Source organism: Vigna unguiculata, chromosome 2, assembly GCF_037176805.1.
Source record: "Vigna unguiculata cultivar grain cowpea cultivar isolate G323 ecotype 2 chromosome 2, ASM3717680v1, whole genome shotgun sequence".
NCBI classification, from domain to species: domain Eukaryota; kingdom Viridiplantae; phylum Streptophyta; class Magnoliopsida; order Fabales; family Fabaceae; genus Vigna; species Vigna unguiculata.
The window spans coordinates 28,534,785-28,606,873 of NC_140793.1; the positions used below are offsets into that span (position 1 = coordinate 28,534,785).

A 72,089-nucleotide genomic window follows, 5' to 3' on the forward strand; every position below is an offset into this window, starting at 1 on the left:
TATAACTATGTTATGATTTTTAAATATTAAAAAAACATAATCTCACTTCTAATTATGAATACTTATTTATCATGTAAAATATGGATATAAGGGTTAGTTTGCAATTTTATTTAAAATTTAATAAATGACAAATTAATATGTAGTGAATGATGTAAGATGTGAAAAGAAATAAATAATCTTTAGAGTAGTCAAATATATTTAATGTAAAATATTAAGTTTTAATTAATAGTAGTGACATGAAGCAGTGTACCCAAATTTGGTCAGAAATTCTCTCTTTCTCATTGGTATGTTATTTTGAACTTTTTTGTTAGGAGAGGTTGGGCTAATGATTAGAATTTTACACAGTCAGCGAAAATGAAACTTGGAAGATACACCGTACTAACCAACCAACCAAGTTTGGGTTTATAGTGTAATTGACAAAGAAAAAACAGACTAAAAAGAAAATTAATAAATTTACTAAATTTACCAACAGGAAATGACAAAAGATGTCTTTTATTAATAATTAAAGTGAGTGGCACGCAATAAATGCGGCAATGGGCACACGAAACCTGTTATTATTATTGACTGTGAGAGGCGAAGCTTCCCTGCTTTGCGTGTAAGCTCAGGTTGCGGATACCCGCTTAAAATAGCTGTGTCTGGTGTTGAAAGCAGAGGGGTATTTTGGTAAAGTTGATGAGCCAGTTGGGTTTTCGTTGGAAGAGTAAGGGTAAAGATTCTGTTTCTGGAAAGTTCTTGAATTGACTAAAATGCCTAAGGAAGAGCGCGAATTCACTTAAATACCTAATGTGCACACTTTGTGCTGTGACTTGTAAAACAAAAAATAATGTCCTTTTCTTGAGGACCACACCACAACCAACCACATCACAAGTAAAAAAAATTGTGTGGAGGGGTATATGCTAATTAAAGTTACCAACATATACATATTATTATTAAATAATAAAATAAAATAAAAAATAAAAAGAAGCATTGGATATGGATTTGAATCCATATCTGTGATATGATGGGATGGGACCAGAGAGGAATTGGATTGGATAGGAGATAATTGAGGAGAGGCAGAGGAGTTATGATGCCACATTTATAAAGGGTAGCTACAAAAGTTTAATGAGGTAGCTAGCACAAGATGATGATGATGATGGGTTTAAGAAGGGGTAACTTTGGAGGTGTCTATTTCCAAAGCACCCGCGATATTGGAAGTTAAATCACCCAAAATGGGTTGAAACTTGAACCGCAATCTCATTGGAGAATTTCAGTGAGATGGACCAACTTCAACTTCCTCATAAAATAAAGACAGAAAAAGAGCCAAAATTAGGAAAAGGATTATCTATACCAAAAGACCCCACCCCTTTCTTATCTACAACATATATATAAAAAATGGAGCATATCTTCATCATTGACATGGTTAGATAAACAAATAGAATAAATAAAAAATAACGAAATGATTAGAAGCAGACACTAGCGATGTGATGGAAAATTTGGATTAGGAGATGATGGTGTGTGACTGCAATATTTGAGCATTAAGAGGCACATGGATTATTGAGCAAGGTAACCGTTGTTGTATTCTTGTATATTATTTTGAGGTTGTAGAGGAATATCTTGTGCACGCAAAAAAGATACGAAAATACGTGATGGTTTGATGAGGATGGTTGTACGTGGAAGCATTCCTTAATTACGAGGCAGATTTGACAGAAAAGAAAGAAGGTCTTATTAACAAACAACTCATCCATTTCCCACGCAACGTTCTTCTTTTTCTTACCAATTCTCTTGAAATGCAGCCAAAGATTGAGGCCCAAACATAATCTAAGAATCAATCATTGTGATCCTCTCTATGGGGCTATGTCACATTCTCAAAGCTCCATTGCTTAAGGTATCGTTAATATTTTAATATTTAACATGAAGAAGAGAATAACTCGTTTGGGAAACAACTCATTCCTGCATCTTATCAGTAATAAATACATACTTTTTTATTTCAATATTTCAAAGTCTATTACGACCCTTTACTACCTACTATTCCCGGTCACACTCAAACAAACTAAACTACTCATTATTTAAATTAGTTTAATTTAGTTATTTAGTAGCTTCCATTTGAGTTGACTCTAAAAACTTTGAGTTCCATTTTTAGTTATTTCCATTAATAACATATTAACTATCTGTTTTTTGATGAAATGTCTATCTTTGCTTAGATCTAAAATGTACTTTCGATTTCTTCTGAATTTTGATCCACCACATGAAAAGGAAATGAGTTAACAAATCAACAACAACCAAACCATCAATTATTAAACCTAATATTTATATTGGAATCTAGTTGGTAGCGGTAGGTTTCCTGTGGAAGAAAATTTCAGTGACGTATGTACACCAAATAATAATGATAGGTTTGGTTCTAGAACATTGTTTTTAAACACCACATATGAAATCACCAACGATCACTATTTCGAATTAAGTCAAACATCATCACTGTAAAATACCTACTAAGTCATTTTCTTTTTAAAGTAAAAAATATAAATACGAAATATATATTCAACAGTAGTACTAAATTTAATCAGCAATAATTAATATTATATAAAGTAAAAAATTAAAATTATTTGGCATTATTTCTTTAAGACTAAAAAAGACATCACAATGTAATAATATATCAGTTTCGTTTTATAAAGAAAAACAATAAATTGATCAAAATACTTTGTCGAATCTTATATTTATTCGAAAAACTCAATTAGCTTATCATATTTTTATTAATATTAATTGAGTTCTTACTTTTTAAAATATGTAATAATTAAATATTTTTTGTTAATATTGATAATATTAAATATCTGATATGTGCCAGTTTGTAATTCTTTCTATTTATTGTATTTTACTTCTTAATTTAAAAAAATAATATCACATATCAAGTTAAGATTATGTTATATGTTAAGTCTTGTGGAAATCTCAATTCAATTTAGTTTCAATCTTTTTAAAAAATAAACACAACATTTAATTTTTAAATGTTATATTTATATTTTATTTAAATTGTGTTTTAAATGTATTTATGTTAATAATTTATTACATCCAATTTTAATATTATTTTTTATTTAAATTTATATTTAAAATATTTGTGTAACATTATTTATCAATAATTTTTATATAAATGTTAAAATTGATTAAAATAAAAGTTTTATAAATTCAAATGTAAAATTTTAAAACAATTTTATAACAATTTAAGACAAATATATTTAAAATTGTTTAAAAAAATAAATAAATTTTGATATAAAATATAAATTTGAAATAGACTTAATGTTATAATAAATATTTAATAAATATATTAATTTTAATAAAAAATTCATTAAAATATCTGTATAAAAGTTAAATTTGTCCAAGATAACCAACTTGTTCAATTTTTTTTGAAAAAATAAGACTTAGATAAATCAAAACAAGATTAAATTGAAAATAGACATTGACGTCACATAACATTAATTTAAATGTTTTAAAGGATTTAAAAAATTTAAAAAAAATACAAATTAACACGTAACAAATGTTTAACATTATTTCATTAACAAAAATAATTTAATTGTTACACATTAAAAATATAACGAAAAGATTAATAAATTACTCCTGTAATTGATTGATAGTTTATATATAACATATTTATATACAATTAGAACCTGATCGATTTAGTTTTTAGTTTTCTAATTTTTGGTATAAAAATTTGAATATCTTTATAATATGTTTAGATCATGTAATTTAAAATAGTAATTCATATTTAGTGATTTTTTTTATAATAAAACATATTATTTGAAAGATAAAACAAAACAAAATATAATTTATAAATTTTTAAAAACTGTTTCAAATAATTAAAAATATGATATCTGAAATGTATTAAAAAAATAAAATTCTACTATTAATCATTTTTTTCTTTATATATGCACTGAAAAAATTATTTTATAAATATTATTTGAATATTCTAATTTCATTACTAATTTTCTGTAAAATTAAATTTTAATATTTTATATTTTTAAATATTTAAAAAAATAATTATTTTATTCAATCAAGAAAATTAAAACATAAAATATTTTAATTATTCTATTCTAAAATATATTTAAAAAATAAAAATAGTTGAATTCCGAATACATTTTACTTTTTTGGAGTTATGATAATATTTCATCCAAACACAATCTTGAATTAGAAATAATCATGATATTAATTTTCCGATTGTGTGGATATAAGAAAAATTTTTAATTAAGTTACATTAAATTTTAAATTAAAATATTATATGCACCCACTTCTTTTTCTTTTAAAAAATGTTACTTTAGTTAACTTCTTTTCCAAGTCAAATATCTCCTTACTTGAATAATCTCTCTTCTCTAATCATAAGGTCCCAATGGTTTTTAAGGAATAAAAGGATGTTTTAGGAGAAACACCCTTATGCAACAATAAGTGTTGAGAGGGAAGGAGTATAAGTTTTGCCACGGTGATGGTTACAAAGGTTTTGGTATTGATGAAGAAATACCAAGAATATTTTTTTATTAAAAACAACAATAAAAAAAAATCAATGTTAAATACTAATAAAAGTAAAGACATGGAGTTTGAAATCGCACAAAGAGAAATCCTAATAATCTTACGAAATTAACAGTGTAGATTAGTTTATTTTCGAGGGAAATTAATTTCTCGTTCAATAATATAGAAAACACAGAAGTAAAATAAAACAAAAACAATCAAGGCACATGGAACCTTCCCATTAAAAAAAAAACAGAAAAAAAAAGAAGGGAAAAGATAAGAGTTTGGGAGGGCTTTGTGGTCTGAAAAGAACCTGTGAAACTCCCACTTGTGCACAGAACAACGAGGCATAATTCTTGGAATAGAGTTCCGAAGGTTTTATAGAAAGAAGTGACACGTGCCGTGTTCTGAGATTGGAGAACAAAAACACCGTACAAGAAACACACAGGTTTCCTTTGTAGGAAAGTTCTGCATGTGGTTAATCAATAACAACTACATGGTTCACAAATTCTATGTTAATATGGCTAAGTCATTTTGTTTTCTTACATAACCAAACCCTTCCCAAAAAATCATAACATAGGAAAATATGTGTTCAAACTTTCTTTCTTCACTATTTATATATATGTGTAGCCTTAGTTCATGAATGAAAAGGCATGTAGTAGGATATTGTTCCAAAAAGCAAAGCTTGCAAATCAGCAACAAACATGGTTGTGCTGCTTAAAATAGAGGCACCATTATTGGTGTCTATGAATATAGTACATAAGGATATAGAGTGATGAGGATAATATAAAATTTTTGCTGTTTTTTTTTTCTCTCAAGAAAAGTTTTGGATAATTTTTTTTTTCCATCAAGTGCCCTGATTTGTACACTTATGAAGGGATGTTATTAGTAATGCCCATGTGGCCTAACATTTTTGTTTGTTTAAACAACATCAAGAAAAGTAAGACAATAATATAAAAAGAGACAGAGAGAAAGACTATAATATCTTTAGGTCTGTGTATATATGGATAAATTTATAGAAATTGAATTTTTGTGACTCTGATTAATTTGAACCAGTAGATTATGACAATATAATTTTTTGGTCAAAGAAAATAACGAAGAATTGGAGAATTGGCCAAAGAAATGCTAAAGTTGAATTTTCCCTTTGAGATGTGGAAGACTCTGATCTAGGGTAATTTTCAAAAGTCAACTATTTGATGTTTATGTAACAACCAAGTGTCATAAATTTATATAAAAATCCTCAGAAGAATATTCTCTAATAAAAAGGATTGAGCATTTGATGGCGCTAATTTTGTATTGCCAAATAACCCTCATGCGCAAGTCCATTTTATATGCAATGACTTAAAAAAAAAAAAAAAACTTGTGAATTCAAGAAATTCAATTTATTTAACATTGAAATTTAAAAAAGGACGTGGTTTAATACTTTTTAAGAAATAATGAAAACATGGAATTGATTTTATGAATCCACATTTAAAAAAAAAAAAAAAACATCAATGCTCTGATTAGAAATAAAAAGGTAGAAATCATTTTTAAAGTGAGAAGTGCAGACACTATCTCCTGGGATATCAAATCTATATACATGCAGTTATGAAAAAAAAAAAAATCACACGGAACCATATTTATGGGTAAAATTTGTAATTATTTATAGATAAAATTTGTAACTCATATTAAATGAATATGTATGAACAAGGAGAATATATATTTAATCATGCTTTTGTTTTTATGGTTTGGATAGTATGGTGCTATTGTAGTCCTTACCAAGTCATCATTGTTAATAAATTTTGTTTGAATATCCTTTTTTAAAAATTAACAAATAAAAATAAAATTATTAATGATTAAAAAATACCTTAAAATTTGATTTTAAATATTTATATTTTTTATTAAACTAATGAAATTAAGTTTTTTTTTAATTTATATTTAGTACTCATTAAAATTTATTTATTTATTTAAAAAAATTATTTGTATTAATAACTATTCGAGAATTTATTTAGTTACTAATCGTTAATACATTTATTTTATGATTCTTTTTACAAAAGTTTTTCCATAACTTCAATATAAAGTTTAGTAATATTTGTAATTAATTTTATTGAAATAACTATTTTTTAATTGTATATTTTATTTTTATTTCTATAACAAAATAAAAACATAAGTGCATATAGCCCTCTGTTTCCATTATTAATATTTAAAAAAAAAATCTTATATAATGTATATAATTCATTTATTTCATTTATCATTTATAATGTTTAAAATCACAATGGAAAGCTAATATCTACTATACCTTGTCATAAAGTTAAAACAGTATATATATATTGAAATAAATATATAAAGTAATTCAACATGACAAATAATATATATTTTGATTTATTCATACATTCAACATTGGAGTTTTGTTAAAATAAACTAGTATCGCAAATGTGAAAACACATACCCCATACCACCTTTGATTTTGTTAGTTAGTTGGTTACACACTCAGAATTATATATATATATATATATATATATATATATATATATAAAGTAATTTATTAAATAAAAAAAAGTAATATCTTTTTTTTAAGTTATTATTAAATTTAATAAAACTTGTAAATAAACAGTGAAAACATGTGCATGATATCCAAGTACAAGGTTTTGAAATGGAAGCAGAATTTGACTTCTTTATATTGGATTCACAAACAGGAAAACAGAGACCGAGACAAATTCCAAAACCACAGACAGGGATAAAGCTAGCTACCCACTCTGACTTAAAAGTACCAATTTAGTTTACTCATTCCCACATCCCACATCGGATGAAAACTATGGGTTTTAAAAAAACTTTGCGCATTAACTTGAAAAAAAAAATCTCATTTCACACCACTTTCTCAGTCCCCATTTCATGTACATTCGTTGACCAAATCTTTGAATTCTCACTTCGCACCAACTTTTTATAGAGCCTTCGCTAATCCACGTTAGTATTAGTATTTCGTTAAATTTGAAATTTTTGATTCATTAAATGCAGCTCGTAGCATAGGGGAAAAACCCACAAAGAATGTGTGTGAAGTAGGAACATGGTCACATATTTTGAAGGGAATTTACTAGGGAAGGTGTGTTTTGATATGATTTTTTTATGGCTATGGAGGTAGGATTTGTTTTATGGCAGAAGGTAGCACCACGTATTTGGGGTAGCTAAAAAGAAAAGAAAAAGTTGAGGTGAACTTTAACATAAATTTGTGGGTGCACTAGGTAACCAAGTTTTGTGTCCACATTTGGTTGAGAATAGCCTATGATTCACAGCCACATATGCAGAAAAAGGAAAAACTACAGAAAAAGAGGTGCTCCTTTGTCTGCGCAATCACTGTTCACAAAGCACTTTTACTTAACCCCACTTGTTTTATTCCCTGGAATCAATAATATATGTTCTGAAATGTTCACAGTGACAACTTCAATGGCCCAGTATCTATCTCTATATATCTATGGTTTTGGTTTTGTGGGGTTTATTTTCTCACCAAATCACCTTCTCTAAGCTTAATTCTATAGGGTTCAATGAATGGAATAAAGTTAAATGACATTAAGTTGATCTAACAGTTTGAGTTAGATGTACCTAATTTATTTGCCTAAATTTTGAGTTCCTATTTCCTACCTAAAGGTACCATGCAATGGAACAATGCAAGGAATCCCCTGGGGTCTGTGTTGTGGTTCACATTAATATTCTAGCGGTGTGGTAGATTTCTTGATGTGATGTTGAATCATCCTTCCTCTTCCACTCTTTCAACCATTTTCTTCATTCCTCTACACATCACCAACACCCTTTTTCTTATTGTTTTCTAGTCATTTTCTTCAATTTTGTAATTTTTAAAAAAGTTGTAACAGATGAGATTAGACTTTTAGCTTCTAGTACATGATCGGTCGGTTTGAGAGATACATCAAAATTCAACTTTTGTTTTTTTTTTTCTTTTAAGAGTTGAAGTTGGTTTAAAAGTAATTTCAATAATATATAATAAAAATTAAATTTTAATAAAAATATCAATATATTATTTATATAAAAAATTAAATGGTCTTAATTTGGATAAAGATAAAATTATTTCATTTAAAAAATTATTGAGATTAAATTAAATTAAAATAATAAATATTAAGACTAAATTCAATATAAGATACTAACGATATGTATTTCAATGTGAATAAAATTTTTTAAAATTAAAAAATTGAAAACTAAAGATAAAAAATTTGAAAAAAAATACAAAACGACACATAACATACATTTTTCTTATCCTATTAACTATTTAATTATAGTTAAAAAAATCAAATTAAACAAAATTAACAAAATTTTTAACTTGATTGAAAAATAAAGTTTCGAAAAACATTGAAAAAATAGAAACTAAAGTGATATTTAAGTCTTAAATATTTTTTTTTCTTCAACTATCAAATATTATTTTCAAATTCGGTTGTCATGAAAAAAGTGTTTTACATTAATTTATACTTAAACTAAATATCTTATAATTTAATTAAAGACGAAACATAGTTTTTAATATTACTTTAAAAAAAACTTAGTTAACCCAATGAATAAATATTTTATATTTAATTTAAACAAGAAACACGATTTTTTGGGATAGCTTAGACTAAAAAATATTTAAGTCAAATTTTTTAACGAATAAATTTCACTTTTATAGAATTTGATAAGTTTTAACTAACACTAAAACTAATATGTTAAATAGTATGTTGGTAACTCCCTTTGAATAATTTTTTTTTCTGGTTGGTCTAGCTGGTTTCGATTCCAGCTTATTTAGAAATTTGAAAAAGTATGAAAAACTTGTGTTTCTGCGATGTAGAAACATTGAAACATTTAATGCGTATAAAATTATTATTTTCGTGTCTTCACGTGCATAATCACTTAAATTCTAAAATAATTGATCCTAGATGATTAGAATATTCGTTACCTACTACTACGAACTTAATTTATTGCATCTGTATTCACTTTCCAGCACAAAATAGAACAAAGAAAATTCTTAGTTTCTTTTACCTTTCAAAGCGCTATTATTCAAATAATAAATTCAAATACATTTACAATGGAACACGTGCCCTGAGCCAGTAGATAATATAAAATAAAATTTGAATACGAAAAGAAAGAAAGTGTTGAAATTAACCAAAGTTTGGTGGAATATGAAAGGAAATTTCCTTACAAGTGAGCAGAGACATCTAAAATATGAACATGGTGTGAAAATAAAACAGAGAAACATAGTTTTTTCTTTTTTCTCAATCATTTGGCCACTTGTCCCTTTATTATGTTTTGTGTAACACCAATTATATGCCTTTAAGAATGAATGTTTTGACCTTGTTAATAGATTGGTTCAAAGTTAAATGGGCAAAACTCTGACACACTTGAAACCTTGACCAAGTTGATAGTGTTGTGTGTTGATGTTAGGCAAAGACCATGACTAGGACCTCGATCATCTTTATTTATTTTTTCGTTGAACAGGTCAAAATCAAAACGACAACTTCTCAAAATTTGCTGTTAATTATGAATGCTTGGTTGGCCATTGCCTAAACGACACACACTCATTTCATTCAACGAATTTTATGCTTTTGAGGTCATTGTTAGAGGTTTAGCTTCAATAGTTTCCACTATATATATTTTTTTAAATCTTATATCAGGTAAACATAAAAGTACAAATTTTATCTTGATTTATAAGATTAAGATCGAGTTATTTAAAGTTTATTTTTTAACGTGATATCGAATTACAAGTTAAAAGTTTTGTAAAGTTTATTGCTTAACCGTTTTTGCTTTAACAACCAGTGTTGCATAGTGCATGGCATGCATCATATGCAGAATCTTGGTCAAAATTCAAGTTATGCCTTTTGTTCCTTCCTTTCCGCTTTAAAGGTAAAAGGTTTTACTTGCTTCAAACTTCAAGGTCATTTTATTAAGTTTTCTGCACTATTAGCACTTCATTTGTCTACGGGCCTCAAAGTTAGTGAACGACTACTGTTACAAATTGGAGGAGAGTGTGAAAAAATAACATGAATTAGAAAGAAACACTCGTCGACAAGGGCTGTTTTCAAACCTCAGATGAATTTTATAATGTACAACGTTTTGTCAACTTTTTAAAACCTTAATCATTGAAGAAGACATATTTGGGTCTCTTTGAAATGCTAAATTAGTTGTTGTTGTTACTAATGACGGTGTAATTTAAACAAAAACAGAAGTCAACAGGAAGACGAGGAAAAAAAAATAAGAAAATGTTGAGTGGCTTGGCCGTTTGGAGTCTTGGTCGTAAAGCATGCTTCGGAATTGGTTTGATGGGCACCGACAATGATTATAGTGTTAGCCTTTTAGGCTATAATCAATGGTCGGAGCAAGAAGTAGGAAGAATGAGATTGATTGCAGAAAAAGAGGAATACAGAGCCAAAAAGAAAAAGAAACTAAAAAATTAAAAAAAAATAGATACAGGAAGAAAAAGTAGAATGAGTGGGCCTCAATATTTGTTGTGCTTGAAAATAAGGTTTGAATTGGTCTTAAGAGGTGAGTTTCTTTCTATACCTCCATAGTTTCAATAGGCACCCTCATGAATTTCCAAATTCTAAATTTACAGTTTTCATTTTTAGTTCCAAATTATTTAATACAAATGTTTTCAAATGTACGGTTCATAATACAAATTTGTATTTCAGAATACAAAATTGCACAACTATTTTTTAATTACATAATCTAGAATTTAAAATTTGTATTTCGAAATGTATATTATGAAGTATAAAATAAAAAATACATTTTAGATTGCATAATATAAAAAAAAAATTCAATAAAAAACATAATATGAAGAAGATGAAAAACCAAGGAGAAATCTGCAGTAAAAATAAGAAGATGAAGAGTGGGGAAAAAAATACAGGTGTAGGAAGAAGAAGATGAAAGTAGTAATATAAGCCTAAACAGGTCATTTTACTACTTATAAGGAGGTACAAGCTATTGTTCTGGGCCGAAACATGAAATTAATTGTTGGCCCATGTTCAATAGTCCTTTTTGTTTTCGTAATTATAAAAAAAATTTCCATTGGTCGGCCTGTTTTGTTGCACCCACACGAAGGCTATAATGGCTATTTACCCTCCTTCTATTACTTATGCACTCCCTGTCTTGTTTTTTATTTCTTCTAAATTATACTCAATTTTCTCTACCTCGTATAACCCTCCTCCTTCTTTACAAGGGATACACTCACTTCTTGTCCTCAGCTATGAATCCAGAAAACATTGAATGGAGGCAATAGCCTTTTTTCTTTTTTTTTTTTTATTTATCAAAATTAAGATTGTAACACATGTTTGATGTGTTATTTATGTCAGTGAAGATTTGGAGTGATTAACTAATTTTGATGTGCAAACAAGACAACTTAGATATGAGTAAAATTCATAAAAAGAGAAAATGCTAGATTATTATATGTTCAGTGAGCACTGAAAACTCAAATAATATGCTATTTTCCAATTAGAGTATTTTTGGTCAACAAAAAAAAATACTAAAATAAAGATTAATACAATTGCAGTAAAGTTTACAAACGGGTGAACTATATAGTAATGGTGGACAAAAAATTCAATTTTTATGATCCAATCCACTTTTTCTATGATCCAATCCATTTAATATCCATTCTATTAAAAATCCAATCCATTTAAAATTCATTTTATTGGATTTGGATATCAATCTAATCTACATTTTATATATTTTCTGGATTGAATATCCATTCTCGAAATCTAGATTTTCAAAATAGATAATCCAAAATATCCAATCCAAATTTTCACTTTATATTTTTTGTTAGGTTATGTTAAAGGTTGAGACGGACTAGCCCAAATTTAGTCGTATTTAATTGAGTTGACATGCCCCTGTACAAAATTTGGCCGAATTAGGTCAAATTCTGTCAAGTCGGTCCCGATCGAGATTTGACCCAATTGATCCTGGACAAATTTGGAAATATTCAGCCAAATCTGTCAAATTCTTTGGTGTCAGCCCTATGGGCACAAATTTGGATCCACATCCATTATTTGGATCCAAAATGGATGTAGATTAGATTTTCGATAGAGGTGACACCATAGAATTTGACATATTTTTTGTTGAGGCCAACGAGGCCAAATTTCAGCATGACATGAAATTGGATGACTTTCGAACGAATTTCGGTCGGGGATGACGTGACCAAATTTGGGCTAAGGTCGACTTGACAAAATTTCAGTCGAGATTAACTTGACTGGATTCGACTGAATTTCGGCCAGGGCTGATTTTGCCAAATACGACCAAATTTTGGCTAGAGCTGACTTGGCCAAATGTGGCCACATTTGGGTCAGGTCCTAATCAGTCAAATTTCGGTCAGGGTTGAATCCACTAAATTCGTCAGTCGGGACCGACTTGACTGAATATGGCCAATTTTCGATCACAACCGACTAAGTTGAATATAGTCAAATTTCGTTCGGGACTTAGTCGACCGAATACGGCTAAATTTGGGCAAGTGCCGACTTGACCAAATTTTTGTCATGACCAACTCGACTGAATTTGGCCAAATTTAGGTTAGAATCGACTCGCTTAAATATGACCAAATTTCGGTCGCGATCAACTCTGCCGAATACGACCAAATTCAGGCCAGGATAAACTCGGTCAAATTTTGGTCGAGGCTAACATGACTGAATTTGACCGCCTCGACCAAAATTTGACCGAAGCCAACTCGACTGAATTCTGGTCAAATTTTGGTCGAGGCCAACACGACATAATTTTGACCGGAGCCAAGTCGACTGAATTCGGCCGAATTTCAGTCATGGCCAACTCAGTTGAATACGACCCAATTTTGATCGTGACCGACTCATTTGAATACGGTCAAATTTCACCCTAGGTTGTCTCAACCAAATACGACCAAATCTCAATCAGGGCCAACTCGGTCAAATCTCAATCGGGGCCAACTCGATTGAATTCGACCAAATTTTGACTGGAGTCAACTAGGCTGAATACAACCAAATTTTGGTCGCGGTTGTCTCGGTCGAATACAGTCAAAATTTTTTCTAGGTCGACTCAAGCCAGTGCAGTCAAATTTGGGTTGGTGTGAACTCAACCGAATACTATCAAATTTTGTCCAAGATCAGTTGGGCCAAATTTCGATCGAGACCGACTTTACAAAATTTGGCCAAATTTTGTATAGGGTCACGCCAACTCAATCAAATACAACTAAATTTGGACTAGTCGGTCTCAACTTTTAGCCTAACCTAACCAAAAATATAAACTAAAAATTTGGATTGGATATTTTGGATTATCCATTTTGAAAATCTAGATTTAGAGAATGGATATTCAATTCATAAAATATATAAAATATATATCAGATTGATATCCATATCCAATAAAATGGATTTTAAATGAATTGAATTTTTAATAAAATAGATATTAAATGGATTAGATCATAGAAAAAATATATTGGATTATAAAAAATTTATTTTTTGCCCACCCTTGATTAGAATTTTGTGACACATCTCTTCGCATATTGAATGTCAGAATAGAAAATCAATAAAAAAATATTGTCTGCCAACATCTAAACTCTTCTAAAATCATCAATGTAATGATAGGAGACATCTGCAAAAACTTCAAATTATTGTTATTGCATAAGGTTAGCTTTCCTATTTCCGGTAAAATAATATTCTTTCTCTTCTTTCGATCAATAAGAAACTTGAAGAAGGATAAACAACAAAGAAGAACCTTAGGTATACTGCAACCAGTAAACCAAAGCACCATTATTTTATGAAAGAATCAAGTATTTCACTGCAATAATGTGAGATGTGAAACATGGTACGTGGAAGGTAAGACGTGCGACGTGAGACGTGGGACGTGAGACGTAGGACGTTGGACGTAAGACGTGCGACGTGGGACGTGAGACGATATGGAACGTGAGACAAGAGACATGAGACGTGAGACGTGGGACGTGGGACGTGAGACGTGAGACGTGGGACGTGAGACGTGGGACGTGAGACGTGGGACGTGAGACGTGGAACGTGAGACGTGGTACGTGAGACGTGGGACGTGAGACGTGGGACGTGAAACGTGGAACGTGAGACGTGGTACGTGAGACGTGGGACGTGAGACGTGAGACGTGAGACGTAGAACATGGAACGTGGGACGTGGGACGTGAGAGACATGAGAGACGTGGGACGTGGGACGTAGGACATTGGACGTAAGACGTGGGACGACGTGAGACGACGTGAAACGTGAGACGTGAGACGTTGGACGAGAGACGTGAGACGTGGTGTGGGACGTGGGACGTGAGACGTGGGACGTGAGGCGTGGGACGTGAGGCGTGGGACGTGAGACGTGGGACGTGAGGCGTGGGACGTGAGACGTGGGACGTGAGAGACGTGGGACGTGGAACGTTAGACGTGAAAGACGTGCAACGTGCAACGTGCGACGTGCGACGTGAGATATGAGACGTCTGTATACACTAAACCTTCACATTTATATTTATAAACTTTAAAGCTTACAATTTAATTGAAAATTTTAGATGTTTAATAAAAGAATTATTAATGTATCCATGAATTTATACTAACAAATTTAAATTATACTCTTGTAAAAAAATGTATTAATAAAAAGAGATTAAATACATATAAAATTGAAAGAATAAAAATATGACGGTAAAAGTATTAATTAATGTTTATTTAACACATAAAAATAAAAATTGTAAGGATCACAACAATAATTTATATTTATTGAACTCTTAAATGAGCAGAAGGAAGCAGAGGATGATCTGAAAAGTTAAACTAAGGATAAGCAAAAAATCTAATTTTCATGATTCAACCATTTTATTATGATCCAATCCATTTAATATTCATTTTATTAAAAATTCAATCCATTTTATTGAATTTGGATATCAATCTGATCTACATTTTATATATTTTATGGATTGTATATCCATACTCTAAATCTAGATTTTCAAAATGGATAATCCAAAATATCCTATTCAAATTTTCAGTTTATATTTTTGGTTAGTTTAGGCTGAAGGTTGAGATGGACTAGCCCAATTCTGTTGGTGTGACCCTATACAAAATTTGGCTGAATTAGGCTAAATTTTGTCAAGTCGGTCCCGATCAAAATTTGGCTCAACTGGTCCTGGATAAAATTTAGAAGTATTTGGTTGAGTTCACCCCGATCCAAATTTAAGTGCATTGGGCTGAGTCGACCTAGAAAAAATTTGACCGTATTCGGCCGAGACAACCGCGACCAAAAGTTGGCTCCAGTCAAAATTCGGTTGAATTCAATCAAGTTGGCCCCGATTTGGCTGAGTCGGCCCTGACCCAAATTTGGTCGTATTCAGTTGAGACAGCCTAGGATGAAATTTTGCCGTATTCAAATTATCAGTCATGATCGAAATTTGGCCGTATTCAACTGAGTCAGCCATGACCGAAATTCGGTCGAATTCAGACGAGTCAGCTCCGGTCAAAATTCGGTCGTGTTGGCCTCGACCAAAATTTGACCGAGTTGGTCCTCGCCTGAATTTGGTCGTATTCGGCAGACTCGATCACGACCGAAATTTGGTCATATTTAGGCGAGTCGGTCCTGACCTAAATTTGGCCAAATTCAGTCGTGTTGGTTATGACCAAAATTTGATTGAGTCGGCACTAGCCCAAACTTAGCCGTATTCGGTCGAGTAAGTCCTGAACAAAATTTGACTATATTCAACTTAGTCGGCTGTGATAGAAAATTGGCCATGTTCAGTAAAGTCGGTCCCGGCCGACGAATTTAGTGGAGTCAACCGTGACCAAAATTTGACTGATCAAGCCCTGGCCCAAATGTGACCATATTTGGCTAAGTCGGTTCTAGCCAAAATTTGGTCGTATTAGGCAAAATTGGCCCTGGCCAAAATTCAGTTGAATCCAGTGACGTTGGTCTCGACTGAAATTTTGTCAAGTTGACCTTGACCCAAATTTGCTCACGTCGTCCCCGACCGAAATTCGTTCGAAAGTCATCCAAGTTCATCCCATGCTGAAATTTGGCCTCATTGGCCTCGACAAAAAATCTGTCAAATTCTATAGTGTCAGCCCTATGGACACAAGTTTTAGAAAACTTAATTTGAATTTATTTTATGAAAAATATATTTTGGATTTTGAACTTGATCCAAATATTTAGATCTGGATTTAAACTTGATCTAAATATTTGGATCTGGATTTCTAAAAAAAATCCAATCTACTTTTTTTGAAAAAAACAAATTGGATCGAAAATCTAATCCAATTATTTGAATCCAAAATGAATGTGGATTGAATCATTAAAAATCCAATCTATGATCACTCCTACTATACAGGGTGCATTTGAATATTTGCATGTGAAATATGTTTTAGTGAAAAGAGAGGTGAGGGCCTTTTGAGGGAGAAAAATATTAGGCATGATAGAGAAAGAATAGAGTATACTTTGAAAGAAAAAGACGAAAGAGGACTGCATAAGTAAGAGGGAGAAGTGTAAATTAAAACGACCGTTACATGTAGCAGGGGGCCAGTAAAGTATGCAATTTTAAGCCCAAATGAGTCGGGCTAGAAGATCTTATGCTCAAGTTCAATTACTAACATTAGTTTTGCACCTTCTGTATAAAAAAACAAGGCTTAAATATACATTTGGTCCCTATTTTTGTTGATTTTATTCAATTTGGTCCCTATTTTCGTTTTATGTTCAATTAGGTCCTCATTTTCGTCAAATTGTGGTCAACTTGGTCCTTTTCACTAACGGTGTTTAAATAGTTAACATTTTTGAACAGTACATGCCACGTGTCAGCTCCTGGTTTTTTTGATTTTTTTTAAAAAAATTTTTAAATTTTTTTTAAATTTTTTTAAATTTGAAAAAATAGTTCACGTGTCAAGTTACAGTTGTGCCACGTGTCAATGTTAGTGCCACGTGTCAGTTTGTGGTAGTATTATTTTTTTTGTTCAATTTAGTCCCTATATTTGTTATTTTTATTCAATTTAGTCCCTATATTCGTTATTTTTGTTTAATTTAGTCCCAAATTTTGCCAAAATAAAACCATTCAATTTTTAAAATTGACATTATTATTAGTTATTTTTTAAATTTAATTATAAATTATAATATTTAATTATTAATTGAATATAATTCTTAGATTCAATTGTTAAACAAAATATAATTATTTAAATATTATTAAAATATAATTATTAAAATTTTCAAAATATATATTAACATTTATAAAATTCACATTTAAATTTAAAATATTTAATATTTTTATTGCATTTTAGATATTAAAATCTAAAATATTTTATATGTAAATGTTAATTTTACAAATATTAGTTTATTTTTCTAAAATATTTTTATATATCAATTTTAAAAATATTTTAGAATATAGATATTAGAAAAAAAATTAATAATTATATTCTTATAATATTTTAAATAATTATATTCTATTTAGCAATTAAATATAAGAATTTATTCAATTTATAATTAAATTTAATAATTTATAATTGAATTTAAAAAATAATAAATTCAAAGGTCAATTTTATAAAAGATATTAATATAATTTGTATAAAAGATATTAAATTTAGTGTCAATTTGAAAGAGACAAAATTGATTTATTTGAACAAAAATTGGGACTAAATTGAATAAAAATAACGAATATAGGGACTAAATTGAACAAAAAAATAAATACTACCACAAGCTGACATGTGGCACTAACATTGACACGTGGCACAACTGTGACTTGACACGTGGACAATTTTTTTCAAATTAAAAAAAATTAAAAATAAATAAAAATAAATAAAAATAAAATAAAAATAAAATAAAAAAAAAAACCAGGAGCTGACACGTGGCATGTACTGTTCAAAAACGTTAACTATTTAAACACCGTTAGTCAAAAGGACCAAATTGACCATAATTTGACGAAAATGAGGACCTAATTGAACATAAAACGAAAATAGGGACCAAATTGAATAAAATCAACAAAAATAGGGACCAAATGTATATTTAAGCCAAAAAAACAATAAAATTCTTATTTTTGTAACACCTTCATTATTCTTTAAACATTTGTTTTGCACCATTTAACTTCATTATTCTTTCAGCTTTAGTTTTATACCCCACCTTTATTTTTCCTTTCATTAAACATTTTACATGTTTTTTTGTATTTTCTACCGTATCTTTTCTATGGAAAAAATAATATAATATCCTCACAATTTAATTTCTATAATAAATATGTTTTTTTTTTATCAAACTTGATATCGATACTCACGTTTTCCATCAACGTATCAAAGCAATACACAATATCATGAGTTGTCAAATATTGAGTTTTTTTTTAATTGTTATTAGGTACCGAATGAGTTAAAAAAAATTAAGAGTTAAATATGTTTTTCGTCCCTTAATTTTCAGTAAATTTTGGAATTAGTCCATTTCAAAATTTTGAACTAATTTAGTTCTTCATCTTTCGAAATACGTGGATTTAGTCATTTTAATCAAATTTTGTTAGGTTTATTTGATGTTTCGTACACATTGCAGGAATATATTTGAGTTGTGTATACTGTTTGACACATTTTTGCTTTAATGTTAAGTCAAATATTGTTATGGAACGTGCTTAAAATGTCAAATAAACTTAACAAAATTTGATTAAAAGGACTAAATCCACGTATTTTGAAAGATGAAAGACTAAATTTGTCCAAAATTTCAAAATGGACTAATTCCAAAATTCACTGAAAGTTAAGGGACAAAAACTCATATTTAACCCAAAAATTAATTAAGACTTTTAGTTGTTTAACTATAATTAATTCGGATCAAAACGATATTAATAAAAATTTATAATAATATAATAATATTATAGTACATTTGTTTAAAAGTACTATAATAAACCATAACTTTATAATATATTAACATTTAAATTTTTTATAAAATTTTTAAATAAAATATGTTCAAATTGGATTTTTAATAATATATCAATATTTATCAGTAACTATAAATTTATATACAGACTAAAAATAATAATATTTTATATTGATTAAGAAAAAAAAAACGAATTACTAATATTTTTAATAACTCGGTTTCAATCGATTTTCGGATATTCTTTCCCCTATCCTAAGATGAGTTTTATAATTATTTAAATCAGTTATGTAATTGGTTTTCCAAGCTTACAGGTCAGTTCGATTCAATTTTTAAAATAGAGGTTTTTGTTAATAAATTATTGATGGGGATTTCTGGTGTTTAATCATTAATATTGTGTTTGACTAATTTTAAACATCAAACTATCCGAAGTTATTCTTCAAAAGTATACATTATTATAGTAATTAAATTAAACTTTCATATATATATATATATATATATATATATATACTTTTTGTTTTTTTTTTTCTTTATGATAAATTTATTTTGTTTTTTCTTGCAACTAGTGTCTAAGCAAAGCATGAACGACTCAACTTTAAAAAGGGCTGAGTTGAAGAAACTACATTTTCAGAAGAAAAAGATGGTTCTATGAAGGAATGAGTTAAAACAAAAAGATTTCTACATGAGGGGGTAAAGTAAATTGTTCTGAAAAAAAATAATAGATGTGGATTAGATAGAAGTATTATGCCTTTTTCCTTTCTCTAGGGTCTTTATTCTGATTGTCCCGATCTCTTGGATTTCTCTCAGTTTTCATTATTGGCTAAGAAACATAAAATCAAAGTTAGATTTGCACATTCATATATATAATATAAAGTAGTCTTATATGTGTGATGTTTAACACATTCTCTCATACTCACTGAAACAAATATCTTGAGTATGAAACTAAATATCAATAGATAATCTGATAACGATTCAACAATGATAACATGATAGGTCAAACAAATAACAAATTTTTCAATAATATGTAACACAATAAACTCAAAAAACAATAAATTTGATAAGATAGACTCTCGCTCATGAATTTAATATTATTATTTTAAAAGGTGAACTTTAAAAATAATTCAAATCCCACAAAAATAACTTGTAAGACGAGATCTATATATATATATATATATATATATATATATATATATATATATATATATATATATATATATATATATATATATATATATATATATATATATATATATACTCTAAATTGACTTTATCTAAATTGACTTTATCTTTAATTGATTGATGTGAGACTTCCTTCCAATATTATAAAAAAAAAGAAAACAACCCAACTCTGATATCATACCGTACCCTAAATGTCTCTCTTTTATCAGGCAACTTTTTCCCTATCCTTCAAAGCCCCTTCAAAGCTACTAAGTTTATTTTCCCTAAATCCATTTCCCTTATTGTTTGTTAAGAAAGACAAAGAGTCTATGAATGATTGAGTTATAAACTCAATCGAACTCACCATAACTAATGTTTTTAGAAAAATAAAAAAGTTCAAGTATGAAAGGAGTTGAACCCAAAATAAACTACGCCTTTGCAAGAAAATGTTAAAGGGTGCAGTGAAATAGAAGGGCATAATAACATATACAGAAGAATGAAAACAAAAACGATTTCAAAAAACAACCTATATGAAATGACAATTGCATATGTATATCAAGAGTTGTGAAGGTAAGGTTTTGAGAAGAAAGAGAAGATGAAAAGGAGAGAAAAACATAAACAGGTAAATTAAGCAAAGTTGAATCATGATAAGCATCAAAATAAAGACAATAGAGGCTGACATAGAAACAAGAGTCAATTCCCGAACCACAGCACCCATGCTGAGTGGTGAGGCCATGGCCTCACTACAAAGCCTAAAGTACTATCTGGTGCGCTCTTGACTCCCTCAGTCCCTCTACCCTCACACACATAAATTCATGCCATTCCACATTGTTTCTCAATTCTTACAACACAAATCCATTCATCACACACTTCCCTACCTAATAATCCCCACTCAAACCCATTTTTATTCTAAACCACTCTTACCCTCGTTACTGCTTTCCCCCATAACCTCATTCTTCCACTCTCACTACTTCCTCTGCCTGCAACCACAACCTCATAAATCCAAAAGGGTAAACAAAACTCGGGTAAAGGAACCATTTTGTGACTTCCCACTTCACTGCTTTGGAGGTGCACTGGCAGTGGGTTCAGTGCAAAGGAAATTGGTGCCATTCTCACTGCTACTGGAAAGAGCAGCTTCGATTTGGTGCAAGGTGTTGCAGAGGTGGTTGTTGATGGCCGTGACACTCGAGAGGTTGAGCTTTGCAGAAGGGATTGTGCTGGCGAGAACTTGCAGCCCCATGGTTAGGAGGCAACCTGGGTTGAGAGATGGAGGCTCTGAGGAGTTAGCATTGATGGGTGTGTCAACGTTGGGTGATGATAGCATCGGCACTATCATGAAGCCTTGGGGGAGAAGGGCAATGCAAGAAGGGTCCTCGCCACTCATGGCTAGCTGGATCGAATCCACATCAATGGTGGTGTACACCACCAAGCTTCCAGACTGGTCGGTGCAACTCTCTTGCAGCATTAGCTCTACGTTCTGGGATGAGTTGCTTGCTACCTGCATATATTTGTACCAATAAATAACCTAAGGTTTAGAATTCAAAAACTTTAACTTGTATTTTATTTGATTTGGCAAATGATCTTACATTTATGCGAAGAAGTGAAATGCAGTTTCCTGGATGTGAACCATTTGCAATGTGAGCCACCTCATTCAATGAGTTCCCGTTGGAAAGAGCATCCATCTGTAAAAGAAAAAAAAAAAGACTCGGGTGTTCATTACTTGGCCTTAAGAGTTGAAATTGAATTGCAAAGTTTGCACTACCTGAGATCTGTGACGTTCGTCCCTGAGGAGATCAAAGACCTTGGTATGAGAATAGGGCAACCAAGTGGTTGAAACAGCACTTAGAATCACACCATTAGGTTGACCAGGCTCTGTGACTTTCCTTGTTGTGATTCTAACTGTGTCTTCAGGGGAATCTGATATAGCTGTCCACGATTGACCCCCAGAGGTACTCATGTTAAGGCCAAACGTTTTTATCATTCTTTGGGCTAGTTTCATCAAGTTCTTTCGCGCTTCTGGCGAAGGTATCACTGCAATTGTATACGCCTCACAGGTTATTATCATATACATAATTGTTGAAAAGTTATTAAGATTAGGGAGATAAGATTTTGAGAACCTCCAAGATCTGATATGTTTCTGGCCATGAGGCTCGCGACCCTCTCGCATTGTCTCTGCAAAACTCCTAACCAACGCTGTGCTCCGAATGCCATTCCACTGTACACATAGTTGCTGAATATCTGATGCACGGGTTTCTCTTCTATTTTTGCATGCTCAACCCATGTTACCTACATTGATAAATACACAGAATCGAAGCAGAATGGTGGAATTAGACATGCATATACACCAGAAAATGCTGCGAATGAAATAATTAGAATGCACCAATGGGGCTAGGACTTACCCTTGAATACCCATTTGGCATATCTTGAATCACGCAACCAGAGGATCTCCTGCAGTATTTGGGATAAGAAGGGTGAAAATTTTGGTGAAAGTTGTCAACAGGAAAATCAACAATGGCCCAGGTTCCTTCCTCAGCATTTTGTTGACAATAACGAAGAAAATGAGTCTCGCGAGTGGACACCAATGGAGAAAGAACTTGAAATTCTGCGTACATCTAGAAAAATATACAACCAATTTATCAGTAACCTAGCTAAATTATATACCACGCTAGCAATTCAATACTTACAAGCAACATACTTACCAGCTGAAGAGTCCCGCTTGCATGACCAGAAGCACCAGAAGATATGATTTGGACAGTTTTTGCTCGAGACACGATTGTTGGAAACAATTCCATCCATTTTTGCTAATAGAAGGGGGAAAGAAAAAGAAAGAACTTTCATTATAGTTAAGGTTTAACTTCATAAAACTTAAATTTCATACTTTTTGTGAAATGTTATATATTAAAGGTGGAGAAGAAAACTATAGAAATAAACCAAAGGTTCCTGAAATAAGATTAAAGTGAATGACACTTCATTTTTTTAGATGAGAGAAAAGGGTTTACGCAGAATGAAAAAAGTGTTAAAATTCAGCGATGACTTACACCATCAAGGAACGCGTCAACAAGAGTGACGCTGTTCATTATAACCACAGAAGTGTCACGGCTAGCTTCAGTTCTCAGTTCACTTCGGTGCTTGAGATTCTGAGGCCAAGGAAATATCCTTGCGTGCTCTTCGAAATTCAACACTTCCCTTTCACCATCACTGCTTCGGATCCAAAGCGGCTCGTTTGTCTGACACATCTTCACAAGTTCTGCCATGGAAGAAGCCGCGAGCTCTAAGGCCAGAGACTTTTCTTCTTCCATCAAGATTCCTCCACCCTCCGCAAATGGTGAAGCTTCGGGAGGCAACATTGGCACAGGAATCATTTCTGTGCACGGAGCAACAGGATCCGAATAGTGCCTTGGATATATGTTCATATCCAAATCCAATGAAGGGGCCATGAGAGTTGGACCTGCTGCCATTGTTTGTAATGAACGCCCAGTGTACCTTGAAGTGAGGCAACACACGCGTTCTAACTGCAAAATCAACATTAACGTTAATTGTAAATTAAAGTTTAAGTTTACATAACTTAATTCAAGAGTAATAACGTAAAACCTCTTTTAGCGTTTAATTTCTGTATGCATTACTAATTAATCAAAATAGTATAACTTCTAATGTATTTATTATATAAGTTAAACGTTAATTTCTCGTTTTGTGGACTATTTTTTCAACGTTCCAAAATTTTAAGCCGGTTCATACATCAACACGAAAATTTGAGCAAACATTTGTTCAGTGTGATAATGGTAAATATACCTCTTCTCTTAACCGGGCATTTTCCATGCGAAGTTGGTGTTCATCCAAACCCAGATCAGCACCCATTATGCATTGGCCACCACAATTGGGACACATAACGTTACGCAGTGCAGCTTGTAGACGATAGTTCTCACTCTTTAGAGTCTCATTCTCGGCTCTAAGTATGATATTATCTGCACGATCTTGTTGTGCCTATTTCCCAGAATTGATAAAATCAAACATGAATTAATGGTTAAAGCAAAACAACCAAAGACTCTTCCGTATGTTTCGTAGTCTTACAACACGTATAGTAATGAATGAGGGTATAATCTTGATGTATATAATTCGCGAAATCCTTCAACATAAATGCTATCAAAATTTATGGAGGAGAAAGAGAAGACTGAAGACCCTTCATCATCCATTCAAACCCTAAAACCGTAATGATAATAGCAATAAATATGAGTACCGTTCGAGACCACTTGGGACAGGTAGGGTTTAATGCGTACATTAATGGAATACAGACTGTATGATGGACTTACCAAGAACCACAAGTAAATGAGAGTTTCCCCTCTTCCTTTTTTTTTTTCTTCTTTTATTTATTGCCATATATATAAATATATTAATATTTATACATGATGGCTTTTTTTTTTAATCTATTTACCTGCAATGTATTTATCTCTCACTGTCTATGTAGCTGTTTATTAGGGCATAGGAAAGTTTTAATGCAAGGGAAGTAAACGCGGTTTCATTGGGAAACGTGCTAGCAGTATACGTTAGATTTAATGGGTGGAATTAAGAGCATGAATACAGTTTAGGGTTTGGTTTTATTATTATAAGGTAGTAAAAGTGAACGTTTTTAATGGAAGCTGAGAAGAAGAATGGTAATTAAGTTTCAGCGTACCTTCATCTGGGTTCGACGGTTCTGGAACCAGAACTTGACCTGGCGCGGTTTCAGGCCCAATTCATGGCTCAGTTTCAGCCTCTGTTTATCATCTGGGTGAGGACATTCCTTGAACAAACTGCCAAAGTTACATTACACATGCAACAAGCAATGAACAACAAGTTAAAGCCTTCGATTTCCGTTTCATAGCAAGAAAACAAAAGAGAGAGAGAAGAATAAGGGAAAGAGAGAAAGAGAAAGAGAGATCTAGAATCATAGAACATATTCTTACGCTTCCATTTCTTGGATCTGGCGAGCAGTGTGCCTGTGATAGCGTTTCTTCTTTGTGGGTTGTTCACTCTCTTGTTCATTCCCTGACTTATCTTCAACCTGTTCACTTCCCGACCCACTCTCCATCTCTTCCTTCCCTCGCAGCATCACATCTTCTTCCTTCTGCTTCAGAAACAGAAGTGGAAGAAATCAAAAGAAGAAAAAGATTTAACAGAAGCATGCAAAAAGAAAAGAGGAAAAAAACAGTTAATTACCATGGAAGGAAAAGGTTGAAAAGGCATGGTGGGGATGAAGTTGAAGTTAGAGTTCTGGATCGAGGAGGAAAAGAGAGTATCGGAGTTCACTACTACGTTCCCTCCCATACTTGACATAACTTGGCAATCCCCATACATTCTTCTTCACCTGTGTTTGTACTATTTTTAACGTGCTAAGAGAGAGATAAAGCGAACCAAACCAAACCTTACTTCAGTTGAGCCAAACCTGTCTCTAACACCCCACAGCAAAACTTTCCCATATCAGAATCCAAACAATAAAAACCTTTAAACCATCAAAAACATTCTCATTCAACCCCGAAACCACAACAGCGTAAAATATTCCTACGCTACACAACCGACCAACCAAACCAACGAATCTTAGAAAGATTTTTTAGCATGTCACACGAAAAAAACAAAAGTCAGAAAAGTTTTGGTAGAACATACCAGAAGTGATCTTAGTTGAGTTGAGAGAAGAGTTGTGTGACACACGCACACAACACACACAAAAGGGGACCCTCTGTTTTCTCTTGATCCCTCCTTATCCTAGTTTCTTTGTGTTGCTCTCTCACATAATATAATGCTCACATTGATAGTACTGTGTTGTAATAAATCGGTTAATTGAATAATTTACTGTGAATGGTAAGTGCAGGTCCACAGAAACCGATCACTGCCACTTACTCCGTCGGCTGTTACATGCCACGTGCTGCTCTCTTAATGGCCATTCCAAACGTTTCCCACACCCTTCGCCAAAGTCAAACCTTTTTTCCTTTCAACTCCTCCCCACGCGCTTCTGCCTCCTTGCACTCCACCACACCTAGAGTCTGCATCACACGCGCCCTCTTGTCTCCAGATAGGACATGGGAAGAAAAGAGTTCGGATTCGGAGAGATCTTCCGTGGATGCGATAAGAACAAAAGTTGAACCCTGTGTGTGCATTTTCACTCCCCGTTTTTTATTTACAATAATGGTTAAGTAAAAAATTATTTTAAGAGTAATTGAAGTTTTTTTTTTACATAAGTGGGGCAAATTTTTGCACAAAGTGGATAAGTTTGAAAAAGATTATGACTCATGGATTAAGTTATGTGGAATTCATACAACTTTAATTTTAAATGCATAGAAACCGTTAGAAGTTATAACGACATAAAAAATATATTCTAACTTTGACTCAGAAATTCACATATAAATTTTGTGAATTTTTCTTACTTTGCTTGTGAAATAATTACGAGTCAGAGTGATTTATTTTATTTATTTTTTTATAATATTGAGATAAATTTATTCTATGTGTGTAAAAAGTTGTAAGAATTTTAGATAATGTGAAAGGGTAATTTTAAAATGGACAATGATATTTTAACAATTAGATTTTTATAAAAAAAATATACTTTGATTCTCATCCTTTATCCTTTTACGTGGCTTAGTATGGACTATTGATCTTTTTCAAAGAGAGAATAGTGGTATATTAATCAATGACCCACACTAAACCAGATTAAGAAATACAAAATGAGAGTCAAAATATGAGAGTTATAATATCATTATCCATTTTTATAATATTTTTTTTATGATCTGAGATGACATCTTTTAACTGGTTTTAAAATATAAATAAATGAAAAAATGAAAAGGACTATGATATTTTAACAAAAAAATATATAAATTTGACAAAATCTACTTTTCAACTTACACCAAACCTTTTTTTTTCTTTCAAGTCATACCAACATTTCTTTCAATACCATCACGTTGTCAAAAGTTTGTTAACAAAACTTTGTTAAAAGATAATTTTCTAAATATAAAAAGTGAAAAAACACTTAAAAAATATCATCTCATATTGTAAGATAAAGTTGTGAAAATGAAATCGTTAAAAAATAATTTTAATTTAAAAATAAAATGGTGGGATGGGGAAATTGAGAGATTGTTTTGTTGGGGGGGAGTTGAAAGAGAAAGGTTGACGTTGGAGATTTTGCATGGTGGAAAGGGTGAGTTATTTATTGAGGTTTGACACTGAAAGCAGTGAGATGGAAGGGAGTCCCTTTCAGGTGGGGACCACGCCATGGATGGAAAGGCTCTAGGGAATTAAATTTTGGTGGAGGAACTAGACAGGGTTTTTAATTGCCTTGGAAACTTAATTATGATCATTCTGCAACAGATTTAAATTTTGCATGATGAGGGGAGCCCAAGTTCCTGGGTTATGGTTGGGTCAAATATGTCAACTTATGTTGCTTTCAAACCATTTCTTATCTTATCTTATGCGCCCTTCAAACCTTTCTTATTTCTTCCTTAAGCTTTCATTTCTGTTCCTCTTTCTTCATCTGGAATCATTCTATGCCTTCATTTTCCCAAATTCATTTCATTAAGGACAACAACAACATGCCACAAAAACTCTTACTTTTTTCATTCGCTACGTAAAATAAAACCTTCTTCTTTCAAAGTCAATCTGTAACTTCCACACACTTAATTCAACGAGAGTTACTAAATGGAGTAAACTTATTGTTAATTATCAAATTAAAACCAGTTATACACCTCTAATGTCTGTTATGCTTTATGTTAATCCTATTCCTCCTTCACTATTATTCACTGTTATCAGTTTTTTCAACTTTTATGTCATACAACAAATTCTTCTAATAAAAAACAACTGAGTGTTAAATACTAGTTTTTTAATCTAATAAATGCTTTTTTTAAAAATAAAAGTTTCGCGTCTTTTAATTCTTTATTGTGTACCTGAAAACACGCTATGCAAATTTCCGTGCTAGTTTAGAATAAAAATCAACGCGTTCATTCGATTCATAAAAATATTAATTCTTTGTTTCTTTGTTTAATTGTTAAAGTGTAATATATGATTTTATTATTTCTTTATTTATTTATTTGTAATGGTTCTAAAGACAAATTTGTAACTGTTCCCTCATTTTAAAGTAAATGAGAAGCTAAGGTCCTTGGGAAAGCTTGAGAAATAGGAGTATTATTATATTCACTAAGTTTCTCATTATCTTCATTCTAATTTTCTTTCTTACGGTAATGAGTAGCTAATTTCTCTCTACTTGTAATTAAATATGATTTAATTAATCTAGCATCAAACATTAGTTTTGATTATTATTATTTCATATCTATAGTAGTTTGTATTCAATTCTATGGGCGAGAAATTCTACTTTAAACATTGAATTCGAGATTCATTCTTAAGTATTTCTTTTTCTTTTTTATTATAGATTAAAAGCTGAGTATTTACAGACAGAGTTAACTCTTTATAGTTTATTGATAAGTTAATATTTAAACATAAAATTTAAATTTAAATTATTGAAAATTAATAATTAATTACATCAATTAATTTAATAAAATAGATAAATAAAAATTAACATATGAATGTGACTAGATTAATTAAAAAAAAAACTGGTATTTGCGATATTTAATTCCAACACATTGATATTAAGTTTTTTTTTTTTTACTGGCTGATTTATAACTGACACCCTCATCCTTTAATTCAAGTTGAAATTCAGTATATGTAATTGTCAATATTTTGAATTGTAACCATAGCAAATAATAATAAAAAGGTTTCATCCGAAATAATATAAAACAATAAAATATTATAATAAAATAAAATTTAACTGTATACAATAAAATATTTTTTAGTTTAAAAATATAAATTTCACTCACAATCTCAAATTTTAGAATATTAATTATAAATTAATAACAATGATAATAATAACAATAAATTTGATTTACTTAAATAGTGATTATATATTACTGATGGCATCGATACCACTTAATACACAGTTTATACATTGGTAATTTATTACTGAACTATAGAAATTAATAATTACTTAAATATATTTAACAATTATTTCGATAGATTAAGAGCGTAATTCTAAATGTTAAAATTTCATACAATAATATTTTTTTTTAGCAATTAAAAAATATCAAAATAAGATAATTCTAAATTTGAAAGTCAAATTCCAATTTTTAAATTGTACCCTTCAAAAAATAAACAATATCATTTTCCTAAAAATATACTTTAAAAATAAAATTTCAATAGTAAAAATTTAAGAATTGTTTATCATTGAATTTGAAAATTTCAATGTGAACTCAAAATTTTAACATTACGTAATATTATTTCTAAAGGATGCTAACTCAAACTAATTTATTTCTTTTAAAAATATCAACTTCATAATTTTTTTATGATGATAATTGTAAATAGAAAACAATATACTTGAGAATATATGCGATTTTAAAGTTTAGTATATAATTTATAATGTATAAAAGGCAGGAAAAAAGGAGAGTTAAGTATCTTAAAGTGTCATTAAATTCTATTATAGTATAGTAATTATTATATCTGGTTGGAGCTTTATCCTTTGAACGTGAGAATATATATTAAAGAAAGATAGAGCTCTGGAATTAAATAGTGTCCTATGACCACCAAATTTATTTGAAGAATATGGTCCACCCTATGATCATAAGTTGAATTCTGTCTTTATTTCTTTAAATTTCACCTTTATTATTTTGAATGAAGATAAGCTAGTGTTCAGAAAATTCTTCCAATAATGCATTCTCATACATCAACTTTATTCTTTGCATTCTATTGAGAAGAATTCCAATATGTGCACTTTTTCGAAGATGTTATTTTAATAAACACTCTGGTGTAGTTGTTTTTAGAGTTAAATATGTTTTTGTCCCTTAACTTTCAGTGAATTTTGGAATTAGTCCATTTCGAAATTTTGAACCAATTTAGTTCTTCATCTTTCGAAATACGTAGATTTAGTCCTTTTAATCAAATTTTGTTAGGTTTATTTGATGATTCGTAAGCATTTGAGGATTGTGTTTGAGTTGTTTATACTATTTGACACATTTTTGTTTTAATGTTAAGTCAAATACTATTATGAAACGCACTTGAAATGTCAAATAAATTTAACAAAATTTGATTAAAATGACTAAATCCACGTATTTCGAAAGATGAAGGACTAAATTAGTCTAAAGTTTCGAAATAGACTAATTCCAAAATTCTCTGAAAATTAAGGGACAAAAAACATATTTAATCCTTGTTTTTATCTGTCATCTATGTTATATACATTAATGATATAAGGGGGTACCATATATAATTTAAATATAAATAAATGAGGACATAATATGAATTAGGGATATTAGTAGTAATATTATATAGAGACACACACCTTACACCTAAAGGTTAGGGTTCATATGCTGCCCCCAACATAGCAATATTTGTAATCTGATCCTTCCATAACCAACATAATGACTTTTTTTCGTACTTGGTTGGCACCGCTTCATGTCTAGTACATTACATACAACGTTCTGCTCTTCTTCTCACCAAATGCTTCAATTCTAATTTGAATCAAAAGAAACATAGCAAGATAGAGACCAAAACGACTATATTGAAATACATACGACGCAATATTACTTATATAATTATAATATTTGTATAATTATAAATAACTTAATTAGATTTTGATTCTTATATTGTATTTGTTCTTTTTGTTAAATTGAGCATCAATATTAATAAATAAAGTTATTTTTTTTAATATATTAGGAAATTTACGTATTAGTGAAAGAAAATATTCGATTAATTATATATATTTATATATATATATATATATATATATATATATATATATGATAAAGTTATTATATTTTTTACATAAAAATAATGTGATTCTTTTCTCATCAACATTAATTTAATTTTGGATATGTGATCGTGTACGATGCTAACAAAATTATGTTAGAAAAAAAAAGATGGAAGATGGAGAAGACATTTGGATCCACGTTATCACTATATATATATATATATATATATATATATATATATATATATATATATATATATATATATATATATATATTATATTATATATTATTATTATTATATTATATATTATATAAAGGAGATTCCTTATTTTGTGTCCACATTTCATAATTCCAACTTCACCCTTTATAAAGGGGATTTCTTCTTTTGTGTCCACATTTCATAATTCCAACTTCAAATATATAAAGGGGATTCCTTCTTTTGTGTCCACATCTCATAATTCCAACTTCACCCTTTATAAAGGGGATTTCTTCTTTTGTGTCCACATTTCATAATTTCAACTTCACCCTTTATAATTTAATTATTTATTAAATTTTTAAAAATTAACGATTATAAATATCTCTTTTTTTCTCTTACTATTCATCAACAGTTATTTTTCTCATATTTTCTCCCTACATTTTACTTTATTTGTTATAAATATACTTTTATTTTGTTTATTAACTTAATAACATTACAATATCATCAATTATTAATATAATTCAAAAAATGTATACACAGAGACTCGATAACGTCTGTGTTTACACTAATATATATATATATATATATATATATATATATATATATATATATATATATATAATCTATAATAATGTATAAAGGGATTCTCCTTTTTGTGTCCACTTTTCAAAATACTGATTTTACCCTTTAAATATAATAATTTATTAAATTTTTAAAAATTGACCGTTATTTTTACAAACTTGTTATAAAATCAGATGTCTCTACTTCTTCTATTCTTCTTTATTTATCAATGGTTATTCTTTTCTTTGTTCTGATATTTCACTTTATTTTTAATAATATAATTTTAAATAATATATTAACTTAATAACATTATAATATTATCACTTACTAATATAATATCAAGCATATTTAAATACATACATACAGGCGCGATAGTGCTTGTGTTACACTGATTAACTTAATAAACTTAATAACATTACTTTATTATCACTTACTAATATAATATAATATAATAACTTAATAATTGGAGTGCTATTATTATTGTAAAAAACACAATGTCATCAAACTTAAGTTACACATATATCTAGTTAAGTTATACATATATTTAGATACTAGCATATATAAGTCAAACTAAATCTTAAATATTCTTAATATAAACATCTTTCTATTTAAACAATAGAGACTTAACTGATTAAAAAAATATATAAACAAAAATAATCACACGACTAAATATAGAACTAAATTAATGATTAAACATTTTATTATATTGATACGTGTTTATCTTTTAAATAATGTTAAAATATTATGATTAATTGAGTCAAAAACAAGTACTAAGACTAAAACGAACCAAAAATTTAAATACCACATTACTAATTAAAATTTTATAAATATATCAGAATATACTAAAGTTGTGTAATTATAAAATTCAACTATTTTATTTTATGTTTGTAATATGAAAAAATTAATTATAAAAATATGATTAAAATTAAAAGAAAGCATAATATTGTCCAATTGTATAATAAGTTAAATTTAATTTCTAATTAAAATATAAATGAAAAAAAAGATATCAACAAATATGTAATTTAAAAATAATAAATAATGTAAATAGAATTTACGAGGTAGTTCGTTAAATAATAAATTTTTATTGTCCAATAAAGTGTACAAATAAAATTGTAATTGAAAAAGAATAAATCACAAACACAGACCAAAAAAGTATTTTTATAAATGATATGTAGGTTTTTATGTCTAACATAGATTAGATGTGATTGTAGAAGTCGTAAATTTGATGTCTAATTTCGTGTATATATGACAAACGTAAATTTTTTGTAAATTTTTTATTTATTTTTAACCTAAATTTATGTCTTCCAAGACATGAAAAATATCTATATAATATAAGAAAAACCACAAAAAGTTTTATAATTTTTTAAGTAATGTGGGTAACTTAAACAAATTTGTAAAGTATAAAAAAATGGGAAAAAAATACTAAAAAAATAAAAAGTATATAGTAAATGATAAAATTTCTAAAATTGTAGATCCCCATTCCCTTCTGGAAGGGATTGGTCACTACATTCCTCGTCCAATTTCCAACAACTTTCATTTTTAGAACGCTTCCACCTAATGTCCATAACAAAAGTTATGATCATTTAAATTTTTTAACCATTAAATCTTGATAACTCTAAAACCATGGTTAACATTTCAAATGTAACACTCTACATTTGAATACAACATAATAGAAGTTACCATACAAAAATTTGAGTCAAAAATAATTTTCTACCCATTTTTAGTTAATTTTACAAAATCAAGATTACATGAGTTAAGCGTAATCCACTATGGCTAAGAAAAAACACAGATATATCGCAATTAGTAAATGATAAAATGAGAAAAAAGCAACCTCAATGTCAAAATTATCCAGAGAAAAAGAAGTTTTCTAGTGAATCGCACACAATAATGGCAGAAAATGCAACATTAGGCACACAATAATGACTATCACACACACAATGTTCATCATCAAGGCTTTTGTTTGTGAAATTGATGACTTTGTTCGTGAAGAGTGAAGGAAAAAATGAGAACTAGGAGTTTTTTAAAATAAATTTATGTTTGATCCATATGGAGGAGACATAAATTTTGACGGTTATAGATTATACATAAATTTTGAACATTTTTTTATTGATAAAAATAAAATAAATTAATAAGATAATTTGGTTACCTCAACCCTTATACACGATACAATAAAGTTTTATGGTTTCCTCTCCCATACTAAGGCTCTCTTCGTATCAAAGGATTGATTTAATACGCTGATTCACGACGACGGATTATAAAAAAAAGTTGTGTGCGTTTTAGAGGATTTGCACAGATGGATGAAGATGAATTTGCGGGATTCCATTCAAAACACATCCTTCGATTTAGTGAAGATTTGAGAGAATGAGGAATAAATTTACTTTTATATCTTCATCTCTTAACAGCTAAATATGATTCATTTATATATATATATAATTAATAATAATTTTAAATAATAGTAGTTATTATAAAAATAATAATAATAATTTAATATATATTTTTTTAAAATTTATTTAATAATATTTTTTAAAATTTAATATTTTTAACTAATTTATTATTTCATATATTTTTATCATCAAGGTATTTTAGTAATTTTCAAATTTTATCTATTATAACTTTTTATTTTATCTTTCACATCACTCAAATCACTCACTAACTCTCACAAAATTCATTTTCAAATCCATTCACTTCACCCTCTAAATCCACTCAAAGAAACACACATATTCATCCACACAAATCAACACAAATTCATCTTCACACTCTCCTCCAAATTCATCTCCTCAAGTGAACAGAGCCTAAGTCTATTGTACATAAACCTAACATTCTCAAATAATACAAAAGATTAAAACATTGCATGTCCATACATATTTCGCAAGTATGATTTTTAGAAGTCACACAGATTGAGTAACCTAATAAACTTGTTTTGTGTTAATGAATAAATTTTAAACAAAACATTAATAATTATAAAGGGTGATAAATGAAACACTATTAATTATATTTGGATAAATATATTTTTAGTCATGAACTTTAATGTGAAATTGAAATTCGATTTTATTCGAAACTTTAATATATTTTAGTATCCAAACTTTAAAAATAAATGGATATAGCTAAAAAAACATATTTGAGACATTAAAAAAAATATAATTGAGTTAAAAGGATTATATATTCATTTATTTTTAAATTTTAGAACTAAAATATATCAAAGTCTCGAAAATAAACGAATCTCAATTTCAAATTAAAGTTTATCAATCAAAAAATACTTAACCTATTATATTTTAAAGTTAAATTCAACGTCAAAGTGTATTTACATTTATTTTCTTTCTTATTAACACAAGCTATATAATACATTTTTTTTAACACAACATACCTTTCTTTATAATGATCGGTCTAACACTATTGGTGTTAGTATTAAAAGTATATATGGTACGTGTATGTTTACCTTTTAAATCCTGTATTATTTATCTCAACTAATAATTTAGGTAGAAAAAAACTTGAAAGGTTTTGAATTATTTTTATTTAAATTTTCTATAACCATATAATGATAAGTCTAACACTGTTGGTGTTAGTATTAAAAGTATATAGGGTACAAGTAAAATTACCTTTAACTCCTTTATTATTTATCTGAACTAACAATTTAGGTAGATTATTTTTAAAAGGTTTTCGGTTATTTTTATTTAAAATTTCTCTTATCTTTTATTAGCATAAATCATCTTAATTTTTGTAATTTTGAAATCCGAGATAATTTGTTGTGTGGCAGACTAATAAGAATTTTCTTAATTTAAAACCTAAAATCAAATTCATCCAGACATAAAAACATAATTAAGAATATATAATTGTAGTTAATCTGAAAATAGGTGTGTGATATTTTATTTTACCTCTTCAATTATTTGCGTCACTAGACGGAGGCGTAGGGTTTAAATCGAAGGGGTTTTAGGATTAGGAAGAAGAAAGGTGCGAGGTGGAGTTCATCGTAATCGAAACACAAAGCATGGGGAAGAAGGAAGGAGATCTATGGGACGATTCGGCTCTCATCACTGCCTTCGACCACGCTATTTCCACTTACAAGGTTCTGTTCTCTCTCTAATTGCAAATAATTTCGTAACCCTATTTTCACTCTTTGCTATTCAAATTATGTGTTTATCTCATCAAATTTGCGATTTGTATATTCACAGAAAATGCATATCAGTGGCAAGAACAAAGGCAACACTGTTCAAGAAGCGGAGACAGTGATCGGAGAAGAAGCCTCCTGTGTTGACTTCGCAAGTTCCGACACTACAAGGTTCAATTCAACTCGCATTAGTGAGCGTATAATGTTGAACATAAACACTCGATTGGAATATGTTTCAATCCTCTCCGTGTTCATTAATATATATTTATATTATTTTATCGAGCTATCGTGCATTGCGTGGTATTTCTCAAACGTGTAACAAGTTGTATCTGCATATTATTAGTATGCCCTACACTGGACAATTTTAGTCTTTGTTTGACCTTCCGCTTCTCATAATAGTGCATTAAACAGAACATAAACCGTCATAGGTTGATGTTGTCATGCCACCAGGAAAAATAATGTTTCAAATGATTTTTCCTATTAGTGTTGTCAAAGAGAAATTAGGTCATGATATAGGGTTATAGTACACGGCAGTGGTTTTTATCGTTAGTAATTTTTCTCAATTTATTTTGCTTTATTGAACTCAGGGATGCTGACACGAATGACCATATTCCAGCTACTGACGTGCCTGATTCAGGTGAGACTAGTAATGAGGCAAAACTGGAAGAGGATCATCACGTAGAGTCACTGGTGGAGCAACCTTGCGTGCATTCAGCAAGTGGTCAAGGCATCCAGAGTGGGCAGAGCAATGCATATGCGGAAGGTGTAGATGACTATAATCAGTTAGTTACGCAGTATTATGAACTGGAGGAGAAAAGGGCGAAGATTTTGGAGCAACTCAATCAATACGGCTCTTGGAATTACCAAAATGGGGCTGCTGTTTCTAGTTTTGGTGTACCATATTCTGATCCTCAAGAGAATTCAATGGCTGCGTACCAAGTTTCTGATCCAAATGCTGTCTGTACATGTTGCCCCTGTTATAGTCAATGTCTGCCGGAACCACGCACATCAATTCCTGGTTGTTCTTTGGGTGAATTATCTGTTGGCAAGCCCTGTAACAATGCTTATGTAGAAATGGATAATAAAATGTCATTTCCTTATAAGGATGATGACATCCGCAAAATGGCAATGGGAGCTGCAGAGAAGGCACTGTCTACGATTAGAACAACCATATCTGGCGATTTTAATGCAAACGAAGGTAAACCCATTACCTAAAGTAAACAGGTGCATGAATATAGTTGTTAAATGAATTGAACTTAGTTAGTTATGTAGAGATCAAGCGTTTTCGTTCATAAATGCATTTGTTCTGTCATTTTTGTGCATCTGTAGGACTGCTGGTTGATAACTTGTATACATATATTGTTACGTTTGAGCTGGTGCCATCTGAATTTTTTCTCTCAATGTTTGTCTAGTTTATTGTTTTCTGTTAACCATTTTAATTTGATTGGATGATTTAAGAGTTGAATTATAGTCTAGTTGGCAATCATAACTTGCCATCATTTGTTTATAAAGTTTGGTATCAATTGTTTTAAGGTATGTTGGTTTTTAAACGATTCACATATTGTAACATAATTATTTCCTCTTACCTTCTAGGGTTGTGTTCAGTTTGTTGATGAAACTGTAATAGTTAGCAAATGCTTAATGTCCTTCCACCATGTTACGTTTCTGAGGCTTTACTTTGCTATCTAGATATGCATCTTTATTTCATTACTATCTAATTTTTTTAGTTTATTTAATAAGCAGCATAATTTTTGTTTGCTACTTGCAATTCAGGAAAAGAGAGAAACAATTCTGAACCCGAAGAAATTAGTGGCCCGGAAACGGATCTTGCTGCTGTTTTGAATGCCTGGTATTCTGCTGGCTTCTGTACTGGAAAGTAAGTGTTAACGCAAGTTTCATTTGTGATAAATGTTGGTTCGTTTGTCATTCAAGCATTTTTCTAACTTACTAAGATTTTTTATTATTTTAACAAAATATAGTTTTTTGGATTATCTTAGAATTATTGAACTTTGGCTGGTCCAATCCTTTAACTCTCAGTTTACTCAATCATATTTAATCTCTACTGAACCTTTTATAGTTAATGCAAATTTTTTCAAGATAAACCTCTTGATATTTTTCATCGTCAAATCAAATTTACTTGTGTACCTCTGTCTCCATTATATCTGTTTTCAGTTGTGAATATGGCTGAACACTAAGCATAGTCACATATATATTGAGGCGTAATAGACTTTAGTTTTTATTGTCCTTTCAATTGAAACACATGATAGGAGCAATTTTTTTTTGAGACTTAGAATAATAGCAGTTATTGCACAAAAAATTGTCTGGTGTCCATGTTTAGTGAGCTGTTTAGGTTATCTATCTCAAACAAACCTCTAGCTATGTCTTCTTTCTTTTTGTGTAATGATTGGTGTTATGATGATAACAGGTATCTTGTTGAACAATCCATTCAAAACAGAAGACAAATGTAAACTCCTGCATCTTCAAATGGAGTCAAATGGGTTCTCATTCAACTGTGCAAGTCCTTGTGATTATTTCTCAACAGTTGTGTAATTAGTCTACATCTTGGCTTCTTTGGGAAATCAGGGCTCTGGTATTATGATCTGATTGGACAGGCTGGCTCATAAATTTTGAAGCCCCGGTGCTAGTTTCCTAGCAATATTTTGTTGGACACTCGGGAAATGTTTTTACTCTCTGCTGCAGACATGAATTTCTTGCTCCATTTGGTTTGGATTGCAGAACTTAAAAATGCATAAATATTTTTTTTGTTTAATGTCTGTATTTAGCGAGAGGAGTGATCCCATCACTTGTTACTTTTTTTCTTCACCGGTCTACATTATAGAAGCCCAACCATGCTTGAGTACTTGCGCAAATGTTATTACTTTCTTCGTCTGTGGTATGATTTAAGTCATTTATATTGGATACATTTTAGGTTAATAGTTTAATCTAGTGCGTATTCAATAAGTATTCATCGTGAATGTGTCTGTGTGAAAGTTATATTTCTACAATTAAGAAATATTGTAAAATTGTTTTTTCCACATTATCCATGAAAATTGGTTAAAATAAGCTTAAAACAACTTATTGATAAATCATTGGTATTTTCACGAATACTCTGAAATACTTTTACCAACGTTTATGTACAGTGTAAATAACATGATCTAGACGCAACTTATTTCTTCGTTGAAAATATTAAGAACCAGTTGCTTCTGTGCTTTTATTTTACTGTTCATAAAAGCGTATTAGCACTGTTAATTTCACTCATACACCACGTAGGGCCCAAAACCACGGTTACTAGAATGGCTAATGGTTGGCGTGCTATCATTCTAGGGAAGATTTTATTTACACTTCCTAATGAAATCCACTTTTCAACAAACCATATCGTTAACGCACCTATTGTGAAGGGTTTCAGAAGTGAGAAAGTCGTTATTTTAATTATTATTTTGCGTTCTTTTGATTTCTATCACTTTTTTTACCCGAACACTTAATATAAGTGAGAAACTCGTTTATTGCATTATATGTTTTTAACACCATAATCCCCACACACTACTCAAGATTTTGCTCCAAAAGCTACCGGTATTAACGAAGCGAGGAAAATGGCCTCAATGTAGTTATTCCCTGTACAATTTTTGTAACTGCATATCGGTTGACTTGCCACATGTATGTGTGGATCATACCCGTACTTTATTGGCAGCTTCCTTAATCTGCTCAATTGTAAAAACGCCAAAGAAATCATCATCTGTGACACCATTGATAACTGCCAATGCAACGTCATCAACACTAACAGGTGGAGCCAAGAGTAGATCAGATGCAGGAAGAGAGCTTAAAGGTTTGGTGAAGTTCTCTACTGCTCGTAGAAGTTTTTCTGCTGGCTCCCCTACCAAATCCAAAGGAACCTCAAAACCGTCCACTCTCCTTTTCCCATATATGAACCCAGGTCTTAAGACAATACCTGAAGATGTTAACACGACGGTGAGATTCAACAATGCAATCAATAAAAACAATAAGGCCAATCTATTAGCTTATTATCCTTTAAAAATATGATATTCATCTTCCAGAAAATCTATTGCAGGATCCTCAATGAGCTTTCGCTATATTAGTTTTAAAATAGTCTTTTCAATTCAACAGATTGAATCGTTTACATATCTGGTGATGCTATCAGTAAATAAGTAACCATTGGATCCTTGTTAACAAATCTGGAATACCGATTTAGTTTAAGACCATGACAGACTAGAATAATTACCTGAATTGGGGTATTTAGACAGAACCTCGGATTCTGCTTTCCTCTTTCCAGTGAAGTACCCAGAGGAAAGTAAAAATGACGGTAAGTTATAATCGTGAACTGAGATCAAGATGAATTTGGGAATTCCTGCAATAATGCAGAAGTGAGGTGAGAACAGAATATGGTTCCATTCAAAACTTCAAAGCATCTAAAGAAGAAATATCCCGAATAGAATGCAAGTATGTAATAGTATAAAAGCACATGTCTAAATAGAATTAACGTGAATGAAAGACAACGGCTTACAAGAATTTCTCATAAGAAACTTTTGTGCAAAAATGAAATTGCTGAAGTATTGGGAAAATGCCAATGGATTTTTTGACAGTACTGGTAAGTCAGAGTTAGCTGCTTGTCAGTCCAGGTCTTAACTATTTTCTTATATTTAATTAATTCATTACTTGAGCAATAATTCATTACTGATCACACACATGGCACTGCAGAGAACACTATTTATTACAATTAGCAACTAAACCTCACGTACCATTGATCCTATTGTTTGATCAAATTTTCAGTGACAACCAAAAATAATGTATTTTGCAGTTATACAAATAGTTGCATCGGTTAATTCCACTAATCCTTCCCTAGATCCATAAACATTACGAAAAAAATAAATAAAGCAGAGAAAAATTGCAGATTTCAACAAAGTGAAGATAAAGAATAGCATCTCTTCCGAGAAAAGAACTCTAGAAATCCCATGTGGATTCATCTCCTACTAGCTAGGATATTTGTAAATAGTTGTGATCTTCTTCATGTAATGATCCTATTAGACAATTCATTGCATTTGTTCAAATAAAGCTACCTATCTGTGGTAACATATTAAAATGAACTAACTTGAATGAGGTTGAGGCTCGCTTCATAAAATCAGAGAACATTGCTAACAAAAGGTTACGTCATGCATTATGGAAGGGTATGCATGGAACTTTATGTCTAAAATATAGTCTAACATAAATAATGAAGGCGAACACAGGTGAATTTAACTGCAAATTAATGCTCAATGATATGGTTCACCATATTCCTTTGCAGCATTCACAGCCACAACATTAGCCTCGCCATTAATTCTTTTCATCTGTTCGTCACTACCAAAACCTCCAAGTGTTGAAACAACTGCTGTAGCTCCCACAAGTACTTCATCCCAGTTTACATAAAAAACATCTCCTGCACATCAGGCAATATACTGATCATCCTCCAGAGGAAAGAAATGAATATCTCTTGAAAAATTGCTTATATGCCACAACACATTATATTTTGTATATTCCATAATATACATTCAATGATATGGTTATTGTGTTAAAATGATACCAAATCAACCTGAATAATTGATCAGAGGAAACAATAGGATCTTTTTCACGGATTATACTAGGTGTGTGTATCTTCAGGCTAATATGATATACACCAACAATTGCAAGGAACCATGAAGAGGATAATATAAGATTCATTGACATTATATTTTAACTGGTCAAATCACTGTATTAGAATTATTCAAAGCAAATCCCGTTAATTATGATTTATCATGAATTCGTAATACACTAATTTGACGTCTATCAATGAAATGAAATGCTTAAATTCAACTTCAAAAGCATAAAGTTCTGTGCTAAGATTGTGCCATGATTTTGGGTACATCTCCATTTCTTTTATCAATAAAAGGATATAAACATACACACAATTAGAAAGGCAAGAGACAAATATGCAAAGTTCAGTAACACAAACATATTGGTTAAAGATATGAACTGAGCAAATTGTATGCATCTTTATCGATCTTAATAATTGCCTGTTCTTCTCTACAATCCCCATGGTGCTTACTCTCACCCTACCCTCTTTCTGTGTATGCTCAGATTCCCTTAATCAATATCAAGAAAACAATGATGTTCTATTTATTATAGGTTAAGTTAACATGCCTGAAACCCAAGTAACCTGATCTACCCATGCATCGGCATAATTGGGTCGCCCTGACCTGTAAAACAAAATGTTTGTTAAATAACTAAAATCAAAATACAGGGAGGAGGAGATGGATAGACAGACAAGTGCAGGAAATTGGATGAATATTTCTGAAACCTGCTTAGGCTTATGACCTCTATGCCCCTAGATACTGCTGCCTTGCATATGGCGGAACCAACAAAGCCATTTCCTCCTAAGACTACAATCTACAAAGAGAGACATAAACTCAAGAACTTTTATGTAAAAATATTCAAAAATGCACAATTTATGTCTCAAATTATTCAAGAATGAGATATATACATACCCGTTCACTTTTAACATCAGCCACAACATCTATGGTGCTAGATTTAGAATCAGCATTGACACCTGCTTCTGCATAACTACAGCTAACTGCAAACCTGCAGAACAGTATACATAAACCATTAGATAACACTTAATAGATATTTAAATCCTGTCTAGAATCATTCAACAATCCGGACCCATTAAGCAAAGGGGAAGCCAAATTTGGTCAATATCTATCACCATTGTTACGTAACTCCCACAATAACCCTGTGTACCGTGTACCAAAATCACCATACCATATTCCCATTAAACAAAGAGGAAATCAAACTTGGTCAATATTAGTTACATAACTCCCTCCACAACCCAGTGTGCCACACATACTGAAATCCCCACAACATTCAGAGCTTACTGAATTCCCCGCCTACCACCAGGTTCTCCTAAAAGGAGATCCTGTAATGAAAATGTAAAAGGTGACGAACTATGCACCTGTGTCACGGTAACGGTCCATGACTATCACCGAATAGCTGCCAACTTGGATCAATATCTTGAAACAGAGACCATCTAAACTTATTGCAAGCAGTGTTTGTCACATGTAACAAGAAATTTGAGAATCATATTGAAAAAGTATGCACACTGCAGAACAAAATCACACCTTAAAACCTCTTAGGGAAGAATGAGGAAGGGAAGTAGAATCTGTTAAACAAAAAGTGTTTTCCTTGATCAAACATTATAAACCATTGAACCTTGTTAAATAAGTTAACCGAAAACATGCTGAAACCCCACCAACAACATGCTAAAACGACTTCATTTTTTTACTGTCCCAAACCAGATATCTAAAATTTGTAGATCAGAAACTAATGAGGTAATAACAAAAACCACTAGCTCAAATTCCTTCACTAAACAACCCTGAAATTGTACTTACAACCCATTATGTCCACTTCCACCCTAAAACTCAAATTGACGAGTGTGAAACCGAACCACCCATCACCGAACAAACAAGAACCCAGTAAACTAATTTCGTGGACACAAATTCCAAAAACCGACAATTAGCAGAAAAAACAAGAATTTCAGCTTCATTTTAAAAAAAATTAACCCAGAAAAAAAAAATGAAGGAGAAGAAATTGAGAAGTCGGGGGAGGGGATTGGAGTGCTGACCCGTGATTTTTGAAATGCAAGGTGGGTTGGGCTTGAAAAGAAGGTCTTGTGAGGGAGAAGACACTGGGAACGGGACGAGCAGAAACAGCAGGGAGAATAGACAAAAACGACGCCATTTCAGCTTAGGCACTTGTCAGAAGAGAACAACTGAGATGGAAGAAGAATGACGAAATCAATATTTATACTAGAAGGGACATATAATTTGTAAATTTGAAACCACTCAATTCCTAAGTGCCTCCTTCTCCCTTCCACAATCTTAGGTTCAAAAGAATATTTATAAAAGTATTTAATGTGTGAAAAAAAATTTAAATCTCTTGTATAGATAATTTATAATGCATGTTTTGTTCTCTTACCAATTAAATTGATTTTATTAATACGACAATCAAATAAATTAAAGTAAATTATAATTGTTAATTTAGTTGTTCTTTTTTTTCACTATTTTTTTGTATAATTTTAAAAAATAATAAATAAGTTAAAATAAAAATTCTTCAGCTAATTGTTGTGTTTTTCTTTTTGAAGTGGGTTAGGGCCTAAGGCCCAAGAGACATAAAAAATGCAAAATTTTGGAAGGTAATCTGGCAGAGACGACTTCAGAGTTGTGGGCGTTGAAGTTTGGAGTTTAGAGAAGAGAAGAGGGTTTTTGTTGTGCATTGCCAAATCGCGAAGATCTGAGAGAATGGCGAGGTCTAGCAGCAAGGATGCACAAGACCTTTTCCGCGCTCTTTGGTCTGCGTATGCTGCAACTCCTACGAATCTCAAGGTTCTTCTCTTTCCTTCTTCATTCATTCATTTAATCTCTACACTCTTTTTTCCCTTTTTTTCAAACCCAATTTTGCTGTTTCTTTCAGATCATTGACCTCTACGTCATGTTCGCCGTTTTCACCGCTCTCATCCAGGTACTTTCCACTACGTTCATTGCATTTGTCTTTTTGTCCTTTTTATATTAACATTTGCTTATCCAATTTCGATCGTTTGAATGTCAAATTTAGCGCCAGATCAGTATGCTTTTTATTTGAGTTGATGGATTTGAGTTATACGCTGTTATTGGCCATATCTCCTTGGTATTTGAAAAAAAAAACTTGAATTCAGAAGATCTAGGCCTTGTTCGTTTACTGTTTTCTAAAATTTGATTGTTCCTGAGCACATTTGAAATGTTTGTTCCTTGATTACATTTCGGTTTTCTGGTTTGTGCTCTGAACAATTGAACAAAGCACTGAAGAAATCATAGGAAGAGAATCAGAAAGCATCTCCCAGCTGTTTCTGTTTTGTGGTTTTTAGAACTCTTGTTTTGAGAGCAACTTTTTAATTTAGATTTTGGATGAAAAATTGATCGCTGAGTAGTGTGGAATTCCTTAGAAAAACAGTTTTGAAAATAATAAGAATTGATTGGAATCAAACGTGCCTGATCCTGGGAAGCATAATTTTTGGGCTATTGATATGTAAGGTCGTTGGTACTTTTTTTTTTCATATTACTATATATACAGCAATTTCTGCTGCTGCTTAGTGGCAGATTTCTTCTTTTCTTAATAATGAAAGCTCAGGGAATGATGTTGGCATTCGATTAACCACTGATCTCTATTTACTGGATATAGAAGCAGAATTTGTTTAATGGAAGATACATTCTTCTCTTAATAACCAAAGCTCAAGGATTGATGTTGCTCTTCTATTAGCCTTTGATATCTGTTTACTGGAACTAGAAGCAGAATTTGATTGCCTTAAATAAGGGTCTCTAATATGCAATCACAAATCCCTCCTATTATGACCTTAGAGAGGAGGGTTGCAATAAGCTAGCTTGTGCCTTAGATGTTCTGGTGAAACTGCACAGGCGTTGAGTGTGGATCCTGGAAGTGCCTCCTGAACTTTGTAGTCCTGTTTCTTTATTGGATGTTCTTGCCGCTTCTAGCTTTTAAAAGAATAATCTTTTTGATAAGGGTTCAAGTTATTTTGTGGGCTTATGTGTCGAAAACCGGATTCTTACTTTTTGTTTGTGAACAGGTAGTTTACATAGCTTTGGTGGGATCATTTCCTTTTAACTCCTTCCTATCAGGAGTGCTTTCTTGTGTTGGAACTGCTGTTCTTGCTGGTAAGTGTTCCAGGTCTATAACAATTTGCAGGCTATCTTATGAATATTTACACACACGAACACATTTTGGTACAGTATGAGCCCTCTGAGTCTACTAAGATACATGTGCACAGTATGGGACTTATATACCTGCTACGAACATATGTATAAATATTGTCCCCGTCTTTCTGATCATTGTCTTCCCCCTTCATTGTGGACCAGTTTGTCTCAGGATCCAAGTGAATAAAGAGAATAAGGAATTCAAGGTAAGATTTCTTCTTGTCTTGTCTATTTTTATCTTTGAATTGATATATTAAAATTGAGAACCTGCAATTACCTTTGCAAGTTGCTAACCATAAGATTTCTTTGGTTTGGTTTCTTTTATTCATCATGTTATCTTTCAACAATCTGGCTAACTGATGTAGTTTTAAACTTAGAATCTACATCTTTAACACGGCAAATCAAAACAAGAATGAAATGAATTCATATTTGTGTTTATTTGTTCAATTAATATGTTCTTACATGTATTTGATTTTTCATCGTTCTGCAGGATCTTGCACCCGAGCGAGCTTTTGCAGATTTTGTTCTCTGTAATTTGGTGCTTCATTTGGTGATCATGAACTTCCTTGGTTAATTTTGGTTCATGTGGCTGTTGTTGGTTTTGATTGAACCCTTGGATAATAAACAGTAATAGTAGTATACCTAGACTTTTGTAATAGTATTTATAGACAGTAACTTCCAACTAACTGCTTTAGTATTTTGTTGATTCCCCCATTCTGGGGTCTCTGTTTTGATTGTAGAAGCGATCTTTTCCATATTTTGAAGTTTAAGCTACCAAAAACACTGTCTGTCTTTCTCAATCACAACGAATCTATACATTTTTTGTGAAGGCAAATTTTCAGGCAGGACGGGACACCAAGAAATAAAGGATCTAAAGGGGGAGATGAGTGGGTAGGTTAATTAATTGCTCCATGGTTTCTTTAATGTGTCAATTCCACCATTGGCTTCTTCGCCAACTTTATTATTGATTCTCGTTGATGAGATGGAGATCGCAAAAAATATTTTGTAGGTGTCAGTCTAGCCTGAGTATCGTAAAGCTGTTGTCATCTATGAATTTTGTGAACTGTTTCATCTATCCACAAAAGTTATTGATTTGTCAACTTCACGGGCGACAAGAAAGGCAAAGCAATCTTGAACAGGGTTAGCGAGCTCCACTTTAAATATAGTTTTGCCGTCTTCCTCCTTAAATATGCTACCATTTTTGGGCTGTTTGACATATAGTATAATAACTCAAGCTTTTTCTAAACTGAATAAATTAGCTCTTGTTGAAACAAAATCAGGATTGTCGAGCAACAGTGCATAAAAACTACTTTATTTTCCTCTAAAAATAGTAAAAATTGGCTCTGACACTTGTCGATATTATGAAGAAAATTAAAACGTAAAGAATTTATACGAGCTTTTCATGAATTGTAAGCTAATACTACAAGGAGAATGATAGAAAGGTTTACAAGTTTAGAGAAATAAAGGAAGAGTCTGTTTCAAATAAATCTCCAAGGGGCAACACAGGTACCACAAATCTTGTAGTGGTTGAGGTAGCAATTTGGGGGTACATGCAGCAATAGCCGGGAGGAAGTGGATTTTGTGAGTCCAACCCATCAGAACAACCTTTCCAATCATCTTGTACGAATAATGCCTTGGATTTTGGTATAATATACCAAATGTGCTGGTAATATCAAAGTAATAATCATGAAGGAAGGTCACAAGGTAGAGAATTTTTTTTCCCCTAAAGAATGTGGTTCCATTCTTTAAAAGTCACAACCTTTAAAATCTTTAATTTGAAATAAGTGACAATTTCTGGTGTTCGATTACTATATATATATATATATATATATATATATATATATATATATATATATATATATATATATATATATATATATATATATAGGTGGAGGGGGGTCACTGTTGCCACTTCCGTGACCGGTAGCTGATGGCTGGTTTAAGCTAATACGTTTTATTATTATCGATATTCCTTTTAATAGAATAATTACTTCTTTTGAACATAAAAGAATACTTACATCTTCTTCATGCTGTTTTTAAAGGTGTCTCCAAAACTGTTATCACGGTGTAAAGTGACATTTTCTGACGTTTACGTTGCTTATTACTCCTCGTTAATTAAGTGCTTCATGCTTCATTAAAATATTCACTTCCTCAACCAAAACAAGATTTAACTACATACATCACCCCTTTTGTTGCATTTTATCCCTTTGTCCCTTCCTATAACGGAAACATCTCTTCTCGCGTCATTGCGAATGAACTTAATGCATCTTTCATATGATGATGATATTTCTATTACTTAATGCATCAGTTTGTTTTTTGAAGTGGTGTACGAATAAAAAAGTTGAAAAAAAATACTGCAGTCACTCCTTTTTTTTCTTTTCCTTTTTCTGATTTCAAACACGTAATCGTTTTCGGTATCAAATATGACAAAAAATAGCATAGAACAAATTAAGATAGGGAAAGCATCAACTTGCAGGAAAACCATTTCATATTAACTTCCAAAGGAAATCGCTTTCCAAACAAAAACTAAGATAACAACTCATCTAAAAGAGTTAGCCATAGATTATCACCGTAAGGACATCTCAATCCCAAACTAATACTTATCGAAAGGATGTATTTAAAATTTATACAAAAAAATAAAATATTTGGTGATTTTTAATTAATTTCAAGCAGTAACCAGAGAAAACATTAAAGGAAGTGTTCCCAGCATTTATGAACGTAATGCAATAATAAATCTACACACATTTATGGTAATTACTTTAAAAATCCTAATGAAGTGATTTTTGATTATGTCAATGTACAAATTTGTTAAACTAAAAAGGTGGAGAAAAAATCAAAGTTGGAATTCAATGGAAGAATGATATACTCAAGAAAGCGAAAGCGACATGTACGGCACATGGCTTAAAGCGTAGAAAAAAATATAAACCATATTAATCCAACAAAGAATGTTCAACAGAAGTATGATAATATTAATATTTTACACAACTCCTCATGCATTTTTTTATCATAATTTCTAGAAATAGAAAATTATACGTATTAATAATTAAAAGACTCGTTTTAACAAAATAATGTTATGGTTAATTGACCGTGGAGAGAGAGAAGGGAGAGTTGAGTTTTATCCGTTCAAGTATCGGTTCCGTTGGAGAAGGGCCACGTGTCCACTGGTCACACAGTGGCACGTGGGTCCCAGGGAGACGAAAAGCACGTGTGCCCGCCAATCCCACGCTCGCACTCACCACATACGAACGGATCCTATCTCTGTCTCTCACCTCTCTTTCGCGTTTGATCTTTGAAGAATGAGCATGACCGGTTCTTCAGCTTACTGTGTGGCACAAGCCTTCCCTCCCTTCTTCCGCCTCTCTAACAAAACTATGTTCCTCCTCTCCACGCCGCCAACCACATTCTTCCCTACGCCTACAACTCCTAGGGTTCCGCTTCTTTCTTCAACCGCCTCCTCCTCCTCCACCGCCTCCTCTTCCTCCTCCTCCATCTCCCTGCGATCTTCTACCGCGCCCTCGCCCTCCTGCTCCTCCGTTACTCCTAAAGACAACTCTCTCGTCTCCGCCAAACATTCTCACCCTAACATGTCCGCCTCCGTCTCTTCCCGGACCTTCCTCAACGCTCGGAGCGAACAAGGTTCACTTCACGTCTCCTCTTTCCTTTTATTTATTTATTTATTTATTTTCTTTTATTTCATATCTTCGCACTTCGTTTCTTCTCTATATATGTTTATTGCCGGCCTCTTCGATTTCTTTTGCGTTTGTTTATTTTCCTTGTGGCGGTTGCTCACTGCGGCTTCGCTCGGTTTGTGTTTCTATTAACTTATTTTTTAAATGTTGAGTTCAAATTGAAATGGATCGAGAAAGCGCGGCTACGAAGTTTGGAGGCTTACCTGAGGTGACGGTGATTGTGTGTGAGGTTTTTCTATTATTTTATTTTTTTTCCTTTTTATGTTTTTAGGTGCTGATTGAGGTTTGTGTTTTGGTTGTTGGAAATAAATAGCGTTAAATTGGTGGCGTGAGTAATTTATTCTCTCTGTTTTTTTCTTTTAATGGACTGTTACGTTAGGTGATGAGCATGCGAATGATTCGATTAATTTATTGTTTTTTTATTTTTATTTTGGTTTTAGTTTTTAATGTGCGGCTTGTGTTTTGAGTCTTGTCCTATTTATTAGTTGTGGAGATTTGAGAAAGGAGAGAATGAAAGTTATATAGTTGAGCAATAAGGGACTGATATGATCAGTCAGTGTTCAATAGCAAGGGTGTGTTCACCTAACTCTTTCTTTTCTAAAGAGAAATAAATTCGCTAATATTGTTTTCGGATGTTTATCATTTTTTTTTTTTCTGAATTGGGTTGAGCGGCAACTTCTTGTTCGTAGCAATCCATCAAGTTTGACCATGTCTATTATTCGACGAGGGAATTTTGGATTAAGATGCTCTGGCAATCCCTGAATCAAATCATTTTAATTAATTTCTGTTGTTTTATTCTAATCCAAGAATTCGTTTTCCTTTATACCACATTCATGGATTATTTTGCAGACGTTTTTGCTGGAATCAAGAAAGAAGTAGAAGCTGGATCTCTTCCTGCCAATGTTGCTGCAGGAATGCAAGAAGTTTACAATAACTATAAAAGTGCAGTAAGTTTCTATTCACGTGCATCCTGTACTGTCATATGAACTTTTTCTAATATCTGTGGTGTGGGACAGATATTAGTTCACTCATTATTCACAATGAAACTGAACTTCACGAATGATGTCTTTCAAGCATATTGTTGTCTATCATCGCTGTCATCTATCCTTGTTTCTTTGGTTCATACACTGACACAGTTTATTATAATTTTGGTGTTTGGTGCTCTTTCTGTTGCTGTATTACTTACTGATGGTTTTATATGTTGGTAAAATGTTGATTACTTGATTATCAATTCCAATCACATATCATGGTTATTCCAAATGCTAGATCTTGCACCCATTTTTCATAAAATCTGTCTTTTTTATGTTTTAATTGTTACCTGTATCTTACTAGCCCTAGAGTGGGTATCATTTAGAATACCAAAAATGGGTTGGTTATCCTTAGGTATATACTAATTCTCTTTTTATTAATTTTGCATTTGAAAGAGTCAAATAACATACACACATTTCCTTTTGTGTGCTATGCATTTCAGGTTATCCAAAGTGGAGATCCCAAGGCAAATGAGATTGTACTGTCAAATATGATTGCTTTATTAGATCGAGTATTTTTGGATGTGACGGTAGGAATGACTTCTGGAAAATACTATGTTCATTGTTTCCACAATAGGAATATTTTATTTACGAATTTGTCACAGACTAATGCTGCAGAGTTAGTTTGATATTGTTTCTTGTTATTAGTTCTCATTCTCGGAACATCATTGATCTTAACAGGATCCTTTTGTTTTTCAACCACACCACAAGGCAAAGAGAGAGCCTTTTGACTACTACGTGTTTGGGCAGAATTACATCCGTCCTTTAGTTGATTTCAAGTGAGTTTACTAGCTATAGTGTCTCTTTATACTGTTTGGTAGCAATCAAATTTGTTTATCCGTACATTTTATTGTTGATCACTTATGCACATGATTATGAAAATTTTAATGTGAAAGAATGATATCCTTGAATTGAGCACTTTGTATTTTTAGCAAGTTTATGCCTACAATAAGCTAGGTTCTGAAGAATTTGTGAGAAATGTATTAGGGAATCTAAAAGGTAGTATATGCAGGGAGTGTCCATAACCAAAGGGATTATGTTTTTTTTTGGCGAAGGGGGGGAACTTAACGTGCAGTACAGGCCCTATTTGAACATTGAAGTCTCAATGTGTTTAACACATGGTGTTGAAGCTGATGGTATCAAGAAAAATAGCAATATAGTTATTTATGATGATTTTTATGTTTCTTCTAATGGTGTACAAACTACAAATACAATGTACACATGATTAAGGCATATCTTGTATGAATTCTGGAGTCTGCACCTTCCAGTAGTCGATTGCCCTTTGATCTCCTTGAACTTTTGCTTGGTGGTTAGTGAAATCCCATACTAGGTTGAAGTAATTGTTGTAGAAATCAAAAGAGCAAACAATTTTATGAATGTAAATAAATGTAAGTTAAAATTTTGATTGATAAAGATTCCTGGAGAAGCTTGTAAGCAGAACACCACACTTGAGACATATTGAAGATGCTATTTTTCTAAGATTCACCTGTAAATATTGAGGCTTAAACATTGAGGGATAGCAGTTTTGCTGTGTCTAATCCTGTGTGGTTTGAGCTATCAAACTATAGTATATAGAGCAAGAATGCTGAAGTTTTTAATCTCTCCCAGTCTTTAAAAAATTCTGCTTCATTTTTGCAACTTTTGAGTGTATATTTCTTTTTAGAAAAATCTGCATAGGCTGTTAATAGACAAACTAATTGACCTGTGTCGGGTCTTGATACAAACAAGTTTATGACAAAGTGGAATGGGGTGCCTACTACCGGTATGTATGTTTGTGATTATGTTGGACGTTTTTCGTGGTTAACCTTAGGATAGAAATGATAAAATAAGATTGAAAAACCCTTTTCTTAATTGGAGCTGTGCCTTTGCAGCATTCTATGCCTTGTTACTGGCTATCCTTCTCAGTTTTCTATGTGCCCTCAAAAGGAGGTTTACTATGAATTGGTGATGCATACAGAACAGGCAAAATTAACTATGTTCAGCCATGACTCTCTTCATATGATTTTATTTCTGGTGTTATCTGGTAGTTAACTTGATTCTTCCTTGTTGTGACTTGTATCTAGAGAAGAGCCTTTGGTTTTGAATGAATTAAATATTCCTTTTCTACTAATAGGTATCTAAAACACTTCCCGAAGTGTAATCCCTGGGTGTAGCAATCTGTATGCCCATTTATATTCATGGCACTTAAAGGCCCATATATAATAAGCTTGTATCAAGACAATGTCTATTCCATTTGCCTGCACCTCGTAGCTATTCTTAAAGGTGATATTTTTGTTGCAGAAATTCTTATGTTGGCAACATGCCCCTTTTCATTGAAATGGAAGAGAAACTTAAGCAGGTGCCAATTTTTAATACGCTTTCTTCATATTGAGGGATTATTTACTGTGAAGTATGGTAGAATTTGTATTAACCTTATCTCACCAAGTAGGGTGAGGGCAGTGATCTAAAGTCCAGCATTTCTCCTTTATTACTTCTATCTTAACCCAAAGGTCGGTATCTATGCATGAGGCATATAACCTTTTAGGAGTTTATGTTTATTAGATGTGTAAAAGTCTTTAAGTTTAAATCTTAGATCGAGATTGTGGGAATTGACGGAAATCATGTGATTGTCTTGATTGTTTTCCGATTTTCCTACAATTCCGGTAGTAGATACTAAGTTGATGTTTCTAATGCTTCTGCTGTATCTATAATTTTTCTTGTAAGTACTGCTTATTACTTGTGTATCAGATATAGACGGCGTAAAAAAATTGTCCTGTACTTTACATGAAATGGCAAACTTGATTCTGATTTGTAGGTTCCTGTGTATGTTTGCCCTATGTTAACATTTTCATTGATGTGGGAGAAAATCTTGAAAGAATGAAAAAATTACTGCAGGGACACAACATCATCTTGATGTCAAATCACCAAACTGAAGCTGATCCAGCCATCATTGCATTGCTTCTTGAAACACGACTCCCATATATAGCTGAAAACCTGGTACAGTTTGCATATTTATTGTCTGGTTATTTTGAAGGACGGGCTGTCCATATTTATAATCCTTGCAGTTATTGAATTATACCGTTTGTTCCACAGACCTATGTTGCAGGAGATAGAGTTATAACTGATCCTCTGTCCAAACCATTCAGTATTGGCAGGTTTATTTTTGTACTTCTGTTTATCGAATTAAAGATTTGTGATGTTATTTTTCCTTCTATGAACGAAGTTGACTTCTGAAACCTTTTACTTATACTTTCGTTTTAATAGGAATCTCATTTGTGTTTACTCTAAAAAGCACATGCTTGATGATCCAGCACTTGTAGAGACGAAAAGAACTGCAAACATACGAGCTCTGAAGGAAATGGCTATGCTTTTAAGGTATATCCGTTGGTTTATGGAGAAATGGATGCTTTTATTTAGGAAAAACTAACAATTGGCCTTAAGGTACTGTTGAAGGGAAGAAAAATAGAAGATGTTTATTATACAAGTATTTAGTTATCAAAATTTGAACCCAAGTACGTTTTTTCTTGTTTTCCGTATGAATAATTAGAGAAATTAAATAAGGTTTCTTAATTATTATCTAATGCCCCAGTACACTTTATGCAGAGCATAATGCGTCAATTATAGTGCATGCTTATTAATCAATTCTCCTAGCACACTTTTTTTAGACCTTAATGCATCAAATTGAGTTCCGTTTTCTAGAAATCTGCAAAAAGATCATAAAGGAAAGAGGATGTAACAGCAGAGGGCATGTTTACTTTAGATAGTATTTTTTGTATGTAATGGTTATTTATCCGTCATCTTGGACTTTTGGTACAGGAATGGATCACAAATAGTCTGGATTGCCCCTAGCGGTGGTAGGGATCGCCCAGATGCCCAGACCAGAGAATGGGTGCCGGTATGTTCACCCTCCTGTTAAAGTAAAATATAAAAAGTGTGGCACAGTTTTAGTTTAGTCGAACTTCAATTACAGAAATATACCTTTTGACATTGACTTGAGGACAGATTGGATAAACTTCATAACTAGCATTTAGAGGAAAAGAATAAAGTTGAAACAAATCAAATTCCTCTTACGGATGACAATTAACTTATGTATCTCAACTTTAAAAGAAGCTAAGCGATAAACATCTAAAAAGATTGAAATGCACAATTTGATTTTAACTTGTATGATAAGTTTGATTTATTTTACCTTATTTCCTTCTCTTTTATGTGACTATTGAAAAGTTTGTATTGGCATTTAGTGCTACAATCTTGTACACTTCCAGAAGGGTACTGCAACTCTTGTTCTTTATGGTTATTCTGTTATTTGCTATTAGAGTATATTCTTAGAAAAGGATTAAGATAGGTAGGCATTTATCTTGTTTAGAAGCAATGATGTGAGTCAGATATAGTACTCTATTTAAGCACCATCATCATTGTTTGCAAAGGTTGCTTTGTGAATTTTATTTTTGAAAAGGATGAAATTATCTGATCCAGTGTTTGATTCTACAGTGAAACCTTATTCCACTTGTTGGGCTATAGATTTTTTTTGGAGGGGTGGCTAGAAATAAAATCCGGATTTCTGGCTCAATATTGAGTTTGCTTAATATTGAATATCTGGGCCATGGATTATTTCACTTGTGTTCTGTTATAACTGTACTTCCATTTGAAGTTGTTATAGCCTTGTGCTGGTTTGCGTGTAATCTGTCCTTCATTCTATGTAAGAGAAATTGATTTAAACATAGGAAGGTAAGTTTGAAGGACTGTATCCTATATCCAATACCTTCTTGGTGCTTGTGGGGTATTAATAGAAGGGGTAACAAGTATAGGGTGTGTATTATATCCAATGTCCTACTTTGTGAATGCAGTCAAGTAGAATGGTGACCTTAAGATTTGTGAGTGTCATACGTTCTAAATAAAAATATTGCACAATTTCCAAGTCCATAATATTTACATTACCATTTTGTTGATGCTTTGGCATATTAATATTCAGGCACCCTTTGATATTTCTTCGGTAGATAATATGCGAAGACTTGTTGAACATTCAGGTCCACCAGGTCATGTATATCCTTTGGCGATATTATGCCATGATATAATGCCCCCTCCGCTAAAGGTATGGTTTTCTTGTCTTTGAGAGTCTATCCTAATGCTTTATCTTAATTTTATTGCGACCATATAATTTTGCAGGTCGAGAAAGAAATTGGGGAGAAAAGAATTATATCCTTTCATGGGGCTGGCATATCAGTGGCTCCAGCGATAAGCTTTTCTGAAGCCACTGCTACTTGTGAAAATCCTGAAAATGTGAGTTTGATGAGCTGTACTGAACTAAATTTATTGTCATTTATTCTTGCGGTTTTCTTCTTAGAATTCATTTTACATTTTTTTATATTCAAACTGAGATGTGACTGCTTAAGAATGGGATACAACATGAAATGATTTATAAAGTAGTATTTTTCTTTAAGAAATTCTATTTGTATGAAAAACTTAAAAAAAAAAAAAGAGTGAAAAGTATGGGATGTGATGGGTACTGTGATAGAGAGGTGTTAATGTTTAAGTTGTTATATGGCATTACAAAATAGTATATTGAGTCATGTGAATCTATAGGCTTCCTACCCTCCTGACTTGTGGAACTATTTTGTGCCAATGTATTCTGGGGATGTACAAGACACCTACAATATTTGCTGGTTGAGTGTAGTTTTTCGTAATATGATGAACAAAGTCAGTATTATGTATCCTTGGGTTCCCTGCTCGTGTTCACTTATTATTTTTTGGTTGTAGTTATCTGAACTTGGAAGTGCTTTGATACATGAAATTCAATATCTGGAAGGTTCTTTTATTTTAACTTGAATGATACAGTGTGGGTTTTCTGCGTAGGCTAAGGACGTTTTCACAAAAGCCCTGTACGATTCTGTGACTGAGCAATATAATGTGCTGAAATCTGCTATACATGGAAAAAAAGGATTTGAAGCATCAACTCCTGTAGTTTCTTTGTCACAGCCATGGAAGTAGTTGAAATCTGCATCTTTTTCGTTACACTGATGCAGGTACAATTCTAACTACAGAAATTTGATATTTTTCTATGGTTCTATTGTACAACTTATAGATTAGAATTGAAATCCTATTTATTGTTGGGGGTTCGAATACTTCTGTACATGCTTCTGGTATTTTGTTGATGTTTATTGCTTTTAGATGAACTGCATGATTTTCTTGAGGCTTGAGCTGCAATTTATTATTGTTTTTAATACCATTCTTCACTCTCAATAATGTATAGCTAATAGCTTGCAATTATTAATATGGTGAAAATGATAATAAGCCTTTATTTTTGGCAAATATGTTGTTTTGGAATTGTCCTTGATAGTTACTTGAAGCATTTGAGATTTTTTTGTGTAAGATGTTCATAGCACTTAACTGATTATGGTTCGATTACCCCTTAATTAAAGATTTTTTAATTGTAATAGTATCAAATATAAATTATTGCTTGAATATTTCTAGCCCGAGATACTATCTAGTTAACTTGTTTACAACATGATTCGGAATTAAGCTAAACATTAACGGTAAGAAGCAGATGCAAGCTCCAAATAAAACGCTTGTCTTTTCTTGAACCTTAAATTGTACATTAACGTGCTCTACCCTACTGACTCTATTTTCATGGATGGAGGCTCCAACTGCTTTGTTCCCTTTCAGAAGCAAGTTGCAAGACCTCAGTCAAACAAGTTCGACTGATTCCTTTGAGGGACTGCCTAATTACTACACCGAATGATTTAGCTTGATTGAAGATTGCAGTCAAATACATATTTTGTCATTTTCCCTTTGCTCTTGCCGTTGTCAGCGTTCAATTAATCTGGAATCTGTTTCAGATGGTTCAAATTCAGCTGGTTACTGTACAGGTCTCTCTTAGTTCGGTGTCAGATCCGGTTCATTGGCTCTGATAAAATACTAAATATTTATCTACAGTTTTTTTTATCAGGTTAGCTAGCTGAATAGATAAAAAATCTAATTTCTACCATTTGTATTTTTAATGATGTCCAGTTTGTTCAATAATAGAGGAATAGATGTTAATATTACATGTTCAGAATCGAATTGTTCAGATGGAATCATTACATGTTGGCGACATGAAAGTTCTACAGTTACCGTTATTTTCTCATGTTTATCATTGTTTGCAATGTGATAGGTATAATTTATGTGGAAACGCTTGGTGTCTGCATCAATATCATGAAAACATGGTACATTTATATTGTTTCCATGTTAAAATAATTAGCTAATAATCTCTTGACATAAGTAATTTGTTGGATTGAGCCTATCACTATTGCCGTGAAGCCTGAAACGGGATGTGATAGCTATTCATTGTTGTATCCTGTTTAGTAGCATGCAAGTAGGATAACTGGATAAGTAGAAACAGTGATGATTATTTTGTTGAATGGAATAGTGGAAATGAGGTATTTCATAGCATTGATTTCCTCCATTATAGCTATTCATTTTCCCTCAATCAAACATCTTTAATTTTTATTGTATTTTTCCTTCACAAGCTCCGAATCACTTTGATAGCTGGCATCGTTGTTTGTCTCGGTTCACCTTTGATTCCGATGTTTCATACAGTGTTCAACAAATATTTCAATCATTTCAAAATAGCTATAGTCCCCTCTTATCTGATTGCAGATATTTTAAAATAGGGGTTCTCTTACGAAGTAGTTAGTAAGAAATACGGGCTTACGAAATAGTTTTTTTCTAGTTAGTAATACACGATATTACTAATTTCGCCGCTTCCTATATCTATGATAATGGGCCTCGTCTTTATTTTCCTATTCTATTGATTGGTTATTGAAAATGATTTAATATTTAAGGTTCATTCTTTTCTTACTTGAAAAATGAATATTTTGCATTACCTCTTTTTTGCATTACAACTCATTTCCCTGAATTTTGAAAAACCTGCGAATAAATCTTTGAGGACATTGTAAAGTCACACATCAAAAGTTATCTTTATGTGTTTCGATCCTTCGTTGTTCGATAGATCCTCATTCTGACCTAATACAACGTCAGAAGGATCTCCGTGTTTTAAGCTTCAACCATTAAATATTTATTGGATTATTGTAATCGAGCAAGCTCAGAGGTTGTTGTGACCTGAATCTAGACTAACGTTGTTTCGTTACTGTTGTTATTGTTAGGTAGCTTTCTGTGTGGAAAAAAACCCATATCGGTCATTAACCCTTCACCTCTTCTCTTCTTTGCTTCAAGTAAATATTAGTTTCGCTGGTGAAGATCCCTGAAATTTTAAACTTTGGCTATTGACTATTAATCTCCACAGGAAGGGCAACTAATAAGTTATTATCAAAACCTGTGACTAGCCTTAAAATGAGGTGGCCTTCTTTCCTTTAAAACTTGTAACCAGATGTAGAGAGTCAGATAATTGGTGATTCCCCTTTCATTTTTCCTTCAGTTTCCATATCTGTTGTCCCTTGTAAGTTGGTGTTTCTAAGTATGGACATGTTTGAATAACAGTGATTTGATTTTACTACGTGTAGATATGGCAATAATGATTTCACTACATGCAAGAGTTTAATACTCGGCACCCAGCCCCTGCACTGCAGGATTCCAAATCAGTTAATGTGACCAATGCCTTTCCACTTTCCTTCTGTTTGCTATACGAAATACGAGAACGGGTCGACAACCAAGGTCACCGCCCCATTGTTTATTGGTTTAGTGTTCCATTTTTTATTACCCTCCACAACAACATCACCCAAGTAACGACACATGTTAAAATTAACATACTAAACTACCAAATTTCATACATATCAATCCAATCTACCAAAACAAACATCTCTCTTGCAACATAAAACTTTTAATCTTAACGCAGAAAGATTCTACGTATTTAGCACTCATCATTACTTTTTAAAGAACACACTCCACGAAAAAAAAAAAAACATAATTAGGATTCTTTTTCACAAACTTCTCCATAACAAATTTTGTCCTATCAGACCTTCAATAGCTTCTTGAAAAAGTTCTATTTATTGCTATTAAGTTTTTAAAAAGAAAATGAACTTTAAAACAGCTAAAATACCTCGAATTGATTAAAGTAAAATTCTAAGACGAGGTGAAATAAAGTAGTGCCTGATTCATATTTCAAGTTCCATGTACATAACACATGTACATAACAACATAACAACTATTACGATCCAGTTGTTTAAAAAAAAAATGATGGCAACTGTTGTCTGGTCCCAAAAACCGTAGGTAGTAACGTTACGACACTGCTCAAGTGTAATGAAGCTTAGGGGAATGTGATTTGAATAACCCTAAAACGAGTTGTTTGAGGTTGCATGCACGAGGCTCTGGAATAATGTCACATTCTGATGCAGGGTAAAAATTACTTCTTTATTACTTACGATGACCAACGAGCCTCACCAAATCTTTCCGAGGACTGTGCATGTTCCTTCCATCACCCAATTCAGCTTCTAACACACCAAATTTTTGCAATCATATCCACAAATAACTCACTCTACTCCTTCAATTGGGAACACGTTCTTCCTTTAATCGTTAAAACAATAAAAAAAAGGTAAAATAAAATTGCAATCCGATTATTTTAAAATTATAGAAATTTATGACACTATGATAATATTTACCTGTAGTTAGAAACTGAAATAACTGTTTACTATGTAGTTAAACGAGTTATTTATTATGAGTTATTTTTAATTTACTCGTATCTTTTTAGTCAATACTTTAGATGGGTTTATCCAAATCACATGTACATTTACATTATAATAAAATTAATAAAATTGATGGAATTGTGAAGTTTATCCAAAATTAAGGTATAAAAAAAATCAAATTAACTTTTTAATTTACATTTATGTATCAAATTATTTTTATATTTTTTACATCCTTCTGAAGAAGCCCTTCCAATACACAATAATTCAAACTCGAAAAATTAAGAATATCATACATATGATATATAAATTAATAACCTTTTGGTTAACCTAATAATTTGTGTAGGACATATGATATAATTGTTTTAAAAAAGTTGGAGCATATTAGAAATAAAAGGGAAATAAATAAACAGCATATAAATTCAATTTGGATGTTCTAACTTTGGCTCTTGGTGAACCAAAGGAAGAGGTTTAGTTTGCTTTTAATGTGTGAATGAAAAAAAGGAGAAATTGTGTTGGTTTTTTTTAATCGTGAACTAAGCACCATTATTGGGCTCTAAACGATGTGATTAATTATTATAAGTCGTCAATTATGCTACAGTTGATATTGTCGAATGCTTTTATATAAAGGTAAATTGGTCTGCCATTAAAAGAAGTTAATTTTTGGTTTATAAGCAATATTTGTGGTCAGTGTCACTGAACCTTGTTGTGTTGACATGAAAGAAAGCCAAAATCAAAGTATAGAAATAGCGGAAAAATGTCAAAAAGGGAAGGAAGAACTTCACTGCTTAAAATGGAAGTCACGTGACCCAAAATTAATTAGACCTACATAATTATACCAATAACGAAATGGAAAATTTTGAAAGTTATTCCCAGTTTTTTATTTAACAAATTATATCTTTAATTTCTCATTTATTTAGTTCAACGACTTATTTTAAATTATATTTTAATTTTTTGTTTACGATATTATTTATTTTGAAATTTAAAATTTTGTTACAATTTTAAAATATTAAAAAAAGATATATTAAAATTCTTTTCTTAACTTCTAAGGAATGTGAAGTTACATCACTTTTGAACCTGTTTGAATAACTTTTATTTTTACTTCAAATGTCAAATGAATAAAATTTTAACCTATATTTTATATTTTATTTCAAAAAGTAAAAATTATAAATTTTATAAGTAGTAGTAATAATAATAAAGAAAAAAGTTGATAACAAGAATAATAAAAGAATTGACTTATAATGTAATGAATTCCGTAGTCTCAGAAGCATCACATATCAATCATACCTAGTTTTGTATTTACTTTTTATGCAATCTTGTAGATTGGTCGAGAGAGGTGTGACTTGGGTGACTAATCTTAAGATTCATGTTCAGCTTTACGTTGGGAAGGTATAACTCTTACATTGAAAGTTCAGTTTTGATTATATTGTCGGTTTATTGCACTAGTACACTAAGTTGTTGGGACCTACCCAAGCTCTATTTCATTAACAAGAATGTCACTTAGATGTTGTTCAAAAGACCTTGTGTTATATATTTTTATGCCAAATGTCCAGGAGAACCTTAGTTATATTATTGTCTTTGACAGGTTTTGGAGATACATTACATCTTTCTTTCATTTTTCTGTAAATGAATAAAAACATCTTCAAGTATTCAGTTATTAATTTAAATTAATTCTCTGTGGATAAAAAAATGTAATGAATTCCGTACATGATAGAGAATAATATTATTATTATTTTTCAATTATTATATATTATTATGAATAACAGAAGAAGAATCTCATAAAAATATCATGGAGAAAAAAACTATAATCTAAGTGAAATATAAGCAAGAAGCATAATGTAGAATTTATTGAATAATTTAAGGAAGCGAAAGACGCGGAAGAAGAATAGAAGATTTTGTAGAAAATGTTTGGAATGAATATGAAGTTGGTGTGTTGTCTCGATCGTAAAGCCTTGAGATAAGATAGATGATGCAGGGCCCCCCACATCTTTGCATGCATCCATTATTTCACAAAGTCAAATTTCAAATCATATATCATATGAACCAATGAACGGATGAATGTCACTGCACTCCAACATCATAGATAACTATGGAACCAATCCATCAATGACATCACTCGTCTATCTCACTAATTTCAAAATTAATTTATTATTTTTAATTTAATTATTTATTTAAGTAAGAATCTAAATATAGTTAAGAGTAAAAATAATTAATTTATTAAAGTTTGATTATTTTACTATTAAAGTCAAACTTATAAATACAAAAATATCTTTACTTGTCTATCTTTTTAGAATTTTTTCCCTTTTTTTATATATATATATTTTTATTTCTTGAGTTCTCTATTTTTTTTAACATCAAGGATTATTATAGGAATTTTAATGTAAAGGATAATAATTCTATCCAATTAAAATTTTATTATATGTTCATCGTATATTTTTTTTTGAATTATTTTAAAAATTTTATATGCATGTGTTGTTATATGGTTGTATGTGACTCAAAATGGTTCAAGAAGAACTTTTCCTTGTCTAAGAGTATTAAAGTATATTCAGATTGTTGATATAAGTTTTTTGTATACATATATGTATCGTGTGTGAGTGAGGATACTTGTAATAGGATCATAATACTCGGTCCAAGTAAGAAAAACTAGTTTATTGTTATTAGTTGAATAATTTGACCCGTTGAATGTGGTATTTAATATATGATGAGTTTACTATTTGAGGTCATTTAAGACATGATGGTTGTTAATGTTGATTGAGATTTTGATTTAAGATATTAACACATAATTGAGGAACAAACTAAGGATATGTATATTAGATTGATTCATGGTATCATATTTTAAAATTGAAATGGAGTTGTGACTTGCAAGAGAGATAAAACCACCAATTGAACTCAATGGATCAAACTTATATATTTGTCATATTTCTAAAATTATGCAAACTTATTGGAATCACTCGTTGAACGAAATTTGAATTTATGAAAATTTAGAGAGCTTAGACCATTTTAGTCACTGAGCAACTCAAGCCTTGTTAGGTGACCTTGGTAAATAAGGCTCTCGGGATTTTGGTTGTTAGGTAAGTAATTGTTTGTTGAGCAAAATTCATTTTAATAAAATTCAAAGAGCTCAGGGTGGTCAAGTTGCCAAATGAGTCAATCTCTTCACTAAGTGAAATTTGAGATATTAAAATCCAGAGAGGTTAAGAGGATTGATTGTTAGACGAATAAAATGACCCATTGGGCAAGTATACTTCCGGGGGTTTCTTGTTGAGCAAACCTAAGTTTGAAAAACTCCTAGTGTTGTTTCGTTGGGCAAACTTGTCATATCATTGATAAAAATAAATAGTTTAAATATGTTTTAAATAAAAGTGGGTGAGTGGGTGGTCAAGTAAAATGAGTATGCTAGTCATAATCGATTGTTTTATATGGCCAAGTGTTTGAGTAGACTCAGAGTTTTAGTCATTATCTATTACGATATGTAGTGTGAGACCAAATAGAGTCAAAACATAAACCATAATCTACTCTGAGATGTTGATTTGATACATGGATATATCCTTGATGGGAATGTAGTTATGTATTTAATGTGAATGTAGTTATTTTTAATGAGAAAATACTACATTGAGATTATAGTGTGTATTAAATAGTGATTTCAAAAATATATTTATCATGACTCTATTAATAATTGAATCACATATAGGAAGATATTAGTGGTGGAAGTTGATGGAGGTTACATAATCTGGAGAGGTGGTATGCAAAAGAATAGTGTCTTGTAAAAGAAATTTATTGTGTTGTGTTTTTGAGATAAAGTTTGGTACTAGTGCAAGTAGTATGTGAGGTGCAAAATCATTGAATTTAATTTAATATATGACTCTTCTAAAAATAAAGTCAAATATTTATGATAATATAATTTGAATGTAAGAATGAGTCGGACTCTTAATATAGATACTTGATTTTGAGAGCACGAACTAATAACTTTATATTATTAAAATTAAATTAAATGTATAACATTTTATAAACCATCATTTTATCTTATACGAGAATGTCAAATAAAATTGAACAGTACAACCATAATTTTGTCTATCAATATATATATATATATATATATATATATATATATAACATTTTATAAACCAATTTTTTACTTTATATGAGAATGTCAAGTAAAATTAATCGGTACAACAATAATTTTGTTTCCTTTCATATAAATGGTACAATGTAACAGTTATTAAGACCTTACAATTTTCGACTAAACCAGTCCCATCAAATAAGAGGATTTAAAAAGTTAATCAACCCAAACTAAACTAGTAATGGTTTTTTTTTTTTTTCATTATTAGCCATTATAAAGTTTTATAATTTTATTGTTTCTTTGAAAATGTGTTATTATCTGACTTACGTGAGTAAATTATAACAAATATTTTATTTATATATTTTGCATGTTTACTTATGAAGATAATAAATCAATTCTAGTCAAATTAGTTTGTTGATTTGATTTGGATCTTAACTTTTTTTTAATGTTCAATCTATTTAACTAGATAAAACTTGATTGAAGGTAGTGTTTCTAATTTTTATATTGAAGAATTTAGTTTTAAAATAATAAAAAAATGTGTAAGTTTATTCTTTTTACAATTGAAAAAGAATAATTATTTATAATTAGATAACTAAATATAAGAAACTGAAAACATAAGTTTTATTTTCTTTTAAGTGGTCCAAGAGTTTTTGGGAAGAGTCACAGTGTGTGTGTGTGTGTTTTTTTTCTGGATTTCATATGTAGGAGCACGAGAGTTTAAAAGTAACTTTACTTTTAAAACAATAATCTTCTTCCTTTTTGCTTTTTGGATTGAAATTTTCACAGGTATTGAAAATTCCTAATAAAATGCAATGCTTATTTAAACGAAGCCGAAATAAACAAAATGAAGTTGAATTTGGTGACAATATATATATATATATATATATATATATATATATATATATATATATATATATATATATATATATATAGCTTACAGACGGAAAATGATATATTTATTTTATAAGACGTGTTTGAATACTTGTATGTTTTATATAATTAAAAAGGTAATATATATATATATATATATATATATATAAATAATATGTATATATTTACTTCTTTTAAATTTCTTTTTACTATATATAAATTAATATAAGTCTTCGTCTATGTTAAAAGTGGATTAATTGAGTTGAGGATGTACATTGACATGAAATTTTTTATCTATTCACAATACTTGGAAATGTTGATCATAGAAACTTTAACCCCTAATTAAGTTAGGAATCTATACAAATAAATGATTAAAATGTACTTGCTAACATGGATGACAAATTTGCACGTGTTTGACATCAAATTGTTAACTGATTTTAATAAGCTAAGAATTTAAATTTCTTATGTTAATAGCCAATATAATACACACATTCTTATTCGAATTATCTATAGATAATTAACTGATTAAAATTTATTATTTTTACAATAATCATCTTTAAATGTTATCCAGTAAATTTAATTAACTAAAATCATATTTTTCTGTATAAAAAATATATCACAATTAATTTCTTTTAAAATAATTACAATGATTCTTTCACCTTCTTGACAGATAAGATGACATAAATAACTACATTAAATAAATAATCTTTTTTATTAAAAAAAAATTAAATGCTTTTATGTTTTTAAAACATAAAATATTCTTGCTTTACAAGTATTCCATTAATTTTGTTCATAATAAATTGTCAGCAAATATAACGTTATAAATTCACGGTTGTGTGAATAAAATGTTTTTGTGTATTATCATAAAATCAAATCAGAATACAACCGTAGAGAAATTATGAACATAAATCAAACTAAAAATGATGATTCATCCATCTACATTTGTGCATGACAAATGAGAATATGGAACTATGTTTCCCAAAGACCCTACATCCTCCAACAAATGCCACACCTATTATTATACAAGTTGTTTCCTCAATAACCATTTTAGATAAGATCATTTTCACTGTAACAATCAAATTTTAATTTATCTTTTATAATCTTATTTTGTGATATTATTTTTAAGATTTTCCAGCTTTTATTTTAATATAAAAATGTTATAGAACGAACACTTTAATATATATTATTTAAATTTTCATAAAAAATATATTTTTAAGATTTGGAAAATATTGGTTTTACTTTTACAATTGATTTTTTATTTATGTTTTAAATTTTTTTATTACATCAACGTACTTCAATAATAAAAAAAAGATAAAATTCATTTGTAGTTTTAGTTAAGAATTAAATTTCAATTAAACTAATTAAGTTATAAGTCTCTTATAAAATAGAATGCTTATGTTTTTTTATTCAATACTCAAAACTTTTCAACTTATTCATGTAGGTTTAATTCTTTTACGTCAGATGACTTGACTGTTATTATTCGTCATTTTTATTATTTTTATGTGTTAAAAAATGTGAGACTTTTCTTTTAATATAATTTAATTTTGTAATTCATATAAAACGATAAATAATTTTTAATATTTCAATTAAAATCATGTTGTATAAAAATATATGTTTTTAAGCACTGGATTAAAGACATTCAAATATGATTAAGTATTTTAAATTTCTCTATCGTATACATGTCCTTAATCAATTCATATGATTTTACATGTGATATATATATATATATATATATATATATATATATATATATATATATATATATATATATATTATATGTTTGGTAATATTCAATTTGACGTTTATGTATGGAAAATTGTGGTGGACTAATTACAACGCTATCATTAATGCATCGTAGACCAGAGAGACTTTAGAGTATAAACTTTTTTTTGGCGTCCAAAACTTCATAATGGTAGAATTCACGCTTCGCTTTAACCAATGCCTAAGAATCTAAAACCAACTAATAACAACACAACCCACTTGCAATTCATCTTCAAAAATAATGTTCCTTTTAAATTTTCAAAAAATCTTTAACCTATTTTTCCCAATTAAATCATTTTTATAGAAAAAAAAAACAGTTCAGTTTAACTTCACTTCTTATTATATTTCTGCTTGTCATTTACTCGAGTCAACTTGAATTCATAAAATTAAATATGAATTTTTTTTTATCATATTTATCCTAAAAAATTATAATTTGTACACAAAAACATGTTGCATATAGGAGGCATGTAAGTATGAATGGTGTCTGAAATAAACATAACATCTATATTATGGTTTCTAAAGAATATAATAGGTGGATAGATAGATAGAGATAGGGTTATCTTAAGGAAGTGTATGCAAAGCAAATCAATCTGGGGTCATGCGTTTTCATTTGACTTTTTGTCTTCTTATGTTAGTCTTTTTCGATTCTCTCCACTTTTCCTGTCTTAGTTGCCATAATAATGATGCATGAAAAGGAAACCACACACTGAATAATTAAGTGTGTATGGCAAAACACATAATCTCACACTTTCTTTCTCAATTCTCATTATCTCAACAACTCAAGGCATCACTCTCCATCCAAACACTTCATTCACTCATTTTCCTTCATAAAAATCTTTTAACCCACTTTTAAATCTTAATTTTGTGAATAAAAAATGTAAATGTGAACAACTCATGCTTTTAACAGACATTAATCATAAGCTAGTCTTTCACATTTACATGTAAAACGAGTTTAACTAAGCTTGATGCCCGAGTTTACAATAGTTATGTTTTTTACACTTCCTTTATTGTTTTTTTTGCACACTCTGAACACGTCTTTTTATGGTAAAAACTGGGACAAGAAAACTATTTTTTCTTGATGAAAAGAGAGAGTATAAAAACAGTGTGAGAGAAACATGATTCAACACGCAAGAATATCCACCCCACGTTCAAGGACAGACACCGGATAACGGATATATATTAATTTCAAACAAAAACTCAAAATCAATAGTTTTTGCTTAAATATTTAAGATGTCTTTTTTTTATTAATTAAATATTTATAAAAATGAAGAAATCGAAAACATGATAAGGAATAAGTTATATTATTAGGTGTATTGGTGAAGTGACCCTACAAGCTCTTACCACACTCAATGCAAGTGTGTCTCATGAGAATTTTCATGTACAGTGCATTGTTATGTGTTATAATCTCTCTCTCACTCTCTTTCTGAATTTTCACTGTGATGAGAAATTGTTGGATTGTGGCTACACACATGCTTTGCCTTGCTAATGTTGATGGCGCAGTCAAGTTATTTTCGTTCCACACATCACAACAACTCACTTGTCCTTTCCTTCCAATGTAGGCTTATTTTCCTAGTACCTCCCTTCTATGTCACCCATCACAATTTTATTTATTTATTTATTATTATTATTGTTATGTTTTTTTATTAGGGATTGAGAAGTAAATTTTAAATTTAATTCAAAATTATAAAATTGATTTATAAGAAAATATTTGCACTCAGATGTATATTATAGTTTGTCTTACTTTTAGTCTATCGATGTGAGATATTTCTAACACATCTCTTTGCGTTGAGACATGTCCTTCTAGAGTGTGAGACTATATTAATAGGTGGTCCGATAATACGTGAACGATTCAACAAACAACAAATTTTGTTAAAATAGGCTTCAAATGTCTTTGATACCATAAAAATGAACTTTTAAGTCTAATTTAACCTTATAAAACCATATGTATAGTAAAATTTATACCCACTTATATACTATAAATTATCTTATTTTTAGTTGAGGTGAAATCTCTAACTTGAGATTTGACACCAATAAAACATAGGTTTTTCATATACACAAAGTCAATATGCTATTTCAACTGCTAGTGGTGGATTTTTAAAATATATTTTGGGTGTCAAAATTTTTTATGCAAGTATATATAAATTTTAGAGGCTAAATATATAAAATTTAGCAGAATTAAGAAAATACTTTTATTCATATACTAATTTTTGTTTATGTAAAAAAAATTGGAAGAATTAAAGTTTCTCTAATCAATGAAGAATCTAAGTCATTATTTATCGTGAAACTAAACTTTAAGATAATAAATATACGAGTCTTGTTTCTTATACTTATTTTTTTTTAATGTGAAACTAAACTCATTCTTGAAATTCTTACTATTATTAATATTATTTATCATATCTTGTATTGCACTTGTAGTTGTCCGTATTTTATTATTATTGATAGTCAATGAGAGACTTTTTTAAGGTAATTACGTTTCTATGTTTATTATTGCTTAAAAGCTTCAACTTGTGTTGGCTTGTCCGGAGAAAAACAAGTAGAGTAAGACGCATTAGTTAAAGAATGTCAGCTAGCTCACCAAGTCATAAAATCATCTCTAATTATAACAATTCAAAAGATACTTTAATCAAATGATGTGTAATTATAACAACCTGATCAACACTTTCATTGTGTTTAGAGTGATTAACTTTCTCTTTCGACTCACCAATGAAGTTTATAAGAAAGGTGTTCCAAGTTTATGTTACTAATTAAATAAATGGAAATTATGCTTCCTTTTTTATTTCGATTTTATTTGTCATGCTGAGATGCTATATATGAAGGGGTATTATATTGTTATTTTATGATACACACAGATTATGTTTTTGTATTATACTTTTCTTGGCCTTTTCATTACGCTGAAATTTTATTTTGTTGATCACCATTTTGTGAAGGCCATTGCAGTTTTGTTAGTGGCATATTGTGAGTAAAGGCTTCAAGATTCTTCCTAGATATTCTGACAAAAAAAAAAAAGTTTCCATTTAAGAAAAACAATGATTCTTTTACTTAAAAGATTGTAAACATATTTATCATTTAGAGTGAATTAAACTCAATACAAGCTAACACAGTTCAGCTGAAGATACGTTCTATCGTTTTTTTTTTTCTATTAATTTTTTAACGTGCCTATGTTTTCTTAATTGTATAATATAATATAAATATATTATACAATTTTAACACGAGTAACTTACTTTTGTTTGTAAAAAAATAAATTAATGTGCATAAATTAGTGTGAAGATGAGAGGACTATTATTATTATTATTATCATTATCATTATTATTATTATTATTATTATTATTATTATTATTATTATTATTATTATTATTGTTATACTCAAATAAACACAATTTCCGTCAAACAGTAACTCCAATCGCTGTCCGTTGCGTCACTTTCAATTTCCTTTCACGTACTTTATTTTTCAACAATCACATTTTTTTTTTCTCTTTCACATAGAGAAGCCAAATTCCAAAGAAGTGATTAATTAATTAATCAATCAATTAAAGAAAAAGAAAACGGAGGTTTTTGCAGGAATTATCACCACCTTGTTAATGATGAAAAAATTGGCTTTTTCTCCGTTGCAATCGCATTATGTGCAAGACTTTATTTCCCTTTGATCAAGAATATTTCTCCGAAACATGATTATGTCTGATTTGATCGATAATTAATCATACGGAGCCATCAAAATTGACATTGATGGCTACTTAGAAATGAAGACTGAATATGGAATTATCCACCAAATTTATCACAAAACATTGCTCTAATCTTCACTGAAACGTTACTTTGTCATTCGCTTTGGACAACTGAAAGGACTCATACACACAGGTGTCAGTGTTCCTCAGTACCCACCCAGAATCAATGTTCAACTTCTTCACCAGACACTCCATAACATGCATCAATCACACATGCCAACCACAGTCATCACAAATCAAACATCCTCAAATATTTTACAAACTATATAATCATTGCTTAACACCTTATTAATAATAAATTAACTCAAATCATTTTTTTTACACATGTTTGTTGCTCATCAGTCAAACAAGTCTCAATATTCATTAAAATAATGAGTCTGTTTTATAATTAGGATAAAAATAAACTAGTGTGTTTTATGTAAAGGCTAAAAGAAGTATTATATAGGCATTTATGGATATTTTTTCAGTAAACAAATTTTAAACTTACAAACGTATAATAAAAACTAAATTTAAATAAACTGTTTTACAACTGCTTGCATGAATTAATAGAAAACAAAATGAACGTCTGTGATATCCATAAAAAAGAAAAGGAAAGAAAAAGCCGTTTTGTTTTTAACAGGGAAGAAAGAAAGTATCATTTTCCAATAAAAAAATGTCAGTTAGCAGAAAAACAACATGAGGTGCTTCTGCGTGTAGCTGACAACTATGTATGAAGTTAAGTCATGCACATAAATTTAAACTCAGTTTTGAAATTAACTCCTCTGTCCTTTCTTTCTCTTTCACTCTTTCTCTCTTCTCTGCTCTTCCCTTCTCTTCTCTTCTCTTCTCTCTGTGTTGCCTTGCCACCACACTCACTCACTCTACAAATCCTTCACACACCATAGTAAGTAAATAAGTAAGTAACTTCCATACCATAGCATCAACATTTAACACCCTTCTCTCTCTGGTGGGTCTTAACTTCCACTTTTATCATTCTTTGCACTCACCAAAAACCTTCTTCTCCTTCACTCAAAGAACAACAAGTTTGTTTGTTTGTTTGTGTGTGAGAGAGTGAGAGTGTGTGTTAGAAGGGAGCCCCCAGATGCAGTTAGAGTCTGTGTGAACATCAAATGAGTTTGAGTTTCTGCATCTCTTGCTGGGGGGTGAATGGGGTGCATGGTGTCTCAGTTGGCCGCGAAATTCGCCTTCTTTCCGCCTTCTCCGCCCACCTACCACCTCAAGAAGAGGGACGACGGCAAGCTCACGGTGGTCTCCACGGCGGCGCCCATCCCCCACGCCGATGACACCTCCCTCGACGTTCTCCTCGTCGACACCAAACATGGAAACAAGATTGTCGCCTTTTATCTCAGAAACCCCTACTGTGTGTTCGCTTTTTTTACGTATTTATACGTATAATATTAAGAATAATCGATTACAATTTATGATGGGTATAAGTAGATTGGTTGAAAAAGAAAACAGTAAATTACTAATTCATAAAATTATATATCAACTAATATTTAATACATTTGATCAAGATTTGGAGTTAATGAGTTATATGTGATGGAGTCAATGGTAGGTGTTTATAAATATACAAACTATTTTAGTAGGTGTTTATAAATATACATTCATTA

At 30.8% G+C, this 72,089-nt stretch overlaps 5 protein-coding genes across 10 annotated transcripts; 3 read left to right on the top strand and 2 right to left on the bottom strand.

Moving 5' to 3' along the window:
- Positions 1-20,988: 20,988 nt before the first annotated feature.
- LOC114171547 (homeobox-leucine zipper protein HDG5-like) lies at positions 20,989-26,153 on the bottom strand. Of its 3 annotated transcripts, none has more exons than XM_028056498.2 (12): positions 26,023-26,153; positions 25,579-25,804; positions 25,326-25,489; positions 25,055-25,172; positions 24,175-24,366; positions 23,424-23,897; positions 23,085-23,186; positions 22,785-22,997; positions 22,503-22,671; positions 22,148-22,416; positions 21,972-22,067; positions 20,989-21,883 (listed from the first exon to the last, which is right to left on the bottom strand). In XM_028056498.2, the coding sequence occupies exons 2-12, from the start codon at positions 25,714-25,716 to the stop codon at positions 21,440-21,442; spliced, it is 2,379 nt and encodes a 792-aa protein (XP_027912299.2). In that variant the 5' UTR covers positions 25,717-25,804; positions 26,023-26,153; the 3' UTR covers positions 20,989-21,439. The 3 variants fall into 3 exon arrangements, with proteins under 3 accessions (XP_027912299.2, XP_027912302.2, XP_085525459.1); XM_028056501.2 differs by having other exon boundaries at positions 25,326-25,486; positions 25,579-25,810; positions 26,023-26,145; XM_085669333.1 differs by having other exon boundaries at positions 25,579-25,808; positions 26,023-26,135.
- Positions 26,154-35,740: 9,587 nt separating this feature from the next.
- Positions 35,741-38,855, top strand: LOC114169725 (uncharacterized). Its single transcript, XM_028054997.2, has 5 exons — positions 35,741-35,953; positions 36,060-36,166; positions 36,583-37,193; positions 37,769-37,871; positions 38,421-38,855. Exons 1-5 carry the CDS (start codon positions 35,876-35,878, stop codon positions 38,461-38,463), a joined length of 942 nt encoding a protein of 313 aa, XP_027910798.2. The 5' UTR covers positions 35,741-35,875; the 3' UTR covers positions 38,464-38,855.
- A 624-nt stretch (positions 38,856-39,479) lies between these two features.
- On the bottom strand, positions 39,480-43,874 carry LOC114174004 (NAD(P)-binding Rossmann-fold superfamily protein). The gene is made up of 7 exons (XM_028058724.2): positions 43,641-43,874; positions 42,508-42,601; positions 42,321-42,409; positions 42,164-42,219; positions 41,277-41,423; positions 40,233-40,358; positions 39,480-39,941 (listed from the first exon to the last, which is right to left on the bottom strand). Exons 1-7 carry the CDS (start codon positions 43,754-43,756, stop codon positions 39,661-39,663), a joined length of 909 nt encoding a protein of 302 aa, XP_027914525.2. The 5' UTR covers positions 43,757-43,874; the 3' UTR covers positions 39,480-39,660.
- A 294-nt stretch (positions 43,875-44,168) lies between these two features.
- Positions 44,169-46,543, top strand: LOC114174005 (dolichyl-diphosphooligosaccharide--protein glycosyltransferase subunit DAD1). The gene is made up of 5 exons (XM_028058725.2): positions 44,169-44,400; positions 44,489-44,536; positions 45,636-45,723; positions 45,925-45,968; positions 46,253-46,543. The coding sequence occupies exons 1-5, from the start codon at positions 44,317-44,319 to the stop codon at positions 46,334-46,336; spliced, it is 348 nt and encodes a 115-aa protein (XP_027914526.1). The 5' UTR covers positions 44,169-44,316; the 3' UTR covers positions 46,337-46,543.
- A 2,448-nt stretch (positions 46,544-48,991) lies between these two features.
- Positions 48,992-57,552, top strand: ATS1 (phospholipid/glycerol acyltransferase family protein). Of its 4 annotated transcripts, none has more exons than XM_028058722.2 (13): positions 48,997-49,398; positions 50,301-50,398; positions 50,923-51,009; positions 51,161-51,258; positions 52,760-52,817; positions 53,354-53,455; positions 53,552-53,613; positions 53,723-53,833; positions 54,275-54,353; positions 55,428-55,547; positions 55,622-55,735; positions 56,309-56,478; positions 57,119-57,552. In XM_028058722.2, the coding sequence occupies exons 1-12, from the start codon at positions 49,059-49,061 to the stop codon at positions 56,441-56,443; spliced, it is 1,404 nt and encodes a 467-aa protein (XP_027914523.1). In that variant the 5' UTR covers positions 48,997-49,058; the 3' UTR covers positions 56,444-56,478; positions 57,119-57,552. The 4 variants fall into 4 exon arrangements, with proteins under 4 accessions (XP_085526087.1, XP_027914523.1, XP_027914522.1 ...); XM_028058721.2 differs by having other exon boundaries at positions 48,999-49,398; positions 57,093-57,552; XM_085669962.1 differs by lacking the exon at positions 48,997-49,398 and adding an exon at positions 49,486-49,675 and having other exon boundaries at positions 57,093-57,552.
- Positions 57,553-72,089: the final 14,537 nt, after the last annotated feature.

What these genes read in the sequence shown, in the direction of transcription:
- LOC114174004 (XM_028058724.2), bottom strand. Translation starts at nt 43,756, where the DNA reads ATGGCGTCGTTTTTGTCTATTCTCCCTGCTGTTTCTGCTCGTCCCGTT. An exon ending in CTGATGTTAAAAGTGAACGG is followed by an intron (nt 42,410 to 42,507) that starts GTATGTATATAT and finishes CTCTCTTTGTAG; the next exon opens with ATTGTAGTCTTAGGAGGAAA. An exon ending in GAATGCTGCAAAGGAATATG is followed by an intron (nt 40,359 to 41,276) that starts GTGAACCATATC and finishes GCATTATTGCAG; the next exon opens with GAATTCCCAAATTCATCTTG.
- LOC114174005 (XM_028058725.2), top strand. Translation starts at nt 44,317, where the DNA reads ATGGCGAGGTCTAGCAGCAAGGATGCACAAGACCTTTTCCGCGCTCTT. An exon ending in TTTTCACCGCTCTCATCCAG is followed by an intron (nt 44,537 to 45,635) that starts GTACTTTCCACT and finishes GTTTGTGAACAG; the next exon opens with GTAGTTTACATAGCTTTGGT. An exon ending in TGGAACTGCTGTTCTTGCTG is followed by an intron (nt 45,724 to 45,924) that starts GTAAGTGTTCCA and finishes ATTGTGGACCAG; the next exon opens with TTTGTCTCAGGATCCAAGTG.
- ATS1 (XM_028058722.2), top strand. Translation starts at nt 49,059, where the DNA reads ATGAGCATGACCGGTTCTTCAGCTTACTGTGTGGCACAAGCCTTCCCT. An exon ending in ACAATAACTATAAAAGTGCA is followed by an intron (nt 50,399 to 50,922) that starts GTAAGTTTCTAT and finishes TATGCATTTCAG; the next exon opens with GTTATCCAAAGTGGAGATCC. An exon ending in AGACCAGAGAATGGGTGCCG is followed by an intron (nt 54,354 to 55,427) that starts GTATGTTCACCC and finishes ATTAATATTCAG; the next exon opens with GCACCCTTTGATATTTCTTC.
- LOC114171547 (XM_028056498.2), bottom strand. Translation starts at nt 25,716, where the DNA reads ATGTATGGGGATTGCCAAGTTATGTCAAGTATGGGAGGGAACGTAGTA. An exon ending in TTCAACCTTTTCCTTCCATG is followed by an intron (nt 25,490 to 25,578) that starts GTAATTAACTGT and finishes CTGTTTCTGAAG; the next exon opens with CAGAAGGAAGAAGATGTGAT. An exon ending in CAGATCCAAGAAATGGAAGC is followed by an intron (nt 25,173 to 25,325) that starts GTAAGAATATGT and finishes TAACTTTGGCAG; the next exon opens with TTTGTTCAAGGAATGTCCTC.
- LOC114169725 (XM_028054997.2), top strand. Translation starts at nt 35,876, where the DNA reads ATGGGGAAGAAGGAAGGAGATCTATGGGACGATTCGGCTCTCATCACT. An exon ending in CGATTTTAATGCAAACGAAG is followed by an intron (nt 37,194 to 37,768) that starts GTAAACCCATTA and finishes CTTGCAATTCAG; the next exon opens with GAAAAGAGAGAAACAATTCT. An exon ending in GCTGGCTTCTGTACTGGAAA is followed by an intron (nt 37,872 to 38,420) that starts GTAAGTGTTAAC and finishes TGATGATAACAG; the next exon opens with GTATCTTGTTGAACAATCCA.